The sequence below is a fragment of the Cupressus sempervirens genome, chromosome 1 (assembly GCF_028749045.1).
Source record: "Cupressus sempervirens isolate cs-2001-9-10 chromosome 1, ASM2874904v1, whole genome shotgun sequence".
Lineage (NCBI taxonomy): Eukaryota > Viridiplantae > Streptophyta > Pinopsida > Cupressales > Cupressaceae > Cupressus > Cupressus sempervirens.
In genome coordinates, this window is record NC_143118.1 from 76,615,011 (window position 1) to 76,687,099 (window position 72,089).

At 35.2% G+C, this 72,089-nt stretch overlaps 1 protein-coding gene across 1 annotated transcript; it reads right to left on the reverse strand.

Annotated features, from left to right (window-relative positions):
• Positions 1 to 26,114: 26,114 nt before the first annotated feature.
• On the reverse strand, positions 26,115 to 44,699 carry LOC149576287 (putative 2' cyclic ADP-D-ribose synthase BdTIR). Its single transcript, XM_089794203.1, has 2 exons — positions 44,593 to 44,699; positions 26,115 to 26,532 (listed from the first exon to the last, which is right to left on the reverse strand). Exons 1-2 carry the CDS (start codon positions 44,697 to 44,699, stop codon positions 26,115 to 26,117), a joined length of 525 nt encoding a protein of 174 aa, XP_089650329.1.
• Positions 44,700 to 72,089: the final 27,390 nt, after the last annotated feature.

A 72,089-nucleotide genomic window follows, 5' to 3' on the forward strand; every position in this document is an offset into this window, starting at 1 on the left:
CTCATAGACACAAAAGACTTGAAGGAAAGACCATAATGCAAAAACCCAATGAAGAACTATTACAACAATTCAAAAAACTTTCCAAACAAGTTGAGGCATTGGGAGTCCAAAAGAAATAGACTCTATATATGGAAAGGGACCTACATCCTAACCCATTCAATAAAAGTTTGTATATTCCTCCATTACCAAAACACTTTGAGGCTCCAAGGTTTGAAATATACTGAGGAAAAGGAAACCCTATTGATCACATCCGAGAATTTTATGCTTCATGTACCAAACTTAGCGATGAGCCCACTTACCTTATGAGGTTGTTCCCTCATTCTCTAGGTGGGCCTGCACTCGAATGGTACTCCAAACTTCCTGGTAATATCAAATCTTGGTCAGAGCTAGTAGACAAGTTTATCTCCCACTTTTCCTTTAACATTACAAATGAGGTGACACTTTCTAATTTTTTCTCAACTAAACAAAAGATAGGAGAATCATTCATCACATTCTTACTGCATTGGAGAAGCTTAGTTAGTCAATGCTCACTAGACATTCCTGAAGAACAACAAGTAAACTTGTGCATTGAAAACTTAGTCCCAGACTTAATGTATGAACTCAAAATCAAGAGTCCAAGCACCATTTCTAAACTGATGAAAAAAGGGGCTAGAATTGAAGATGCTCTTATCTGTAAGGGAATCCTCAAGACAAACAAGGACAATACCAACACCAACTCATCTAATGACAAGGCAAAATTTTTCTCCAAAAATAAGAATGTGACTAATGATGACATTGTTGATGCCCACACGATTAGCACAGCACAACCTCAACTAACTTTGAAAGGTGTAAACCCTACAAATTCACAAACCTCTAATTAAACATCAGCTCCACAATAGAAGATTGAGACTTCTACGCAAGACAAAAGACATCCTAGAACCAAAGACAGGAAATTCACACCATTGGGAATACCACTTGAGACTGCATTACAACAGTTATTGAGTAGTAACTTCCGGCAGCTACCCCCAATCAAAGATGAACTATTAACTAAAGCAGATTGGTGGGATGACAAAAAGTATTGTGATTACCATCGCACCAAAGGACACAAGACTTCATTGTGCTTCCAACTAAAACATGCAATACAAGACCTTATTGATGATGGTGTCATCACAATTGATCCATCACTATTAGCATCCAACTCTAATCATATTATTTTCAAAGATCCTTTGGGTAATCATGACAAAGAGAAACCCTCAAGTTCAAACTCAAACTCACAAGGTAATGTGAATTACACACGCACCAGCTATGACTACACCATCAATTTCTTTAATGAGTCTAATTTTCGCATATCCACATTTGCATTGAAGGCTAAAGACCCTCATTGTGCTGTCACTACACGCTGTAGCAAGATCACCCTACCTAGAGCCCCATCTAGACCTACTGCTTTTACTAGGCCTACACCCCCAAGTAGACCTATTGCTCCTACTTTATTTGATTATAGCCTTGTTGAAAAACTCAAAAAAACCCCTGCACAAATATCCATTTTGGACCTCTTGCATGCATCTCCCCAACATCAGAAGATCTTGGATCAAGCCCTTAAAGAGTCAGTTGTCCCAGATAACATTGATGTTGTCCAGTTCCAAAGCATGGTTGGGAACCTATACGCATCACAACATATCACTTTTTCACCCCGAGATATTCCTAAGGACAAACCGAACCATAATGATCCCCTTTATCTCAAAGTCTTCATCCATAATGCCAAAGTCAGATGTGTCTTAATAAATGGAGGAGCAGGACTGAACATCTATACTCTTAAGCTTGTCAACAATTTGGGTTATTCTGAAGATGATATAGATCCCTCTCGAAGAATCACAATTAAAGCTTATGATGATGGTGAACACTTCTCTAGGAGCATCATCACATTACCTGTCAAAGTTGGTCTAGCTACTGAAGACACATTGTTCCATGTCCTAGACATTGAAATGAATTGCAACATGATACTAGGATGCCCTTGGCTTCATGCTATGAAAGCAGTCCCTTCTACATATCATCAATGTTTGAAGTTTTCCTATCACAACATGGAGGTTACCATCCCCAGTGATCTAGATCCTTTCCAGTTTTGTGCTAATCTAAGAGATGCTACTACATTCCAAATGCCAACAAATAATGAAGCACAACCCACAAGTCCCTCTAAGTATATGGATGCTGATATACTGCTCAGTAAAGCCAAGGAAAAGATGAAGATTGAAGAAAATGGGTGTGGAGAGTACTTTATGTCTCAAGTCTCTCACATTAGGGAGTCACCACTTTCTCCCATCAGTACAAAGAATGATACTTCCATCAATGAGAATACATCCATAAGTATTGAGAAAGCAAAGGCAGAATGAGAATCCACTTTGATATCTCCTAGCAAGTATGGACTTGGGTTTACCATCATGCAAAAAGAAGGCTATGATGGCTATAGTGGTCTTGGATCTCAGAAATAAGGAATCATTGAACCTATCACTATAGAAGGACAACCTCCTAGTTTGGGGCTTGGATTTAAACCATTACGAATAGGTCCTCCTAGTACCACAGTACCTACATGTAAGACTATGGATGTTTCAAATGATGAAAAGGCATCTGAGGATATCCCACTTGAAACCAACAAACACCTAGCCTTTAAGCATAACCCCAATGACCCAGTTGAATCAGTTACCCATATATCTACCTTCAACCAAAGCCCATTCAACACTGATGATGAAATCTCCTCAAGTTATCCTAAACCTTTGGATTGGGACCAATGTGGGCCACCAATTTTTGATCAATTCGATGATGATGACACTCTTACAATAGAATTTGAAGGCATTATGACTGAAGATCATAAAGAAGTAGTTTCTCCTAAAGTGAACACATTGGCATATTTTGGAGAGCCAACTCCACTTTCTAGTTACAAAGAAAAAAGAGAAAAAGATAGCAAGCATAGGTCTCTTGGTGAAAACCAAAAAGCACCATTAGACCATAAAAAATCAAAAGCTAAGCAGCTCCCACTGATACAAAATAAAAAATATGATGCCATGAATATCAGTGTTCCAGTGTTCAACATGCCACAAAGTCTTTTGGAGCTCTCTCGATCAAAATTCATATGGAAGGTCATTGGTTTCAACCCTCCCAACCCTCCCTTATATCCATTTGTTTATCCCCAAATCCAGCTACCTAATTTGTCCAATAACCAAGATCAACTCCTTCTCCAACAAGCCTTAGCATATGTCATCATCAGTGACATCCCACATGACATTTCTATTGACCCAATTATCCTTAGATGCCTTGATTCGCAAGAGATAGACATTGTCTTACATACAGTACATGATGGTATCTCTTGAGGCCTTTCTAGTGGTTTTATTTTAGCTACAAACTCAGAACAAATCCTATGTAGTTATGGTCAGTCATGGATTCAGAGCTCATCAGCTAGCAGCATCAACAACATATATCCTCTCAGCATTTGTTAGTGACATTCTTGATTCCATCTAAAAGTCCTAAAAAATTATCAAAAAAATAGCAAAAAGTCATGAAAAAAGAAAAAAAAAGTGAAAAAAGTCATGAAAAAATGGATGCCTTGATGAAAACCTGGCAAATAGGCGTCTTGGCACAAAAATTTGAGTCAAGAGAAAAATTTCGTCCAAAAGTAAAAACCTGGCAAACAGGCGCTTTGGGCAAGTACCATGGTGAAAACCTAGCAAACAGGTGCCATGTGTAATCAGTGTTGCTCCTCCATCTATCATGGTCTTTTCCCCCTCCATCATTCCTTGATCATACCCTTCATATTAAGACATCCTTGGTCCCTTATCATGGCTCACGAACTAGTTAATGTCCTTTGTTACCTTGCCTAAGCATCACCAGTCTGCACACACACTCTATCATTGGCCTTTGTACATAGTTTGAACCTTGTCTAGGGGCATATTACCTACATGGTGCATGAGTTTGAATTTGAACTGGGGGCATATCCCTAAGTTCTTTTTATCCATTAGACCTATCACATAAAAGATTGGAGCTAACACTTGTTTATGCTTATATGATCCTAAAAAAATCCCTAAAAATCATAAAATGTCCTGAGAAAATCACTAAAAATCACATAATGTCCTGAAAAAATCCTAAACATTCACATACGATCCTGAAAAAAATCACTAAAAATCATAACATGTCCTGAGAAAATCACTAAAAATTGCATAATGTCCTAAAAAAATCCTAAACATTGAAATACGTTCCTGAAAAATACTAAAAATCATAAAATGTCCTAAATAAACCCTAAAAATCGTAAAATGACCTGAAGAAATCAGTCACACAAAAAAACATCAAATATCCCCACAAAATGCTAAAAATCACAAAACCCATCAAAAATTTGCAATAAACCTTGTACATACTCACTGTGGATAACCACCCCTTTTGTGTAAACACTTGCACATTGCAGACTGAAAATCAAAGCGCTATGCTTCAATGCCAATCACAATATCTATGCAACATGAACCAACAATCAATCCAACATGTCACTATGAACTTATCAAATGAATCCACAACCAAAACTATCACATTATCAACATGTCAAACATTATCTACACACCTAAAAAATTAACAAGAACGTAATAATGGACAAGAATAGCTGTTGGCTCATGCTGTTTAGTGAATGATTTATTTTTGCTTTTTTTTTTCTTTGATCATGTCCCTATGCTACTCGATGATATAAATTGATCTATGAGAGTGGCCAGGATGGTTCATGGTCATCTTTTTCCATTTTTTTCTATTACAATGTACCTTTGAGAGTCTGGGGCATGTACATATGCCTCAGGAAGGACAAGGTCATTCTCTGTTTGCATTGTGCTTGTTTACGCAAAAGGCTTGCACTTGTGCTCTGGCCCTTTATGCCATGATGCGTTGCATTCCATTTGCCATATCAAAATAAAGCTCCATTTGACATATAGTGAACTTTCTAGAAGAAAAAGTCTTTCCATCATACTAACATCTCCTCATCTCATCTTTCTTCGTCATCTCATTCTCCATCACCATGATCATGTCTTCTGATTCACCAAATCATTTTCGTCTTGCATTCATGCATTCTTGCATCATCCTACGCTGTCAACCAACTTTCTATGGATTTCCACTTGGTTCAACCTTAGTCTAACATTTATCTCATCATATTTGACCAAATACGACCATTTTTGATGATTTACCTCATATTATGACACCTTTCAATCATTTTGGGCATGCACGCACAGTTTTGGGTCTACACTCTAGACCTCATAACTTTCACATCTTAGCTTTGATTTGCAATCCGTCAATTGCTATGGTTTTGTCTTCTTGTTGTCAATAAATTGACTTATCATATGCTTATCTTAGTCAATTTCTCAAGGGGGCACCCATATATATCATCCCTACTGGGGCATGTTGTGGCTTTCTCATCAGTTATTCTTTGATACAACGCTCTAAATCACATTGTATTAAAGAGGGGCAAAATGTAGACGCTCAAAAATGGTTCACATCTATAGTTTCATCACTTCTTCATACTAATTTGTCCCATTTTCTCATTCTACTAACTTTGATCTTTCAGCCAGATTGACCATATTTCGTCATTTGTATCCCCTTTCACATCAATTTCATATCAATTCAAAATCATATCAAATCAACTCAGAATCACCCCAAATCAACTCAGAATCACCCCAAATCAACCCGGAATCACTCGAAATTGGTCCTAATCTATCCAAAACACATCAAACATCTCAAATCAATCATCATTTATCTGCTCCTAGGCATTGTTGTGGCTTTCACTGCCTTGGAAACCTATCAACTTATCAATCTTATCAGTCTGACCTTAGTACTGTCATGGCTCTTAGTACTAGGTCAAAATATCATTTATGTCATTCAATCTTTGACATTTTTGAGGCTTTCAATGTTAGATCATGGAATCATCAACAATTTTAATAATATTGATAGTGTCCGTCAGTGTTATTATGATCAAATCTTATTAATCAGTTTCAATCCTATAGCATTTACAATGTCAGTTAAATGTTACATATCAATTAATTCATGTCATGTATCCTTGGCATGTTGTCAATTTTGATCTATCAATTAATTTGAACATGGCTTTGGTCTACCTTTTCATCATGTTATTCGATATCCATCATCGTCACATTTTTATCAAAGGATACAGTCGCATTCATTTAATCAATTTGGCCAATCATCTACTAATTTTCTCTATAGGATTAAATAACCCATAATTTAATTCTATAATTATCAGTAATTATTCTTCCTAATTATCATCCTCAATTAATTAATTTTATTAATTAATTGATTCATAATCTGCAAACCATGGAAATTTACAATTTCCTAAGTTCCATTTTCCATCGTTAATTCCATTTTCTACTAATTCTTATTTTGTGGAATAAAATGATTTTTAATTCAAATATTTCATAAAATATTTCATCATCATGACACTTGGATGTGACACCTCGTAGATTCTCCTTTGACACTTGGCTGAGCTTTGTCATAATCAAATATTATTACCTCTTAAGCATGTCCCTATTTGGCTTATTTGTCATAGATTCTTGGCTTTAAGTGGGTTGAGGAATCTTATGACGCATCATAGTTTCTCTTCCAAATTTGACTCTCGTGTGTCATAGAATCTTACTTTTGGCATATTCTGTCATATGCGTCATAGGAATTATTATTACCTCTTACGCATGTTCTGATTTGGCTTATTCGTCATAGATTCTTGGCTTTAAGTGGGTTTAGGAATCTTTTGACGCGTCATAGATTCTCTTCCAAATTTGACTTGCATGTGTCATGGAATCTCAAAATTGGCATATTTTGTAATATGCATCATAGGAATCTCTTGCCACATCACACATCTATGGGTGACAAATCCAATGCCCTCATTTTGAGTGAAAATTATAAAATGAACACTCTTTCTCTCATTTTGGGTCTCTTAGATCCAGAATGCTTAAGTCTTGAATCCTTGAATCTTTGAGTTTTTGAGTCTTTACTAATTTGCATTTTGTATTCTCTCTCTCACATAAAATCACACTTCAAGTATTCTCATGGCATTATCACTGTCATAGGCTTTTGCTTCAATTTTGTGTGCACTATAGGCAACTTTGGAGCTACAATCATTTGGAGAAGAAAGAAGGACATGGGGGCTACAAACGGAAAAATGAGTTTTTGATTATGTTTTCTTTCTTTTGTTTAGTTTGGCTTTCATGGTAGACTAGTGGGTGCTAACGTATGATTATTGAGTTTGTGATTTTCTCGTAGTATGTTATGCATTTTAACCCATTTTTTTGGTCCTACAACACCCCAATTGTTTGATGAAATGCCAATGAGATAAAACTAAAATTGAAGGACAAAACAGGAAGATGCTCTTACATATCCATGGCAACGTTCCAATTAATATTAGTTGACTAACAATAGTTTGTACGTCAAAGTCAACTTCAATCCAATACACAAATATTAATAATTTAATAATAATAATATTAACAAGTTATTTTGGAAATGACTACATTCATCTTTCTTAACGATTTCGTATTAATGATAATCATTTCAAGTTAAAACTCTATCGCATAATATAATTATATTGACAACTCAATGAATATCAATTGATTAAAATCAATTATAATCCAACTCCAAATATTATTATCTTTTACAAAACTTCAATCAATAAATAATCTCCACTAGATTAACTCTAATCAAATTTGTTGATATCTATTTAAACTATTATTTATTAATAGTTTGCTAGTCCTTACAAACATTAATAAATAATAAACTTGTCAAACTATAAATACTCGATCTATAGAATCCTTCCATAAACTCATTAGGTAATATTTGGCTAACTCATAACTCCATTAAGGTATATCAACAAGTTATCTAATAATACATAACGTATTAATAATAACAATTCTACTTATAGTAATGTTATAATAATGACTCCATGTCAATTAAATCTTAATCCATTATCATTAAAGTCTCCTCATTTAAAAACATGATATAAAATTACCATCTGTAAATTATTTAATATATATATTAAATAGTATTTAATATATATATTAAATAGTATTTAATATACATTATAAAAATTCCACTATATAAACTATATTAAAATCTCTTTTCTTTTAATTTTCTCTCATTTAAAAATCTATTTACTTAGATTGACCAATAATTAATTGCACTTCTTCTACTATTAACTAATCTTAATTAGATTTGATTTAATTAGATTAGATTATAAATCATATAAAACTAATGCATCTTAATAAGATTCTAATAAGGGAAGATTGCAATAATATCTTTAATTCATTCCATGCTTTGATATATTATTTTTTGGAAGTTTAAGCATAAAGAACTCTTGGTTATGCGAAAGGGAGAAATATCTGTCCTTGAATAAAATAGTCTCAGTATGATGGCCATATCTCCCTAATGAACTGTTGGATCGGGCTGAAATTGAAATATGTTGGAGAGGGCCAAGTTGTACCAATTCTAACTAGAGTGATCAAAGAAATTCAATCACAATAAAATGTAATGAATGACTGAGTTTGGGTCTATCCAAGGGGCAGCGACAGGGCAGTTTGTTATGAATCTATAATGACCACATTCATCACTCTTTAATGAATACTGATGTTTCCTTAATTAATTCATATTAATGATAGTTATTTCAAGATAAATCTCAATCGCATAATATAATTATATTGACAACTCGTTGAATATTAATTGATTAAAAATCAATCATACTTCAAACCAAAAACTAATATCTTTTACAAAATTTTAATCATTAAATAATCTCCACTAGATTAACTCTAATCGTATTTATTGATAACTAATCAAACCATTATTTATTAATAGTTTGCTAGTCCTTACAGACATTAATAAATAATGAACTCATCAAACTATAAATACTCGATCTATAGAATCCTTCCATATATTCATTAGTTAATATTTGACTAACTCTTAACACCATTAAGGTAAATCGACAAGTTATCTAATAATACATAACATAACAACTTTACTTATAGTAATGTTATAATAATAACTCTATGTCAATTTATCCATTACCATTACATTCTCTTCATTTAATATTGTCATTTCTTAAATTATTTAACAGGGGAATATGATTCCACTGAGAATATTGCAACACACTTAGAGCAATATGATTCTGGTTTAATAGTAAACCGAAAACCATATCAATCCAACATCCATTCCTTTAACAACTACTGAGATAGATCCCATAATGCATTCTAAACAAGAGCAACTTAATTCTTGCAAAGATAATCAAAAGTTTACTACCTTGCAACATAGATAAAAGATACATGTTTTGCAACTATAATGAGTTTCAATTTTCAGTTTTGCCTTCGTTTAGGTTTTCAGTAGAATTTTCAGTTTTGAAGGCTAAGTGTTGAAGCATGAAAAATATGCAAGTAACAGTTTTAAGTTCTGTTTCAGTTCACCTAGTTTCAAGTTTCAGTTTGAAAGAGATACACATGATAGTTCAAAGTTTTCATTTTGTTCAACTAGTTAACAACTAGTGACATTCCAAAATACCCAGAGCTCCCAATGTTGAAACTCGAGCTCTAGGTATATTTGAATGCCCCGCCAAGGGATCCAAAGAATTAACCTAAGTTTACCAAATAATTTTTTTTTAAAAACATGAAATATAAACTATCTAGCTAATAACCATCAATAACTGCAAACACTGAAAATAATCATCATGCATACATGAAATATAAAGTACGAAGTAATCTCATCACATAATAAATTGAATCCATAGCACAATATCTGATAATCTCAAAACAATGTTGCTAACCAACAACATAAAACTAGCTATAAAAGAGTTCAGCAATGATAACAAAATGAGAACTAGGGCAGGCACTACATCCACCCCCCTTGAGATTAGGCTTACTCCTGGAAGCCTACAAGAATGAGAAACTAAGATACTTACTATGCAAGTCTTATTGAGCCCTTTTCCTCCTATAGGGAAATATGATTCCATTGAGGATATTACAACACCCTTAGAGCAATATGATTTTGGTTTAATGGTAAACTGAAAATCATATCGATCCAACATTCATTCTTTTAACAACTACTAAAATAGATCCCTTAATACATTCTAAACAAGAGCAACTTAATGCTTACAAAGTCAATCAAGGTCATACTACCTTAAATCATAGATAAAAGATACATGTTTTGCAACTAGAATGAGTTTCAATTTTTTTTAGTTTTGCTCACGTTTAGGTTTAAGTAGAATTTTTAGTTTTGAAAGCTAAGTGTTGAAGTATGAAAAATATGCAAGTAACAGTTTTAAGTTCTATTTCAGTTCACCTAGCTTCAATTTTTTAGTTTGAAAGAGATACACATGATAGTTCAAAGTTTTCATTTTGTTCAACTAGTTAACAACTAATGGCATTCAAATATACCTAGAGCTCCCAATGTTGAAACTCGGGCTCTAATACCAAATATAATGCCTCGCCAAGGGATCCAAAGAATTACACTAGTTTTTCAAACAATTTTTTTTTTTAACATGAAAGTAAAACTATTCACAACACTTGCAAAAGCAATAGAAATAATTCAAATAAAAGTAAACATAACATAACATAACAGATTACATTCTTTAAAGATCCCTTAACATTGAATCACATCCAAATTAACTATACATCTAACATCACATCTTTATGAAATAACAATGATACATCCAATGTCCTTAAATAACATACAAGTGTCTTTTTGTAATTAGATTTTAGTTTAGCTCAATCATCCATTGTACATGTTACAAGGTATGAAAAAAGCTTAAAATAATAAACATCCACGTAAATAAAGTACATCATCATCCAATACTAAACCATGATGTAATATCATAGTGAAACCATAAACCATACATGATACATCATCATCATAAAGATATAAACATCTATCATAAAAGATAACCATATATCACAAACATAAATAACTAAGTGCACAGTTCCTCCCAACCGTAAATAGCATCATTAGACCATCATGGATCCTAGCCATCCCTCTGTGCATAAAATTCCAAAGCACCAAAGAGATCATCGGTATTATCATAGTAGGAATGTCACTCCTAAAACATCCTACTAACATGTAAAGTAAAGCATAAAGTAACATCATCTAACATTTGCAAATCATCAATATAAGAAACATACCAATAAATACATCTATCATAGGGTATATCATCTATCAAAATGATCCAAGAACATAATGAAGATAAATACCAACCAAGAATACTCCAGCCACGGTGTCTTCGATAGATCTCAAATGATAAGAGTGGAAAAAACACTACCACCTGACTGCATGGAACCTAAGTGGTCCACTCCCACCGTGCTGAGGAGATAATCTCAAGTCCCAAACAGGCTATCAAAAACACAAAGCATAAATCTCTAATAGTCCAGGAATCCTAAAAGTATACTACTCAAAGGTTCCAACACACACAAAATTGACACCTAATTCCCAGAGGCACACAATGACATGTAGGAAACCTACTCTGCAAGCAAGAAAGTTTCATCGCAATTATCACGTACAAGTTACCCTGACAGTTAGCTAAACTCCACGGGTCCATACTGATCTCATGTGGCCACTAGTATCCTCTCATACTGATGAGGCATACTATGGAATGCAAGGTCACAACCATGCATTCTCACTACTCCCATCCTAGCCTATACAAGCGCTCAAGGCATGGGCGAGAACCAAAACAATTATCTTTTTAGGTTCATTTAATCCCCATTTAGTGTGTAAATGTTATCACTTATTAACCAAACTTACAATGAGTTACCCTAGCAGCCACTTAGGGCCCCGACCCCCATTGCAAGCCACTTCCCGACACTACAAGTAGATTACCTACCCTAAGCTCATGGAATCATAAAATCACCACATTCCTGTACAAGAGACTGTAAAGAAAATCCAAAAGATAATCCATAAAAAGAATCATCAAATATCCAAAATATAAGCATCAAATATCCATAATAAGAATCATCAAATCTCTAAGATAAGAATCATCAAATCTCCATGAGCATCTAGAAAAACATCCATAGAAAATCGTGACCACAACAGTTCTCTATTGGAAACTGAGGGCATCACTGATAATCATAAGTATCTATTGGTTCTCATTAACCAAAATATATCTCAAAATAAATCACAATAGCAACCAAGAAAATATCTGAAAATCATACTGATCGAAGACTCCAAAATGGTTGAGTCAAACATGTCACAACATGACATCATCAAAAAAAAATCAACATTTCAGTCCCATCATGGCGACTAAATAATAATCCAAGGATAACTGATTGATGACTGAAAAATGATTAGCTCAAGTGTCTCATATACATACATCTCAGATTCACACATGAAGACTGATGAACAATAACAATTAGTAAGTACAAACATTTCATAGAGCACACGATCACATAACCATGGTTGGGTTTATAAAGATCGAGACCAAATAAAATCAACATGCCATCACTTCTCATAACCCCCAAGCCTCTGGTAACAACCTAGGACTAGTCAACACTAGTCAACCCAAAACCCAAAACAAAAAGCATATAGAATACACGATGCAAACACATGTTTTGGTTTACTAAATTCACATAGTTGAATAATGTGTAGGGGTTTCCAGTTTTCTGTTTGCAAGTATACTTTCAAGTGTCTTAAGTTTCATCATTTGATCTACCAGTCAACCCATTTGTTCCCCGATAGCATTATCCTTCCATTATTAAGAATTACATTCTAAGAATAACTTAAGGATAAATATTCACTAAACCAATCATCATTGACCTTTAATTAAATTTCTCTTTTTATTTTTAACCATGATCCATATTCTAATTGATTAACTCTTCTTTAATTTTACTTCAACTTTTAACATAAATCAAAGATCATTATTCGTCTAAATCATAAGAGAGCCAATTACTAGTCTTTGAATGAGAAGATTAAAAATTTATTAAAATGATTAATTAAATCAATCAATTAACATAGGTATACCATCCATGCCCTATTATCATTCTAATAATTCTTAATTATGATTTAATTAAATATTATTAAAATTTAAGCCTTTTAATTCAATCATTATCATCATTGACAATCATCTAATATCTAAAGTCATAATTCAAGTCATAAGACTTATCAACTTCAATATAGATAATCTACAGTCTCGTTAAAAAAAATTATATCAAATAAATCTCCATTACATAACTTAATTATTAATTAAATCCAATTAACTCTAGTTAATTGATTTAATTAATAACTTCACAACCAAACCATCAACCCAATGAATATTAGTTGACTAATAACTAACTATAATTTGTACGTTAAAAAGTCAATCATAATCCAAATTCTCTAATATTAATAATTCAATAATGACTCATTATTATTTAATAACAAGTTGTATTGGAAATTTTATTAATAAATCTATAATGACCACATTCATCACTCTTTAATGAATACTGATGTTTCCTTAATTAATTCATATTAATGATAGTCATTTCAAGATAAATCTCAATCGCATAATATAATTATATTGACAACTCATTGAATATTAATTGATTAAAAATCAATCATATTTCAAATCAAAAACTAATATCTTTTACAAAACTTTAATCATTAAATAATCTCCACTAGATTAACTCTAATCGTATTTATTGATAACTAATCAAACCATTATTTATTAATAGTTTTCTAGTCCTTACAAACATTAATAAATAATGAACTCGTCAAACTATAAATACTTGATCTATAGAATCCTTCCATATACTCATTAGTTAATATTTGACTAACTCTTAACACCATTAAGCTAAATCGACAAGTTATCTAATAATACATAACATAAAAATTTTACTTATAGTAATGTTATAATAATAACTCCATGTCAATTAATCCATTACCATTACATTCTCTTCATTTAAAATTGTCATTTCTTAAATTATTTAATAATGGAGCTACAATCATTTGGAGAAGAAAGAAGGACATGGGAGCTACAAACGGAAAAGGGAGTTTTTGATTATGTTTGCTTTCTTTTGTTTAGTTTGGCTTTCATGGTAGACTAGTGGGTGCTAACGTATGATTATTGAGTTTGTGATTTGCTCATAGTATGTTATGCATTTTAACCCATTTTTCTGGTCCTATAGCACTCCAATTGTTTGATGAAATGCCAATGAGACAAAACTAAAATTGAAGGACAAAACAGGAAAATGTTCTTACATTAGGTATCCACTAGCAGCTTCTCCCTCTCTAACTCTATTAACCATGTGCATCTTACCTAAGTACTTAGTTGGCTAGAGCTAACCTACTAAAAATAGCCCTTTGTTCAAACTATTCCAAACTTGGAAGGACTTCACCTTATTGTAATAGGTGTATGCTACCATAATTAATTTTTATTTCTCCCTTTACTAGTCTACACTTTAGCAGAAATCTCTTCTTTTTCTTTCTTGAAAAAATGCAAAACATTATGAACTAACTTTCACCATTCAACAATATTAGAGGGTATAATTTCTACTCATATCATAACTGTGTTTCCCTTCTAGCACCATTCTTTTCTCATGGGTCATCTTGTGCATCATTGAAGCCATATTTACCACTTACTTTGAGAACTTGGACAAGCTTGTCTAGCTATGTCTTTTTCATTGCTTTTGTTTTCTGGCGTGGATAATTTGTGCGGTCTTCTTGCACAACACAAATATTTGCATTAAGGCTGGGCAATCTTTATTTGATGTTGAGTTTCATGAAACACATGTAGAGGGAAATCAATACACTTCTATGGATGTTGGCCATTTTCTCTTAATTTTGGGAATGTGAACATGTAGCCTTGGTTATCCCTTCCATTCCCATGGCTTAGTTCATAGCTACCTTTTCCTTGCCATCTAGGTCACAAAATGATACTTGTGCATGTAGTTGGTAAGGTGCATAACGGGTGGTGCATAAATGATAGTATGAATGTGGTGTTGGTTGTTGCAAACTATATTTCATCATTTGCTTTCCTTGGGATTCAAGAAATTCCTCTGCAACTCTAAAAGTACATGTGCCATGCTTTGGATTCTCATACCTCATGCCAATATTTTAATAGTAGTGCCCTTCAGCTATAGTAATAGGGCACACAAATAATTTCTATGTTTTCCAAAATTAAGTGTAGAACTTTGTAATAATGAAGGATGTTGGCCAATACTAATCACTCAAGCTCTCACCAACACACAATTCTTTGCCTTGCTCTTCCAGGTGGCATTGATACAACAAGTGCTATATTTAGTGCCTTGCACATCAACTGTTTGTTCCATTCATGCAAGTATAGTGTTTATCTTCTTTTCAAGTCATATTGTGGCCCTATTGACTTCAGAAAAGAAACCCCGTTCACCCTAACTCTACCTTCCTTCAACGATCCGACCATACTATTGGTCACCTCTTGGTCAAAGCCATGCAACTTCATAATGTATCTAGCAATCCCGCCCTATTCTAGCTTCTTTCAAACTTTTTCGTTGCTTCTCCATTTCTCTATATCTCCCACCAGGTCTTTTCTACACCTTTTGCCCACCATTTCAGCACTTTGCACACCCTCAATTCTCATAAGAACCACACACTATAAACACTTTGCCACCTGATGGGGACCTCTGTAATTGAGAAGAATGCTGAAGGAATTATCCTTACTTCAAATCTTGTTATAAAGAGTAAACATTGTTATTAAATCAATACACATATTACAAAAAAGTTTCCTCTTTTTTATTGAATAAAAAATTAGATGAAACAAAAATGATAAGAATGCAATTACTTAGAGACATTCCAAGTAAATCTTATGAATCCAATTTATGTAAAATTCATTACAAATAAAAAAAATCACATCACCGCACTATCTCATGGTGATGATTAAGACCAAACCCTTAATCACTAGGAATATCGGAAAATTCTATGTATAGAGGAGTGATGTAACTTTGAAGAAATTTTTATTATTAATAAAACTATCTTATAGGTATTTTTCTTTTCTCAAAATTTTAGCAAGGAAAAAAATGAACTTTTTGACTTAAGTAATGTTTTCACTTTAAATTTTATTAATTACTAATTCTTTAAAATAAAGGTATAAATAACATCTATCTTTTAGACTTCAAAATAAGCTAATAAACACAAAATAACTTAAATTATAATAAAAACTCTTATATTTGAACCATTATTCTTCTTTAAAATAGAAGAGGAAAAAGCATTCTATGCTTTTAGAGGAGCATGACTTGAATTTCTAAAACTAATGATAGGACTATAGTTAATACTTATCCCTTGATCGAACACTGAACACTCGAGATGGTTGATGACTTGTGCTAGCTTTATTTGTTGAAATGTTACTAATGTCTATAGAATTCACTCCTATAATAACAGATTATTGATAGTCCTTCAAAAATGATATATGTGATATTTAGCTTCAGTCAAATTTTTTATATTAAGTTAGAAATTATAGAGAATCAGATATTAAATTTCTACTATTTATTATAATCATAGTGATTGGTTTCTGGATTCAATTCAGTTAAGATTTTTATCATCAATATTTTGAATCACACTATATGATCTATCATAAGAATGAAACTATTGAGAACTTATGGATGAGTACAAGAAGAGATCCAATTCACTATTTACAGCTTGCTAGAATTATTTCTAATGAGCATGACTGTAGGTTCAAAATAAATTTTCATGTATAAATAGTTCAGAATCCAAATTATCAAGGCTTTCATGTTTTTTTTTGCATTATCAACTTGATTCTATCTCTTTGCTAGGGCTTTGCTCCATGTCAACAAGTTGTCTGACACTGAATGGCTTTTAACAATCTGTATATATAAAACAATTTCAAGATATTGGCATCAACATGCCACTGAATGGCTTAGGTATAGTATGAAAGTGCTGATTATATCTAAAAGTAAAACAAATAGTATTGCAACAAGATTAATAGGGAAATAAATGAAGCTCAAGTTACCCTCAGCTCAAAGTAGCTTAGTTGAATGCTATGACTATCTTCGCCACTATTCTATACCTTTTTCATATAGCTGGCCAATAATTCTTTTCCATATAAGCAAGGTTTTACATTTTTCACCCAAGTTTAGTGTCACAATATATCCCTTCACAAATCTAGCTTGAGCACCTATTATTGGAATTCAAAAGGATTGAGCAATATAGTATAGGGCATGGCTTACTCTTTTTTGGTTAGTAACTCTGAGGGTGACTATCCATTGCCCTTTTGAGATAGTGCTCTCTATCCATTCATTAACTGAATGACAAAGATTAATAACTCCCCAATTTTTATAGCTTTGAATCACAACACATAATGATTGCACTCAATGAGTGATATTTTTAATGATGCCTCAAGCATTCCCTTTTCATTTATATGGATTTCATTAATTGCCCCTACCCCAATCGCATCAAAAAAGAAATTTACATTTAAAATTGAATCAACTCCATCAACTGCTCTCTTGAGTACACTAATCAGCTCTGTTGGAAGCCTCTGATGTATTAAAATGAACTAATCAGTAGATGTAGGGCAATCAATGAGAATAGATTTCTTCAATTTATAATAATTATTTGTAGCAACTTTTAGATTTGATTGTGCTAGCATCAATGTTTCGAATCACACTATCTGATCCATCATTAGAATGAAATCAAACATAAAAGAACATTAAAAAAAACCTTAAAAAATACTAACTTTACAATTATCTCCACAAGTTTAAGATCACACTCTTTAGACAAAATATTTCACCTGTAAACATTACAAAAGTGAAATACATACCTGAAGCATTTGAATGGAACTCAAGAGAGTTCCACTAACTTTTGAAAGGTGCAAGCATTTCAATCATCCCAATTCTTCAATACTTGTTATACTCTGGAGCTTCCCACATTCATCAATGGTGATTCTTTCTAGGTAGTTCAATTTTACAAGACTAGGAATCTCTTCAAGCTGGGGACATTCCATTATATTTAATATTGAGATTTTTTCCAGATCAATAGAGCACCACCATACTATTTTTAGTATTGGGCAGTCTTTCAACTTAATGCAATTTAGTTTTGTTAGTGTTACATTCACTTTGGTTAGATTCAACATGAACTCAATGTGGAGAGATATGAGATTGGGACAATAATCTCCACAAATTAATACCTTGGATACATATTTCCCTTCTCTAATCACCATCATCTGAAGGTTACTCATCTGATGCTTAGAAACAACATGTATCTCACTATTGGTCAAAGAAAATTGTCCACTGCTTGTTGTGAAATCACATAAAACTAATCTCCTATGATTTGAGAGATTTCTAAGGGATTTAGTAAAGGATTTCTATTCAATTCTCATTGGATCACCCCCTCCTTCTAAGACTAGATATTCCAAATGAGTTAACATCCCTATTGAGTTTTGAAACTCTTTTAGTGAGACTGCATCAAGCACCAACTCTTTTAATAGAAAAGGGGCCTAAAAAGAATCCATACATAAATTCATTCCAAAGGTGAACAAATTTCATGAGATAGAACTATAGAAAAATGCAAGGTTTACCATCAAAGAAGACCTAACTTTTAACAAAATGGAAAAAATACCTGTGCATCATTTAGCCATAGTTTTTCGAGATATCCATTTACAATTGTCAAACACTGGGTGTTTTGCAAAGGAATACTTGAAGGAATGCTCCTCGCTCTACACCAATTTAGATCAAGCTTAATCCATAACAGAGCTGTTGATATTTCACACTGATTGTTTGAATCTTATAAAGAATGTTAACACAAAACTAGTGGATGGATCTACAAATGAGTGTAAAAACCTCAAACTATGAACATTTTTTTCGATTAGAGTATGTTGGAATATCTTTGATTCTTCATATTTCAAATATCAAACTTATTTTTGCTTGTAAACATTACACATTTGTGACTGATTCTATGTTAAAAGTGTTAAATAATAAAAATTGACTTATTTTTCCTTGGTATGTAATTCAAGCTACTTAGGGTGCCGCAAGTGATGATGGGTGCCCAATTCATCTACCATTTCTCTTTCCAAATCATGGAGATGATCATGCATTCTAAATTGAAGCTTGTCACCATGTTCCTCATCATTTTGGTCATGAATTTGGCAATCAACCATTTCAATAAGACACTTATCTTTGAGGGTTTGAATTGCATGCTCTGCCCTCCAACGAGAAGCATCCCATATTCTCATGGCCATACATTTCTTTTCATGTCCTCTTTTCAAATAATTAAAAAATAATAATCTTTGCTAAGGCAGGCAAGCCCAAGAAAGTAAAGTTTCGAAAAAAGGGGGTTAATCTTTGGAAATTGTTGGACTAATAAATGAAAATTATTATTAAAATATGTTTCATTAACCTCTCTTGTACGTGAGTTACAGTTATACCCTCTTTTAAGGGGTTTTGGAGGCATTTTGGGCTCATTCCAAAACTTGATTTTGCTGATTTCTTTGTTATTCTTCAGAGGCTGCCAAACCTGTGGAGAAGGAGACCCAAGAACGGGAGTTTGCAGGTTTCCAGGGAGACCCAAGAATGGGAGTTTGTAGGTTTCTAAGAAGGCTAAGGATGGGATTTTTAAGCCATTCTATGTGCATGCTCATACATAGTTTTCCTTTGTGTTGAACAATGTAGATTTGTGGGTTTTTGGGTGTGTTTTTTGCATGAGTTTGGTGTTTTCAGTTGAGCATTTCATATCAGTTTTGGTTGCTGCTGTATTTCAGACTTTAAGCTATTGAAATAGAGCTGAATATATGTATTGGGATGTGATTAAACTTATGAGATAGTTTATTAGTATTTTTGTGGTGTTTTCGGGCATTTTTGTGTTAATTTCGAGAGCCCAATGAGCATAGTTTTTGTCCTACATTTATGAGCTGCTGTGTAAAAGCTATATAGATCTGAAAATGTCATTTTGTAGGATATTATGCTGCTGAAATTTTTGTAAAAATTTCCATTTTCAGATTTATTAATAATAGGTGAAGCTGTGAAGCTTTTGGCACTATTTTCAGCATACCCGATTTGGGGTTTCTGGAGAAATTTGGTGGATCTTTGTGATATTAGTTGTTTGATCTTAAAGATCTGATTAGAGGTTGGAAATATCATATAAAATCAGAGAAAGGGAAATTTCAGTGGTATCAGAGCCATGATCTTGCCAGCCTGAGGGTTTGTAGAAGTTTGCAGATCAGTTTTGACAACTACCCAGATCTTGCATTTCAGTTTTTAGAACTACCCAAATCTTGCATGTCATAATTTATGGTTGCATGTTGCTTCTAATCAGCTGCATGTCAAAATTTATGGTTGCATGCTACTTCTAATCATTTACATGATTAGTTCTTGGTGAATTTGGTGGTTGTAGAAGTTTGCATGTCAGTTTTGACAACTACCCAGATCTTGCATGTCAGTTTTGACAACTACCTAGATCTTGCATTTTTGACAACTACCCAGATCTTGCATGTCATAATTGATGATTGCATGTTGCTTCTAATTAGCTACATGAAAAAATTTATGGTTGCATGCTACTTATAATCATTTGCATGTTAGTTCTTGGTGAATTTGGTGGTTGTAGAAGTTTGCACGTTAGTTTTGACAACTACCTAGATCTTGCATGTCAGTTTTGACAACTACCCAGATCTTGCATTTTTGACAACTACCCAGATCTTGCATGTCATCATTGATGATTGCATGTTGCTTCTAATCAGCTGAATGAAAAAATTTATGGTTGCATGCTACTTCTAATCATTTGCATGTTAGTTCTTGGTGTTTGAAGAAGTTATATCCTATTGGGGTTACACTCTACTTTATCCAGAATGGACAAGTATAGTATAGAGTCTCAGAGGACACGATCTTGGACAATTGATATCCAGAGTCAAAACAGTAGAAAGGATGGTTATTTAGACATTCGAGATAAACTTATGAAAATAAGCCATGACATGTCTAAACAGTTGATTAAACACCACCGTATAATGAATGACATGTTGTCCGACCCAGCTAAGGTGGATAAGTTGACTGGATTTCTATTTGGTAGATTTTCTCATAGGGCAGATGACACAATTACCAAGAACTTGCATGAAGAGTTTGAGAAACTAGCTGATAGCCAGGTAGAGGTCTTAGGTTCTACTCTACCACAAGAGGTGGTGGGAAAGGATATTACACAGATTGATAGTAATGGTCAACTTGATACTCAAATTGAGACAATTGTTTACAGGTCATCAAAGGGTGATGCCACAGGTATTCAGGATGGTATAGTTACAATAGGCAGTGACTACAATGTAGTGGGTTCAGATGATGATTATGAGGATGTTGTTGTGCAGGATGATGAGATACCTGGTAGAGATGAGCAGACATTGAGCATTCATGATTTTGCTGAGAAAGAGTACCAGGCACAGTTAGATGCTTCACCACATGAGGTTGAGGCTAGTAGTACTTCACATGATTTGTCCATCCAGCTGAAGGTGAACAAAGATAGTATTGTGAATTCATTATCTCATCATGACAGGTATGTGAAGTTAGTTGGTATTGGCCATATTACTCAGGTGAGGAGTTTTCTTGAGTTACCAGTTGATTCTAGTTTACGGATATGGACTCGAGATTGTTATATTGACATTTGGGATTCAGTTGACTAGAGATCTTTAACACTTTTTGGTAGCAGTGTTTGTTTGGGTGCTATCATGGATTTGATTAGCAGATTACATGGTGTTGTCTTTTCTTGTGCCAGTATCTTGTCTGATGTTGGTATTAGTTTTTATACACTGAAGTTGGGCTTTGTTCATATATCTAGTCGACCATATTTGCTGGAATGTGTTGATGATCTTTCATATTTGACAGTGTGTACAGATGAGTCCCAGGATCATATTGGCATTGATGACATCCAGGAGGCTATAGTGGGCAATTTTGAAAACTTAGTTTCCTTGGGTGCAGAGGAGTTGGACAGCAGTGCTAATGTTTTTGATACTTCGTATGTTGATATGAGCTTTAGATTTGATTCACAGGATATGGATTGTAATACTCTAGAGACTAGTGACTTTGATTATACTCCTTTAGACAGTGCATCAGAGGAGATTTGTAGGAGACAGTCAAGCTAGTGCCATCATGTGTCTAATCAGTTAAGAGTTAGTGACCGAGACATTTCTATCACTTGCCAACATTTTGATGCTGCTCGTCAGTTGTTAGCAGTTTATGGATGGGGTTCTCCTACTAGTGATGAGCAGGAAGGAAGTTATCTTTCCTTGACAGAGATCCACTCTTTATGGGAGGCTATTCGGATTTTGAGACAGAATTATATGCAGTTGGTAGCCGACAGAGATTATCTTATGGAGTGGGGTAGTACAACATATGATGCATTGTTGGCCAAGGAAGATGAGGTGAGTGAGCTTACTGAGCAGCTTGAGGTGACTTCTGAGATTCTTGAGAGTACACAGTTGGCTTTCAAGGAGTCACAGTTTCATTTGGCTAAGGTGACCATGGAGTGAGAGCGACTACAGTCTTTACCTGATTCTATACAGTCACAAGCTATGGTGTTTGGTGATTCGAGGATGTCCATGGCCGAGATTGTCAGAGACAGTGGAGATGGGGATGCATCCATCCTTGATACTAACATTGGCATATCATGTTCATTCCCACTAGAGTCAGGTTCAGTTGAGTTGGGTGTTGTAGCAGATTGTTGTATGCCTGACATGGTGGTGGCCTCTAGTACTGATGGCACAAAGACTAGAGATGTATCAAAGATCATGTGTGATGTTGGTGAGTCGACAGTTGGCATGGTTCCTACTAGTAATACTACTCCCTTGGTGATATCTTCAGAGTTAGTAGTTAGTTCCAACATGGTTAATGATCAATTGCAGTTAGTTTCATCTTGATTACAGTCTGAGCCACTGACTGAGATTGGCACATTCTATCGGCATTACACTGTGAGGTACGCTCATCAATTTACCTTTGATGACCATGTTGATGAAATTATGATACAGAGATGTACTTTAGTTCCTAGTGCTTATCATCAGTTATGGAAGAGTTTGATGCCTCAGGATGAGAGTTGTGATGGGCACGACATGGCGATAGGTCCTGCAGTTGATAGCTTGATAATACATGACTTAGAGCAGGAGTTTTGGAGTGATGCTTTAGCAGGTGTTGTTATTGATTCTACTCCTTTGGCGATGACATCTCCTGACTTAGCTAGTGATCAGTCACAGTGGGTTGTATCACTTGTTCATGGTGATCTGTTGACTGAGGTTGGTTTTTTTAATCAACATTATATTGCAGGGCATGTACATCAGTTAGCAAATGATCCTTGTGTTGAGGAGTTGATGGCAAGAAAATTTGGTTTGGGTTCCATTTCTTGTTGTTTATCTTGTGATGGCTTTTCACCATCAGGGGTGCATGGGAGTTATGGTTATGAGACAGTGGCTGATGATCTACAGAGTTGTGTTGACTGCAGGAGTTGTACAGTGTGTGGATTATCCATACTTGGTATAGTTTCATTTGAGAGCATTCACCATTGTTGCAGAGTTGGATTGTACATTCCGTATAGGCCAGTGGGATGCGTTGATGCTATTTATGGTGTTGGCAGTTTGATTTGTCCACTTTACTTGGGTTCTAATGTTCTAAGAGTTTGTGTCTCATGGGTTTTTGACTGTGGTAGTGGTGATTTTGGAGTTTGGTTGAGCTATAATTGTCAGTTTGATTATGGATTTTTCTTGGTCATATTGCAGAGGATATTGCAGGAACCTGCGTTAATTGGTAGTAGTATAGTTCATGACTACATTTGGGATCCAGGTGGATTGATTGGTTTATTGTTCAGCCATTGCTTGAGGACAAGCAATGTTTGGGAGTGGAGGACTTTTCATGTCCCCTTTTCAAATAATTAAAAAATAATAATCTTTGCTAAGGTAGGCAAGCCCAAGAAAGTGAAGTTTCGGAAAAAGGGGGTTAATCTTTGGAAACCGTTGGACTAATAAATGAAAATTATTATTAAAATATGTTTCATTAACCTCTCTTGGACGTGAGTTATAGTTATACCCTCTTTTAAGGGGTTTTGGAGGCATTTTGGGCTCATTCCAGAACTTGATTTTGTTGATTTCTTTGTTATTCTTCAGAGGCTGCCAAACCTGTGGAGAAGGAGACCCAAGAACGGGAGTTTGCAGGTTTCTAGGGAGACCCAAGAATGGGAGTTTGCAGGTTTCTAGGAAGGCTAAGGATGGGAGTTTGAAGCCATTCCACGTGCATGCTCATACAGATTTTGCCTTTGTGCTGAACAGTGTAGATTTGTGGGTTTTTGGGTGTGTTTTTTGCATGAGTTTGGTGTTTTCAGTTGAGCATTTCATATCAGTTTTGGTTGCTGCTGTATTTCAAACTTTAAGCTATTAAAATAGAGCTGAATATATGTATTGGGATGTGATTAAACTTTTGAGATAGTTTATTAGTATTTTTGTGGTGTTTCCGGGCATTTTTGTGTTAATTTCGAGAGCCCGATGAGCATAGTTTTTGTCCTACATTTGTGAGCTGCTGTGTAAAAGCTATATATATCTGGAAATTTCATTTTGTAGACTATTATGCTGCTGAAATTTTTGTAAAAATGTCCATTTTCAGATTTATTAATAATAGGTGAAGCTGTGAAGCTTTTGGCACTATTTTCAGCATACCTGATTTGGGGTTTCTGGAGAAATTTGGTGGATCTTTGTGATATTAGTTGTTTGATCTTAAAGATCTGATTAGAAGTTGGAAACATCATATAAAATCAGAGAAAGGGAAATTTCATTTCTCTGTGCCAATGAAGAAGCATGCAATGTCCATGAAAATTTGTTTCTCTTCACTTTCCAATGCATCAAAGCTTATTTTAAGCTTGTGTTGTATATCTCTATCCAATTTTGTGTGAACTTTATCCAATTCCAACTCCCAATAATGTTTTTCATTGCTGCCAAAAACATGCCCACCCATCACTTTGAGAGAAAGGGGCGAACCCCCACAAACTTCAACAAAGCTCTGAAATAAACTTCCATATCCATTTGTAGGATAAGGTTGGTGGAATTCATGCCAACAGAAGAGTTCCTTGTTATGATACACATTCATTGCTTTCATCTTGTAATGAATATGGATTCCACCATGAATTAACCCTCTTTCATCACGGGTAGTGATGATTATATAGCTATAAGAAGTTAGGATATCACTAACTAACAAAGCATCTAACTGGTCAATGTGATCAATGTCATCTAAGACAATAAGAAATCTCAACAAATGGCCTCTTCCAATATGATTCCTTATACAGTTAGTTCCCTCATTTATACTCTAAAATTTTGGAGGATCTTTTTCATGTACCAGATCTTTTAGGAGCTTAGTTTGCATAGAAAGCAACTCACCTTTGGAAGACGCTTCTCGCACATCAGTTAGAAAACATGAACCATGGTAATCTAAGCATTTGTGACTGAACAATTCTTTGGCTAGAGTTGTCTTCCCAGATCCACCCATTCCAAAGATACCAATTATCTCAACTCTATTCTCCTCCTCCTGTCTAAAATGTTGTTCAAAATCTTCTACAATTTCATCTAACCCCATAGGATTTTTTACTACATCTAAAGATCTTTCCTTTTTACAGCTCTTTTAGCACATTGGACGCTATATTCTTAAGAAGCAACTCCTGATTACTAAGAAATTACAAGAATTTTGATTAGAAAGATGTTATGCTCTTGTAAGCTGAAATTCCACATTCTAAGTTTTATTTCGGTATGTTCTGTAAGCTAAAATCTTATGTTCACTTTTTTTATTTGATTAGATTGTTCATTTAGAATTGCAAATTGCATATATTAAATTTTGATTTAGATATGTTCTTAAGCTAAAATCTTGTGTTCAAGTTTATGATTTGTCTAGATTGGTCATTTAGAATTATAACAGTCCTTATTTAAAAGTACAATTTTAGATGAATCATTTAAACTGATTGAAACAAACTTACACATAACATTCAAGATATGATTTATTTAGATTGTTCATCTAAAATTACAATAGCTTATCCAATAAAATCTAACTTACCCAATAAAGCCCCTCTATAAATAAATATTTTGGAGAGCCATTTAAACAACTTGAAACCTAAAGTATGCTACACAAGCCAAAATTTTATGCGCTGAGTTTAAAATAAAGTAAGAAATACTTCTTCATGGAAAACACACAAATAGAGTCTTACTGATAGTGTTTGTTGAATTCATATCCAGTGATGAATGAGACAAAGTGAAGGGCTTCCTTCCACTCTTGAAGCTTGTCTAGGTACCTGCCCTTCTTTTCATATTCAGAAAATGCATTTGCATAGGCTCCATTTTGGATGTTACGAAGATCAGCAGGAGCATCATCATAAAACACTGGTATAATCAAAGACTTAGTTTGTGACATGAGAGAAAGCTCAGCCAAACACCAAGGAGAATTTGCATAACCTTTGGAGAATATGGCAATTTGAACTGAAGCAGAGCTAATAGCATTTTGAAGGGTAGAAGGAAACAAGTCTCCCAAGTCCATCTCTCTCGAATCAAGAAAAACTAGAACTCCCATACCTTGAAGAATATTGTAAATTGGCAGAGCCAAAATGTTTTTCACATCAGGACCCCTGTCATTGTTAGTATCTTATTGAGCTTCACTTTGTTTCGAGAATAGTTTAATATTCTCTACTAAATAGGGCCAACCATGTGAAGGTGGAAGCTCATTTGGCACCACCCCCCTCCCCCTAACATCACTCTACATTCCCCATTAACATCTAAAATTCATTAATTCTTTCAAAAATTAATAAAATGTAACATTCAATCAATATCACATGATAACATTCAGTCAATATCACATGATAACATTAATTAACACATTAGATTCATTAACATGCAACATTCATCAATATTCTGCATTAACACATAATTCATGAAAATTCATTAGCACATAATTAAATTCATTGAGACATAAAATTCAGTCATTATCAATTAAGGTATGTAGATGACAATCATTTCTCTTTTTTTTTTTTTTTCTTTTTTCTATGTAAGGTCTAAGAGGAGCATCAGCTTCATCATCAATTCCCCCCTCATCATTTTTTCTGTTCTCTATTCTCGATGATCTCAAATTCCTATGATGTTGCAAAGGGGGGTACTCTGGAATAACAAATAAAAGAGTTAAATTAAAAATAATTTATTATAATTGTTACAAGTATTTAATTATTTTAAATAACATAACTGTGGCGCTCTTTACCTAATCTAACCACATCATTTTGTCTATACTCAACATCAACACGCTCATCAACATCAACCCCTTGATCCTCTACAGCTACTATACAAAATGTTACATTAATCCAAACACCAATTGCAATTACATATAAAAAATTCAATAGCAAATGTATACCTCCACCACTAGGATGCACATCATGTGAACCTTCAGCATCCACAGATTGTGTAGAAGGATTGTCAACCTCCATTCCAACATCCTACGCATTGTTATCATTGCTTGCATAAAACAGATATACTCACTTTATATTGGAACATAACATCAAATAGACTAATTGGTAAAGTATTCAATTTGAAATAAATTTCATTTAGCTTATTTACCTATGGCTCAAATGCATCATTATTAGAACCTTCCACACTGATTTTACCTCATAGCCATTCAGCCACGGCTCTATAGCCTTGTTGGAAGCCAATTCTCTTATCCTCTTCTGTGAGGCATCTCTTGAACTCTGAGCCCTAAATTTTTGCGTGGTATGGTGAATTTTACTTGCATTGTTTCATCAACCAATGGAGCATAGTTAAAATATCAAAAGGAAATGGTAAATAGTTAACGGGGTTTCCAACCCTTGTTACACAATATATAAAAAATTTGATACAATTTTTCATTTACTAACACTTACAACTCATGCTTGAAGTTTCAGAAAACCACTAAAGCCGAGCTTGTGTGTCCCGTGCTTTTCTAGTCTTGCCTTTGTTTCCTTTGATGTGTTAGGCAATCTATGAAAAGTTTGAAATATGTTAGATAGTATAAATATAGAGGTTAATTAGTACATAATTACATTCTCAATAGTATCACATACCTTGATGTACTCTCTACTGGTGTAATATTATTTTTCTTGTCAGCTTTATACTTTCCATCCAAAATCAGAGCCTTCCACTCAGCCTTAGGAACATAGGGCAAATGCTCATACCTGGGGTTATCCTATAAATTTTTTCTATACTAGTCCCTAATATACTTCAAACATAAACCAGCTTATTCAAGGAGCTTGTTTCTCTTGAATGCATGAGGTCCAAAGAGTTGGGTCATGCTCTCTATAAGATCATCCTTCAACTTTTTGTCTTGGATATTCCACCTTTTAAGTAAAAAAAAACATGTTAGACTCATAAATGAAGTGAAGCTACCTTTAATATAGTTCAAGAAATGGATGAAAAGGAAAACTATTCTAGCAATGATATGAAATCAAAATAGTGATTTGGAGCTTTAGTTAGGATATGATGTTCCACCAGGTATGCAAGGTGGGCCCTAATATTCGTAAACACTCATCACCAAGTTTTTTCCAAAAAACATCATTCCCAACAAAACAATCATGGGATCATTAGTCGATGAAGAGTGATAAAAAAAAATTACTATTATATCACTATAGAATAATAATAACTTTAAAGTACGTAGAACTTTGGCTACTTTTTAATTGAATTCCTTCATCGTCACTGACGATCAATATGACATCCTTCACCGTTCCTGTACTAGGAACATAGGAACATCTAGGAAATGATGTTGTAGCTTCTATTGCAAAAAGTTTCATAAGTTTCATAAGTCTTTGTGATGAAGTATAAAAGAACAAATGATAATAGATGTTAAAAAGTTGTAAAAAAAAATTGTTTGTTGCTGTCATAAGAGAGAAAAAGAGGGATTTGTGTACTAGTAGATGGTGCAATAGTTGATGCCTGTAAGTTGCATGTTGTTGACTCAACAGTTGAAAAGAGATTTGTGGTTGTCCTGGATGGAGCTGACATCATCATAGGATATAATTGATTTGAAGCTGAAGAATAAAATTTTTAGAGCATGCATAAATATAGAATGTGTGGACTAGCATGGACAAGATTGTTGGAGCGTTAAAAAAAGGATTGTTTGAGCATGTGTTGACAATGATTATGGTCATTCCTATATATATTCAGTGGAAAACAGAAGTGGGGAATGGAACATGCAGTCTACCTGAACCACCTGCAACACCCTCATCATGGGAATGAGGCTCGAAATCATGCAAAAAACTCTGTCAAGACAATGCATCCATATTTTAATTAATGCCATAAAAGAGCATAACATAAAAACCATTATTGACCTCTTGTTATAATTAAAAATTTCATTAATACTTACTTTTAAGGTTTTAGAGGTGTGCAACAATTCAGATCCCCTATCTTTTATTTCCTAAGTAGTAGGCTTTATGGTTGCCATAAAATGTATAATTTCTTTGCCAATTTTCTTTAGCACCTTTTTAATTGAATCGATCAGGTCATCGGTCTCTGCTAAATCAATATAGAAAGGGTCCTCCTCAAGGGGGGGCTGCTAAGGGACTGGCACAAGTTCCTTTCCCTCCCTCTGACGACTGGCCCTTTGTGACAAAAATAGTACTAGTATTATCAAAATTACTCCAAAACAATGAAGAAAACAACATTAAAAAAATAACATTTTGCTTCTATCTAGTTTGCACAATTACAATGAGTTTTACCTACTCATGTGTAGATGAGCCGAGAACATCACCAGCATCCCCTCCAGGTGGTTGCTCCATATTGTGCCCCTGTGTCAAAGATCAAGTATAAAAATGTTAGCCAAAAATTTATTAACTAAATGGTATGTTGGAGTCATTGATTAGAAGTTGGTTTAATAGTATGTACCACACCCATGATAGTAGCCTCATTTGTATCTATGCGATTCAAATTGTAATCAATAAGAAGCTCTTTCCCTACACGTATTGATTTTATCGCACAAATGAATACACGATTTCCCTCATGAGCCTCAAATATGCAATTGGGTTGCTTTATAGTTGACCCAGGTCGTGTATTATACATAAAACCTGCAATATTCCTTATTTATTTTGGCCTTCCATCAATGTATATAGCCACACTTTTAATTTTATTATTGTCTTGTTGTTGTATATAATTTTTTGAGAGGGCATACCTACGCATACCTTTTTTTACATTGAACAATATGCATCCAACTTCTGTAATCGTAACATGGTCCAACATACTCCATCAATTCAAAAAAAAATTTGTAAGAAACCTTTATGCTGTCCATAGAAAATAGGCCCAAACCATATAATGATGATGATGCTATGTGATATATCCTCTCATTAACATAAAAAATCAGTGTTTATTGGAGGAAGTTCCTTGGGTACCTAATGTTTCTGTAGATGATGGTACCTCAAGGGCACCTCGATGTCACCTTTCATCTCATCATCATAAGAACATGACCCCCCTTGAGCAAGGTAAAGTTTCATGCATTTATTGAATTTCCTTCTAGTCCTTTGACCTCTAGTTAATCTCCCTATTCTAGATAAACTGCATGTCTCACTTTCCTCTTCTATTCCTATATTTCCCTCACTCGAGGAAGACGCTTCTGACAAATACCTATTCAATGGTACCTGAAAATGGAAGAGATCTTAGAAGACATCAATCTTACTATTGATAAGTGTATTAAATAGACTGTCGATAAGAAGTATTGACTTATACCTATCAATCCATGAGACTATACGGGATGCTCCTGAAAGGGGTTCAGTTTCCTGCAAATGTAATTCAATTATTGTGAGCATAATCACATCATAATCATAATCACATGCATCATAAGCATCAAATAAAAATTAAAAACATTAAAAGGTACACAATATAACACTTAAATCAAGCTCACATTATAAGCCTACTAGGGAAGTATGCCTAGTGAAGGGCTAAGCACTTATATTATGTTTTCCCTATGAATTTTATTCTAGGTACAACTCCCTTTTATTGATATTTAATGAATTCCCTTTTTTAAACTAAACACTTACGAATGCTTTTGACTTGAAAGAAAATAAGGCTCAATACATTCATGCATCAATATGTGTTTTAAATAGTTTTATTTAATTAATTTAGATTAGCAATACTCTATTTGTAGTTGAAACTTGTAGCTTTTAAATAGATAATGAATAAACTACGTAACCATATAAGACAAATATATTTCTATCAAGATATGAATATTAAATAGATTAAGGATTGATGGCATAACTCTAAATTTCATCCTCGTCGTTTTCATCATCATCATCATCATCATCATCATCATCATCATCATCATCATCATCATCATCCTCACCCTCATCATCATCGTCATCATCATCATTGTCATCATCATCATCATCAACATCATCATCATCAACATCAACATCATCTTCATCATCATCATCAGTAGCATCATCTACATCATCTTCTACTTCTTCAGTATCTTCTTCTTCCATCACATTATACTTTATTGGCCTTCCTCTTGGTTTATGTCTAACAACAAATGACCAACCCAGTTTATGTGGAACTTCTGAGTAAAATACCTGCTCACATTGGCTTGGAAGAACATAGGACTCATCCCCAACTGGCTTAAAAAATCTTGTATTAACCATTGTAAATCCATTATCATGTTCAATAACAGTTCTATCAGGATCATTTAGATTAAGTCATAGCCTATACCATTTGACAATGAAGAGTACTAATTTGAAGGAACTAAAGTCACACTCAAGTATATCATCCAAAATGCCATAGTATCAATTTTCAAACTCTCGAGGATGTAAGTCATTTCTAGATGAAATATTAGTCACTTGAAAGACTGTAGTTATTCCTGAATCACAAGTTTTCTTCATGTCATCCAACACTTTGACACAAATTTTTTGACCATTACAAAACATAGCCTTGTAGTGTTTAACTTGCAATAATATTTGAAACATGTCAAAATTATTGTATAATGAGGTTATAAACATACAGGTGATTAATAAATTTTTACGTACCTAGAAATCTCTTAAACCACGTGCTAAATCTATTTCCCTTTGCGTAACATTGGAATCTCCATTACAATGAGCTTCTTTAACTAATGAAGATACACCTTCCCATGTTAATGTCTGACCAAAATTTTGACATCATTCAATCCATACCATCGTCCAATCAAGATTGTTTGCAATATACAAATATGGTGCATCCCACTCTCGAGCACCTGTACAAAAGAAAATAGACAACTTACAACCAATTTACTTTGAAGATTAAGAAATAATTTATTACAATAACATCTTATAATTTATTACCTCTAACTTTCCTCAATGTAGCTTTCCCCATCAAGTACTCCCCTTCTAATTTTTTAAAAGGCTCGAGATCCCAAATGTGATCTACATGGATATTTGATGCAAACTTAGGAAGATATTTAGTAATGTACACCATAGTCTAGTATACCATATATCCCTCTACCATAGAACCTTCAGGATGTGCTCTTTGTCGAACCAAAGCCTTCAAAGATTTCAAGTGCCTCTCAACCATCCACATTGACCTAGTGTGTACAGGTCCACACAATTCAATCTCCTCAAATAGGTGTATGAGGTAGTGTTCCTGGGCATTGAAAAAAGTTGGAGGTAGACACTTTTGCATTTGACACAGTAAATGAGGAATTCTTCTCTTCCAATAGTTTATATCTTCTTTATGGATTTCTTTAGATGACAACCACCTACATTAAGAGATTCAAGTCACAAAAAAATATAGATATGAGACTTTAACAAATAATATACAATAGATTACATAGAAAGAAAAATAAATCATGAATATAATAAATAAATACAACAAATTGAATAGATATTATTGCTTACCTCATGTATTTCCAAGATTGTATATCACTTGTTTGATGTTATTGTTGAAGGGCTCTGGGAGAGATAGAGGAAGCACGTACTACAATAATTATAAACCAATCATTTTATTGTTTTCTAACATACCATAACGAACAATACACGTAGTTTATGAATATATTGTAAATACAGAAGAACATAACTTACCTTGATGAAAGTATGCCAATCATGCATTTTGAGCCTTTGCCAAAATTCACTTTTTTTTTTTATGAGATTGTTTATGTTCATAGAAAATCCTGTCGGAAATCAAATTTTTTGTATGACTTCTTTTATGGCATCACTTTGCTGCTCCATTAATAACCAAGGAAGGGCACTTATATTAATTTGATTTCTGTTGCTATTTGAGTGAATGAAATTCTTCAATGCATGATTGGATTCATGAATGTCATTAAAAATTTTGACAATTTTTTTTTTGTCACGCCTTCCATCTAATATTTTCCACAATGTCTCTGTTATATTCTTTCCAATATGCATAGTATCAAACAAATGCACAATTTGTAAGTGCTCATAGTAGGGCAACCTGCTAAATTGTCTGGGATAGCTTTTTAGTCCCTTTGGAAGGTTGTCAGTACTGCCTTGATGACCTTCATGATCATCAATTACACAATTAGTAAACAAAAATCACAATAGAAATATATAAATTAAAAATATAAACCATTAGGTGGAATGACATTACCACAACGATTAATTCTAATATATTTTAACTTCCATAGGCGAGGTGTCATTCTTCGTGGCTTTGATGTAGTCTCTTCTTTCCCATTGAAAAGATGTTTTTCATACTTTGACACTTATGATTCCTGTGGGGGAAGTGTCTACACGCATCAAACACCTGCTTTCCTAAACTTTTTGAATGACAAGATTTCATCTTTGGACCACAAACTAGACATGGAAATTTTCCCTTTGTTTGAAGACCTGCAAGATAATGATATAATTGGATTATTAAATATGTTGATTTTTATAATTAGAATTATCGTGCGCAACTTGAATTCACTATAACATACCACAAAAATATGTTAGCGCTGGGGCATCATGTATTGTCCATGCAAGTATTGCATGGAATTGAAATTGTCTTTGTCCTATTAGTCTCAACACATCATACATAGTGACACCATTCCATAACTCCACCAACTCGTTAATAAGAGACTCAATATATACATTCATATCCTTAACTTGATATTTACCTACTTGAATGAATAGTAACATTACATAATTATTGTGACCATTTTACTGATGGATTTGTAAGTACATGTAAATTAATAACTATCAAATGATAAGATACCTGGAACAATCATTGCCAACATAATGTGCTCCCTCTTTATTGACATCCACAGAGGAATGTTATCATTGATAACAAAAATAGGACACACTGAGTAAACAGATCTCATCTCTCCAAATGGATTGACACTCTTTGCTGCCAATGAAAGCTTGAGATTACGAGGTTCTTCTTTGAAGTGTTGCCACTTTTCCTCTATGTGCATAAATTCTGAACCATCCACAAGGATTTGAATAATGTAATCTTTACTTCTATTGCATGCATGATAATCCATAAATTGAGCCAAGCTACTACACCTAAATAATTGTCACATCCATGGAATAATGGGGATGTAATGAAGAACCTTTTGAGGTATCTTTTTTGTTATTCGATCTATTCGATATCTACTCCTATGACATATAGGGAATTGTGTTTCAAATTCATATTCTTTATAATAGATAATATGATCATTGGGAAAAGCATGTATTGCTTCATACTCCATTCCAATATCTTTCATAACAACATATAATTCTTAATATGAGCGAGGTAGAATATTTGATGGTGGTAATAGAAACTTGCCTATCAATCTACAACAAAATATATAAGTTGTTAATATAAATAATATTAGTGGTACATTATTCACCCTTTGTTAACTATAAAGACATATATGACATACCTTAACATATGTGACATTGTTATGTTGGGTAAACCATTCATAACCTTCAAGTTCAACAACAACAATACAACAGAGAGAAGAGTTGTTTGGGAGTCTTTGTATAGGGGCCCGTATGCTTCTCAAGTAGAGGTACATCGAGGCTATCATCATCATCATGATCAAATACGCTTGGAATAAATGTGTCATGGATCAATGTATTTATACCATCATCTTCAATTGTGTTTTCTGGTACATGATCTTCATCTTCCATGGGATCATTATCTTCACCTTGGATATTCACACCTCCATGTTCCTCCGCTTTGAAATCCATATTCTTTAGATTTTTTTGGTTCATATCATGTACTTCCCTGGGGAGATCAACCTATATAAAATTGATTAACATAAATAAACCATGATCATCAACTAATCATCAAGTGATTTCATATGTATATAAATTTTTAAAATGATATAATGAACAACTTACCAGTGAATGATAGTCATGTCCCCCTTCAATGTGACCATTCTCCCTACAATGTCTCTTAACTGTTTTGATTAGCAGTCTTCTACGGTTTAAGCCCTTACAAATTTTGCAAGGACAATAACATTTTCCATCACCTTTCCTTTTCAAGTTAGACCACAATCTATCGATTGTCTTCCTATTTTTTTCTTCACTTATATTATCTAACATGATCATTCTTCATAGGAAGCAAAAATCGAGCTATGAAAACTTCGGTCTACAACTTTCACAAACTAAGAAAAATTGTCTAAAGTACACAAATCTTCTTAGATCTAGCTAAATACTTTAATATTTTAAAAATACTTTCTTTGAATTTATTCCTAAGACATTTAACCCAATCACCTTGTATAACATTCAGTCAATTGCTCTAGCCAAATTTGTGGATAAGATTATTTATAAAACTTTGACCAACCTCCTGAAGGTATTATTTCAAGAGACCTTACAACATTAAGCCACTAAAAGTAATTTCAAAACATATCAGCTAAAAGTCTAGTTAAAATATACATTAGATTTAAAAATATATAATTTTCATACCCAAGCACGTGGCTATAACTCGTGCAACGACCTTCTTGCTTAGCTGTAGAAGCTCTCCAGCAATCAAATTATACAAGCTACAAGGCCTACCAACAATTTCAAAGCATATAAGCTATAAGGCAAGAAATATTACATGACATGGCAAAAGGAACAAAATCTACAAGCTTTAGCAAGACATATTAAACAACATCATAGTGCTAGAGAGATCACAATTATATGAGTCAAACATAGTCATGAAAAAGCACATAAATTAGTTATTATATGCAATTAAAAGATATATAGTTAGATAGGGACATCCATAGGGCATATTGAAGAAATGAAATAGTTAGATAGGGACAGCTAGAATTTTTCTTTCCCTTTGAAGAAATGATAGAAAATTTAAATCAAACGTCCACAAACTTGGATCAAAATTATTAGCAGGTATCTGTAGTTAATATTTATGATGCACCAATGCCAGAACAAATTTCTCAGCAGGCTTGAGGAGTTAACATCACCGATACTCAACTAGATAATGATTCAAAATAGACATTAACAACTACTTCTTGAGATGTAATTGTTGAAGATAAAAACAAGGCTGATGTAGGAAGCACATCTACTGAAGTGGTTTGTCATCGATGCACTCTAGTTGATGACAAACAAAGTTGCAATTTATCCCAAAGATGGATTTGATCAATGAGTTTTGGGTATAGGTAGTTAATTTATGTGGACTTAGATTAGTATTCATGGATGTGTTCAAGTGCTACATCTGTGTTCACTCAAGTTAGTATGAATATTCAAATCAGTTGTAGTTGATTCAGTGAAGATTGGTTGCAAGCCAACTACTAGGAAACAACTTACTAGTATTTCAGTTGTATCTATTAAGTGAGATTGAATGATGTTAAGCAAGCCTAGATCATGGTTGAAGACATGCTCATGATGCTATGTTCGTGATAGCAGATGTTGGAGATCATTCCATGGTAGTCGTTGAAATGTAAAGTGTGATATGTTCACTAGCAACCGATTTTGTAATTGAGATTTATTTTAGAAGTTGTAGAGTGTATCGTAATGTGTGAAACCCTATTGTAATATCATATTGAGGTCCTATATTACTCAATGTATATTGGAAAGTCCCAAGGTTGACTCAATTGGGTTTTATGACAAGGTATAAGGGAAATGTTCTTTCCTTGGTTGTAATAGTATTATGTGTAATTGTGTAAATTGATGATAAGAATGTGAATTTGATTAGAGAAGATAAGCAGATGATGTTGAGATTATGTTTAACTTCATAAGAATTGTAATGGAAATAAAGTTGTATTGATCAATTCACTTTTGGGGTATCTTATTGTAGAGATATGTTTTGTAAAACAATTATGAAGAAGCTTGGATAGTGAATTCAATTATCTTCCTCTTAGTGCCTAATATGGTTGAAACAAATCCTAACAAGTTTGAAATCTTCTAACAAGGATTCCAAGGCTCTTATTAGGGACTCATTTGTATTGACTGTATGTAACTTGCTCCTAACAGGGTCATATCCTCTTACAAAGAACTTTTATATTAGAACATCATCTTGTGGGTGCCATCCCCACCAAGGTTTTCCCTCTGATCAAGGCTTTCCCTAGTTAATAAATCTTTGTCATTTTTATGCATTTATCATCTTAAAATTGCTTCAATTGTTGGTATTGGAATTGGACTTAATAAGATTTGATAAGAAATCCTAGCTAGTAGAAAAGTCTTCCATAGTGCTAGATTTTGTGTCCAAATGGGGTTTTTAGTTTTGTATTATCCCATACAAATTTCTTAGTCCATGAATGCAGTTGTGGATAGTATTTCACAATGTTTAATAATAGACATTAGAAATTACTTTCTACCATTTAACAAAATGTTGAGAGTTTGAACACTAAAGGTAGAGCTTAAAATTTAAATGAAATGATACAAGTAGGATTCTAAAATTTGTATGGCTATGATGACAATGAAGAGAAGGTAAAATTATGTTCTTACAGAACTTATGCACCAAATCAGAGGATTTTGAAACTTTCTCAATGTTATTACCAATCTAAGCAAGGAATGTTTCCCTAAAATGTGTCTCATACTTTCAGTGGTAAAAGCATTGCTCATTTGCAATGTTACCTTTCCTTCAATTTTTACTATATTAAAAGTATTCTACTACTTTTATTTTACATGTGATTGGGAAGAAAGATCTCTACAATTATTCACTATTACATGCAAACAAGCAGAACTGTCGTGCAGTAAAAACTTTCTACATGTTTTCTAATCTCTGCCAACAAATGGCTGACAAAAATATACAACATTTTATCCCTTCACTTTGTGCTAAAAGGCAAATAAAAATTTGATAAAAATTGAATCATATGAGGAAGTCACACATAAATATTGATGGAGTCATTTCAAGTTGCTTGCCAATGTTGTATGGCCCAGTAAGATACTTTCTAAAACAGTTGGAAAATTTAGAACATACAAACTGCTTGCATGTCCCTAGATGATGCAGCTTATTTTTCTAAATCAAAACAATTACATCTTCATAGCAAGTGGAACATTGCTTTATCCTAGGTAAGAGAAACAAAAGGTATGCATCTACTAGGTCAGAAAGGATGCTAAACCCGATCTAATTTCTTCTTTTGCCTACTTGTCAAGTGGATCGTCTCCAATATAGAGGTCAAACAAAGACTCACATAATAGCTTGCTCTGAATGTTGCCAATCTCTTTATCATCAACTATATGGGAGTAATCAAAGAAAATTAGGTTCTGCAATTCCAAATATTGTGTATAATCTATACAAAATCTACATGAAAAGAATTACATATAAAAATTGAAGAGATCAAATGCTATCCATCTAGAATTGATATATCTGAGAATATTCCATGTACTATTTGTCTTCCAAAATTTTATATTTTTGTATTCATAATTTACTAAGATCAAACATATTATTTCCAAGATATTATAGGAAAAGGCCAATTCAAAATTCTCTTAAAGAAAATGCAAAACAATATGAGTAGTTGCAATCCAAAAAAATAAACATAACGTGCGATGAATAGTCAAATGAAAATAACTTTTTCTTGGATAGATTTAGAATCTTAATCAGCTAAGAACTAAATTCCATTCAAGGACTCAAATGAATCATATTTTGAAAACAAGGGTAAATCGAAAAGCGATGCTGCTTATATAATTGTAGAACCTTCCTTCCACATTTTAAGACATAACCTTGTCGATAGAAGCTTAAATGTAAAATAAGTACATAAAAGGATGGAAAACTTTATCTTCATTTCCTATCCTGTAAGTTGATTCCATAGCATGCATCACTATGTTCTTGCTCAATGTTAATCTTCTTGCTAAGAAAGATAACCACAATAATGCATTGAAGAAGTACATATATCACTTACTCTTTGTCCATAGGATATGACCAGGGAGCCTAGATATATCTATTTTTGTGCCATGGGGTGGCTTGTAATCATCTTTAAATTGAGAAGTGAATTTGCACTCAAATTATGTATTATATTAGGATATAAAACTCAATCAAATCTGCAACACAGGAAACTAAATCATGAAAGATCAAAGAACATAAGCTCTAAAACCTAGTAGATCGAGGTCAAACATCAATAGGGGTTAAGAAAGATGAAATAATATATGACTTCTCATAAGACTTGTCTATGATTCTTATGAAATAAGAAATAAAATGACATATATCTGGTGTGGATGCTTCATCCAGATTAAACAAGCAATGAATGTGTGAATATTTGAAGAAAGCATATTACAATCTCTACATGTCAAAAACCTGCTTTTGTTTTGGACCCATTCACTTGCACCCTCCAATCAACACTCATATAGAAATTAATCCATAGAAAAAATTGATACATTGCGCTTTTGGTGTGGAGTGACTGGACCATTTATACATAAGCTGAGAAGGTTTACTTTTACCTATAGTAATGTTGGGTTATTTTTCCGAAAGGAATAGGCAGCATGGCATAAAACTTTTCTCACATAATATGTGCACCAATAAGCTGCATGATATGGAATTATTCATACATTTCTATACTCAAATAAGCTACATGGCTTTAAACTCTTCTCACATTGATTCCTTGCATGGCATAAAAATTTGCCAGCTTCTAGGCCAAAGATCTTTCTTAAAAAACAAAGATTCCATCTAATTCGCAAAAGCCCTTAAAAATGCCAATGTCTAGAGATTTTAGGAATGGATTTCAATTATCATGAAATAATAATAATGATTGAAGAAAAAAGGATTCCAAGAGTAATGGGTTTGTTTGTTTTGCACCTTGCCATCATCCTCCTCCGAATGTTGCCTTGGCCCTTTCACCGGAATGATCCCTGTGTCAATTTCAAATGAGCAATTTTTTTGGTTTTTTTTTCTCTTATATCCCGTTACCATCATAATTGCGACATTTTTGGGTTATAATTGAAAAAAAAGGCCAAAAACACATAACATTTGCTGCCGTCGCAAATTTTTGTCACAATTCCAATTCAAATGTATTGGTGTTAGTGTCACAATTGTGACGTCTTCGGGCTAAAATTGAAAAAAAAAAAAAAACCAAAAACACATTACATTTTTTTGCTGTCACAAATTGACCCCTAATGTATTAGTGGATGCACCTATGAACTAAGACACACTGCGAATTTTGGCATCAAGCAAGATTGTTATGTTGAATAAAAAAAAAATGTGTTCTCTCAAAAATGAGATAGATTATTTTAGGCCTCAACATTATTGTCATGTAGCATTCAACATTTCATCAATAGCCCCCACAAGCTCTGAGTTATGACCCTTGGAAGATCAACCTTGACATGCACTTAGAGCACCTTGGAGACTCTTCTGTACAAGGTGGTTTTGAATGATGGAAGCTGGAACAAGGGTGTCAATAGGGTTCACCTACCCATCTAGAGCTAATGGCATGGACAATTTGTTGCCAAGATCAACAATTTTAAAGTTACACTATGATGCACCTATGAACTGAGGCATACTATGAGTTTTGCCATCAAGTGAGATTGTTGTGCTAAATCCAAATAGAATGTGATCTCTCAAAAATGAGATAGGCTATTTTATGCCTCGACATGAGTTTCATATAGAATTTGAAATTTCATCAGTAGCTCCCATGAGCTTTGATTTATGACCCTCAAAAGATCGACCTCGACACGCACTTAGAGCACCTTGGAGACTTTTGGTATGGGTTGGCTATGAATGATGGAGGCTCTTTGTGGTCAGAAAAAGGGTGTCAATAGGGTTTACCTACCCATCCAAAGCTAATTTTGTTGATGATTCGATGCCACGATCAGCAATTTCCAAGTTATGTTGTGATGCACCTATGAACTGAGGCACACTGCAAGTTTTGGCATCGAGGGAAATCGTTGTGCCAAATCCAACTGGAATTTGATCTCTCAAAAATGAGATAGATTATTTTAGGCCTCGGCATGACCATCCTATAACATTTTATGTTTCATCAATAGCCCCCATGAGCTTCGAGTTACAACCCTTGAAAGATCGACCTCGACACACACCTAGTCCACCTTGGAGACTCTTCAGTACAGGGTGGTCACAGATTATGGAGGCTCTCCATTGCTAGAATAAGGGTGTCACTAGGGTTCACCCACCCATTTAGAGGTAATGGCACTGACGATTTGATGCCAAGGTTAGCAATTTAAAATTTATGCTGTGATGCACCTATGAACTAAGGCACACTACAAGTTTTGGCATTGAGTGAGATCACTGTGCTAAATCCAAATGGAATGTGATCTCTTGAAAATGAGATAGGTTATTTTAGGCCTCAACATGGCCATCTTGTTGCATTTGATGTTTCATTGATAGCCCCCATGAGCTCTAAGTTACAACTCTCAGAATATTGACCTCGACACGCACTTAGAGCATGTTGGAGACTCTTTGATACAGGATGGCCGTGAATGATGGAGGCTCTCTGTGGCTAAAAAAGGGTGTCACTAGGATTCACCTGCCCATCCAAAGCTAATGGCACTGATGATTTGATGCCAAGATAATTGATTTCAAAGTTACGGTGTGATGCACCTATGAACTGAGGCACACTGCGAGTTTTGGCATCAAGCGAGATTGTTGTGTCGAATCCAAATAGAATGTGATCTCTCAAAAATGAGATAGGTTATTTTAGGCATTGGCATGAATGTCTTGTATCATTCAAAGTTTCATTGGTAGCCCTCATGAGTTCTAAGTTAAGACCCTCGAAAGATCAACCTCGACACTCACTTAGAGCACCTTCGAGATTCTTTGGTATGGTGTGGTTACAGATGATAGAGGCTCTTCATGGCTAGAAAAAATGTGTTACTAGGGTTAGTATTAAGTAAAAATATATATTTTTACCTCTCTCAATTTTTTGGCATTGGGCATAATGCAAGTTTGGTGTTAGTATGTATCAAAATCATCATTTTTTAAGTCCCTCCACATAAATTGCATTAAGTAAAATCATCTTTATTTCTTACATTAAATCAACAAGTTTACATTTACAATATCTCAAGTGTTTCATCATTATTACATCAATACACAACTACCAAAAATTGTAGTGTCAAAAATCATAGTGTTAATAAAAGTAGTGTCAAAAATTGTAGTATCAAAAATAGGATAGATTTTTCTTTATTTTGGTCCTTTTTTTTTTTTTTATCTTCATAAAATGGCTACTCTTAATGATGTACCTATATTCCAATATCATTAAAAATATTAGTAACTTATTGTATTAAACAAGATAATCATCGGTTCACCAAATCATTATGAAAAAAATAACATAAGAAGTAAATATACCTAGTCGAGTGTTCCACTAGGGTCCTCCCTCTATTTTAGGGTCTCCAATATGGCTTTATGATCAGCATTAGTAATAGTAAAAATTTCTTTTAATTTTTTTCTTCCTTGATGCTTCAACAACTTTACTTTTTTGCTATAATAAGATGTGAATATTTGAGATTTTTTTTGTGCTTCTGATAGTCTTTAGTGGGAATTCCATTCCTTCTAAGCATGTATATCTGCAACCATGTTCCAATGTCAACCACTGAACTAGTAGGAAATGTGAATCCATCATCATCTATGATCAATTGTGCAAGCTTTATTTTACCTCTTACATAATGTGCTAACCAATTATCTAATTTCTCATCATTCCCTTGTGGTGCAACCAATGCAAAGACATGTCCTGGCTGAAGAAGATCTCATAGATGGTTATGCTCAAGTGAACTTTATATGTCATCATTTATGATAGAGGGTATGATAGGAAATGGAGTAAGATAATGTGGAGCCCATGTGTCAACCCACTCACTCAACTCACAATGATCCTAATCACACCTGAAAAATACTAGGACAAAAACAAGCTAGTTGTCGTGTCCAAATGGTCCATGTACTAGAATCAAAGCTCTAGATGAATGCATTTTTTATGAATCACTCACTATAGTACAATCTAATATATCACCTATGGACCCTTCTTCAACCAACCAAAAGAACATGTGTACTACTAAATCAAGAGTCCTTGTGATAATGCTGAACTACACCAATCAATAATGCTACGAGCATCAAGAAGCTCTACTCTTGAAATATTTAGTTTCTCTTTAACTAGAGCTCTCTTCACACATGCCCCTGCTCCATCATGTTCCTCTTCCCATGGCCAAACTCAAAAAAACTCCAAATATGACACACCCCCCTCTCTATGTGCATCCTACACAACCAATAAAGCATGTGAGCATTCTTGAATTGACTTGTACAATTATTTGACCAAATGATATATCTATCCATAGCAATTGCATGCTCCTGTAAGGAATCAAAATAATTCTCAAAACAATGTTGCACAAACTCATGAGAGTGAGATCTATCATCACTCATATAAAAACAATACTCTCTAATAATCTTCTCATTATCTTCCACACTATCAGGGGCATGTCTATATGTTATGTGGACAAAATTTGCAATCTAAATGGAGTTGTAATACTAAGATTGTGTCTCATTTTGAGGTTTCAATGTGTACTTCTTAGCAAAGTCAACAACTAATATAATAGTGCCAATGGGAAAAATATCCTTACACATTCTAAATTGTTGATCCAACTGTTACCACATTTTGTTCACTCGCCAAAGATTCAAATTTCAAATGTCTAGCTCGTCCAACAGCTATTTTCCAAGTTAATATTATTTTAATGTCGAGCTTTATAACATATGTTTTGCGGCCCGCAAGTTTCTCTACCGTCAGATCTGAGAAAGATCTATGGTTGGCACTATCTCGCCATTGGAATCTACACGAGACTTACGTTCACAACATGGCACCCTTTCGCCATGTGTTCGGTGGGTCCAATGGGTTGAAAAAGTTCTACGGCGCCGTAGGCGCTATGTCATTATCGCGTGTTGGCCAAAAAATCTACATAGTGACATAGCACCTGCCGAAAAGGTTTGACGGTGGGCAGGTCGCATCATCAAAAAAGTTTCACGATGGAACAGAAAGTGTTCATGGTGGTGGGCGAGCATTTTTTGACGGCCAAAAGTCTCAAAAAGTGGTAAGGTGCCATGTCGCCAATGGAAAACCCACGAGTTTTCTGTTGCCAACATAGTGCCCAAACTAAAAATCAAATCGACGACAGGAGCAATCAGACAATTGGGTCCCATTTGTACCTCATCTGCACAATCAGAAAGCTTGGTGCCATAGTGGCAAATCAGAGGGAGCCACGTGCAAGAGAGAAGACATGTCATCAATTGGGTGCTATGGTGCTATGGGAATTTGACCTTAATTTTCTCATAGCGACATGGCGCCTAGTTGACACGTGGCTGCTCTATGGGGTCAAGCCTCGATTCTGCCAGGGTGGTGCTTTGTTGGACCAATAAGGAACTGCCACATATACCAAGTCTGAACACAGTCAGTAAATGGGACCAGATCTTCAGCACGGTCAGTGCAGTCAAGGGTTAGATCTCCATCTTCGGATCTACAGAGATCAACGATAGGCGCCATCGTGCTATAGAAGAGCTGCATGAGAATTATGATGGTGACATAGTGCCTAGAGGACACGTGTCCTCGTGGGTCTAGGGATGTTAGCAAGGACCTGTCAGATGGTTGGCACGTGGCCAGCTCCCATTGACTGATACACTGAGGGGCAGGAGACAACAATATATCTTTCTTGCCATTGGATTAAGTCAGATCGACGGAAGGCACCATGTCACCATGGTAAAATTGCATGATCTTTACCATAGTGACATGGCATCTTGCCGACACATATCTCACTAGCCCGGCCAAGGTTGGTAGTTAGTGACTGGCGGTTACGATTAATGATAACAGTCTTAAAGGTGGCATGGTTAGTTAAATAAAGGGAGGTCAACCATGGAGGACTTCCCAGGTGGCAAAATTAAAGGAATGTGATTGGCCCGCGTGGCCCAGTCGGCATATGGAACTGTTTGACCTCGTCGACCCTATTGATTCATGAACCAAGAAGAAAATGTAATCGATTTTATTGTGCGATCCGATCTTCATGATTAATCCTAACCTACCCAGAATGAATGCGGGGCGAGAAAGAGCACTCCACCATCTCAGTTGATCCATCTACCTAGTGAGAACATCGATGGCACCATTTTTAGTCCTCTCAGGACACCTATTGCAACAAGGTCAGATTTTGCTCAGATTTCCATGATTGTCCTCCGCAGGACTTAATGGCAGGTAGCTGCGAAGTCACTTTAGCAGGGAAAGGTCTCAGTTATGCCTAAATTATAAAGGCAGATTTGGTAAATTTTGTGGGGGTCAACCCTTCTCTGTTATTCTCTGCTACTGCTCGAAGGTCTGCAGTGTAAAATACCTTGTGCCTCTGAACTATATGATTTATTTTTTAATCCCCTTCAGCCATTAATGTGTATGTGCATCCTTCTTGCCTCGCATTGGTGTATTGTTAAGATCTGTAGTCTGCATACTGTATCTATTTTTGCCTATTGGATAATATATAAGTGAGATTCCTCTTTCCTTGTGTTATTCAATTTGGTTGTCTGATCTGTATGTGGTTATTTGATTAAAAGCAAATCTGAACGCGTATATCCTTAGTTTCATTCTGGTTCAGTAGTGCATGTATGGGCAGAGATTGGTCCGAACACTCTATTTTGGTGCATCGCCTCCTTAGATTAGACTAGGTAGATTTTCTTTCGTGCTCTTCTTCTCCCTTTTCCTCTCCAAGATTAGATAGGTGTGCCCTGATAGTAAGAGGAAGCCGGCCTTCTCCGGAGACTCAACCTCGCAGTTCAAGTCTCACAACTTGGAGGTTGTTTCCTTGTTTCACTAGGTTTTCCTCACGCATAGGCCTTGGACAAGGGTGCAAACCTAAGTGACAATAGTTTTTGGCATGCCCGGTGGGACACTTGTCAAACAAAAATTTAAAGTCTACTAGTGTCAAAGAAGAAAGAGTTCAAGATTAATACTGAAGAGATAGTGTTGGCTTTGGTATTCAAGCCTTCAAGAGGCTGATTCTTCAAAGTACTTGGCAACTCTGAGCATCAAATCTGGTTCCAGGCCAAAGTTGCAAAAATTCATGCCTAGAGCTGAAACAAGGGCATCTTCTAGAGGTAAATTTCAATATCAAGAGCTTTCTCTTTCAAATCCTAGAAGAAGGAGGACTAGAACTTCATTATCACCAGTTAGGGGTGTAATAATAGTTAATATACCTTTAAGATCTATCTCTACTCCTCCTACGGTTCGAACTCAGCCTAGATTGCCATCAACACTCATCAATAGAACACTTGTATACATGGCACAGCTAAGATTTCATGCTTTTTCCACCTTTAATGGTGGAAGTCCTCTATTTTTATCCCAAAGACATGACATACCAGTATCTGCACTCAAAAGTATACCTGATTTTACTGGTGAAACTTCTATCTCCCCTTTAGAGCATATCCAAGAAGTAGCAAATGGCTGTAATATTCATGGTATTACAGAGGATGATGTTGCTGTCAGACTTCTAGCCTCATCTTTAAAAGGAAAATCATTACAGTGGTATAAAGGCTTAGCTCATGGTTCTATAACTAATTTGGATGGACTAGGAGCAGGATTATCCAAACATTTTGAGGATAGAAGTGACTATCTATCACTTTTAGAACAGTTGACTACTATAAAAAGAGCCCCCCATGAATGTATGACGGATTTCAACTATAGATTTCAAAAGACATGGGATAGAATACCTACTACAGTGAGACCTACCTCTGGTAATGCCTTCTTGCATTACCTTAGAGCTTTTAACAGTGATATTGCAACTACAATCCAAACTATGGGAGGAGATACCTTGCCTAATGCTTATGAGATAGCCATAAAAGCTGAGAACATCCTGATACAAGGAGGAAAGTTGGCTCCTAGGCCCCCAGTGCCTTTCTTTCTTGATTTTCCCAACCACCAACCAGCGATGGCCCCTCTTCCTACAACTTCTACATCAAAAGCCCTTAATCCAGTTCCCCAAGCTTCCACATCCTCAAATAGGATATATGAACTCAAAGAGATGCTCCAAGGTCTAGTGCTGAATACAGATAAAAGAGAGAAGACCCTGGATAAAAAATTGCAAGAGAAGGGGAGGGAGTTGAAGGACCAAGGGAAGAGATTAGAAGATAGTTTTTCTATGATACAAAAAATGAGTAACAAGGTGGTGGCATTAGAAAGGCAGCAAGCTCAAGGTGGCAAGCCTCCCCAATTGCAATATCAGGCTCCAAATGGTGGTAGGCCTCCTAATAAGTGGAATAGCTCTTTTGATCAGGGTAGGCAAAATAGTCATGCTTCTGCTTCAACCTCAAATCAGAACAGAGCTATAGTCCCTCAAAATAACTTTGCCCAAGATCAAGATTTATGTCCTTCCTGCAACTATTCTTATACCTATTGCATGTGCCAGAAAGATGAATCTTATTTGGCCCTAACAGTCCAAGAACTTGCAACAAAGCAATCATACAAGAAGGATCATCCCAAGGAGGCCTCATGTATTCAAGGACATGATGATTGCTCTTTTATGAATCATTAGGTTGGGGAGCATTGTAATGTAAACTAGGATTCTGTTGCTCATAACACAAGAAGTAAGAAGAGAGTGATGGAACATGCTGCCCCTCCTTCTCCTAAGTAGGCTTCAACTTCAAGTGCTACACCTCATATACAAGCAGAAAATGAACAAACAAGTACTTCACAATAGTGAAAGCAAGATTCTAGAAAGTTTGATGCAGGTGATCCTTATGTTACTCTATCTCAACCTCTTATAAGTGCAGCTCCCAAAGTTTCTACCAAAATTCCTAATGCACCATTCAATGTGGTAGAGAAAATGAAGAAGACAAATGTGAATATCTCCATGTGGGATGCCATTGCTACCATACCAATGCAGAAGAGGATGCTACAGAAAGAATTAGAGAAGATTGAACCCAAGGATCAGCCATCTACCATGGAGAGTGCCACAAGTCTAGTACAACCAGTAGGGGATGTGGAGACAAGTAAAAGGGTTAGACCTCCTCCATTCTATGTTTCTCTGATTATAGGGGGCAAATTAGTCCACAATTGCATGATAGATTCAGGGGCTAGTAGCTCCGTAATGCCTAGGTGTGTTGCTGATGCTTTAGGAATGAAATATGAGCCCATTGTTAGGGATGTGTTACAATTGGATGCTAGTACTGTCAAAACTGTAGGTATCCTTAGGAATGTAGAAATGGCCCTACATGCATGCCCTGGTTGCACTGTGATTCAAAACATATCTGTTGTTGAAGTCAAGCCCTATTTTACTATCTATCTTTCGAGAGACTTCACTGCTCAAATTGGTGGATTCATATCTGCTAATTGGTCATATATGTCATTTAAGACCAGATATGGAGCCAATGCTTCAATTAGAGCAGAACCTCAAGCCCTTCATCACACTGAATCTTACAACCCCAATCTCATCAACATGAATTTCCCTATTCTAGAGATGGATGCAAATGATATAGTAAATGAGCCTATCACTTCCATAGCAGAGATTCTTGATTTCTTCTTGGATGAGTGGGAAAATGCATATCAGTTTGAGCCTATGTCAGAGACTGTTGAAACAGGCCTTAGTACATATTGCATAATATAGAAAGATGCTCAAGTTCCTGATCTAATTGGGACTAATGATGATATAAATGGAACATGGAGTATGTACTTTGATGGATCAAGGAATAGAAATGGATCAAGGGTTGGTGTTATGCTGATCTCTCCTGCACAAATAAGATACTACTTCTCTTTTAGACTCCAATTTAGTTGTACCAATAATGTGGTCGAGTATGAATCCTTGATTCAAGGTCTCCTACTTACCCAAAAGAGAGGAATTCAAGCCTTGAGAGTATATGGGGATAGTGAGTTGGTAGTTAATCAAGTGAGAAATCAGAATATCACCAAAAATGGCCTGCTGAAGTCTTACAAACACAGAGTCTGGGATTTGCTCGAGGGCTTCAATGCATTTAATATTCAGAGCATTCCTAGGAAAGAAAATAAAGATGCTGATAGACTTGCAGCAGTGGGTGCAACTTATGATGTACCAGAGAATCTTGAGGAGAAGAAGAAGCAACAAATAAAGGTGTTGGTGATGCCTGCCATCCCTGACAACAACACTCATTGGCAGGTGTTTGATTCTGATGAGCAAATTGTGAGTTTCTTGCAGAATGAGGCAGAATTCTTAGATAGAAACCAGTCAAAACTGCAAAATTAATATGGTGATCAGATCATTCACCTCATTTCTAACAAGTTGCCCAAAGGTCTCATTACCTTGAAGAGTGTCTTTAATCCTGATGATCAAACAAGAGGTAAAGGAATGAATCTAGCTGCAGAAAAAGATGATTATGCCCTAGTTACAATTGCTGATGGAAAATCTCTGAATATGGGAAAGGTATGTTCTAAAACTGAGCAAGAAAACTTCATTCATTTATGTCAAGAATTTAATGATGTATTTTCTTGGACATATGATGACTTAAAAGATTTTGACCCTAGTTTGTTTTAGCATACCATAGATTTAATTGATAAGGCCAAACCGGTAAGGCAAAAACAAAGACCACTGAATCCTAAGATTGAGCCCCTAATGAGAAAAGAACTATCCAAGTTGATAGAGGCCAATATAATATTCCCTATCAAACACTCATCATGGGTAGCTAACCTTGTCCCTGTAAGGAAGAAGAATGGAGAAATTAGACTGTGTGTGGACTTTAGAGACCTCAATCAGGCTTCCTTTAAAGATCACCATCCTCTCCCTTCCATGGAGAAGATTCTGTCCAAGGTTAGTGGTTCAAGGAGATTCTCTTTTCTTGATGGATTCTCTGGTTATAATCAAGTGCTAGTTAAAGAATCTGATAGATATAAGACAACATTCACTACTAAGTGGGGCACCTATGCTTATTGCAAGATGCCATTTGGACTAACAAATACAGGTGCCACATTCCAAAAGGCTATGGAGATGGCCTTTAAAAAATTAATTGACAATTTTGTCTTAGTATACGTTGATGATATAACTATATATTCAAAAAATGTGGAAGATCATTTTAATCATGTAAGGCAGGTATTTCTAAGATGTAGAGAGTTTGGGGTCTCCCTTAACCCAGCCAAGTGTGTCTTTGCTACAAGCTAAGGAAAATTATTGGGACACATTGTATCTAAGGATGGGCTGACCATTGATCCAGAAAGAACAAAAGCAATACTTTCCCTCCCTCTTCCTAAACACAAGAAGGGGCTGCAAAGTTTCCTTGGTAGGATAAATTTTGTAAGAAGGTTTATTCCTAATCTTGCTACCATGGTGAAACCTCTTATAGCTATGCTTAAAAACGGTATGGTCTTCTCATGAACCAAGGAAGGGAAGGAGAGTTTTCAAGAGATCAAGACAGCTATAGCCTCAGCCCCTAATCTCATGAACCCAAATTTTGAGAAGGATTTCATCCTCTACACTCTAGGTGGTGATTCAAGTATCTCTACTATCTTGACTCAAACAAATGACAAGGATGAGGAGTAGCCCATAGCCTTCTTTAGTGAAAGTCTCAAGGAATATGAAGATAAGTACAACTTTGTATAGAAGCAAGCCCTTGCAGTCATCAGAGCCTTGAAGAAATTCAAACACCTCTTATCCCACAATAGGATCCATTTGTTGGTGCCCCATGCCAGTGTAAAAGACTTCCTGTTAAGCAAAGATATCAGTGAAAAGAGAGCTGGATGGATCACCAAGGTAATGGAATATGATGTTGATATTCAGATTACCAAGCTGGTAAGAGGGAAAGGATTGTGCAAAGAGATGTTATCAGGCCAAGATTCAGATGAAGAGGCTGCTATGGTAATAACAGAGCAACAGGAGGAAGGAAATGGTAATGGTCCAAGGAGCTGGATAGATGATATGAAGAGCTTCTTATTAGGGGATGGATACCCTTAGGGATTGGATAGAACCAAAAGGAGACAATAGAGACTGCAGTCCATCCCCTATGTTGTAATTGATGGTATCCTATTCAGGAAGGATTTTAATAGGACCCTATTGAGATGCATTGAAAAGGATCAGGCTGAAAGGATGATTAAGGAACTTCATGATGGTCCTGATGGTGGCCATTTCTCTACAAGAACAACTGCCATGAAGATCATGAGGGCTAGTTACTATTGGCCATCTCTATTCCATGATTGTTATAGATATGTGAGAAAATGTGAGAAATGTGCTTTCTTTTCAGGAAAACAAAGGCTTGCAGCTCTCCCCCTTCATCCTATTCAGGAGGATCAGCCCTTTACCCAATGGGGGTTGGATTTTATAGGCCCCATTAATCCTCCATCTAGTGCAGGTCATAAATGGATTTTGGCTGCTACCGATTATTTCACTAGGTGGACAGAGGCAGTTGCCTTGAAGAATGCCACAGAACCATCAGTTGTTGAATTCCTTGATGGAATTGTATCTAGATTTGGCGCTCCTTCTACTATCATCTCGAACAATGCTAGGTCTTTTGTTGGGACCCAGATTTGTGCATGGGCAATGAATCACAATATCTACCTGAGCACATCATCAAATTACTATCCCCAAGGTAATGGTTTGGCTGAGTCTTCCAACAAGAATCTGATCAGAATCATGAAGAGGACAATAGAAGACAAATCAAAGGCTCTGGCATAAGAAATTAAGAACTGCTCTATGGGCTGATAGGATAACACCCAAGATATCTGTTGGGAATTCACCTTTTGTGTTGGTATATGGTAGGGAGGCCAAACTCCAAATCTCATTGAAATTCCCATCCTTGGAATTGGCTCATTAGCTAGAATTGATTGAAGATAATGCCATGTTAGTAAGGATGGTAGAGCTGATTGAACTAGAAGAAAAGAGAAACAAGGTTATGCAAACCCTAGAGACACACCAACAGAAGATGAAAAGGAGTTTTGATAAGAAAGCTAGGGCTAGGACCTTCAGAGAAGGAGATTTAGTCCTCAAGTGGGATTTAGATAGAGCAAAACTAGGAAGACATTCCAAGTTTGATGCATTATGGAGTGGCCCCTATCTGATTTCCAGTTGCAAGCAGGCTAATGCATTCCAGCTAAGCCGACCCAATGGAGAGATCTTGCCCATTCCAATTAATGGGATCTATCTGGAGCCCTGTTTCTAAAAAATTGTGGATCCATGTACATAGGTAGTCTAGTTTCTTTTCAAGAAGTGTGCGACCACAGCTGTCTCCCTGTGAGGTAGCAGTTTTTTAAGGTGTCTCAGGTTGCAGAGGAAGTTTTGTTTTTTGTCTCTAGTTGCAATCATAGAGTTAGGTTTTTTACAATTTTTTGATCTCCTCGCAGAAGGGTTAGGGTTCTGTAGTTCTCAGATTCATATTTTTTGACTCCATAGCCCAATGGATTTTTCGCAGGCACTGGTCTAATGCATACCAGGCTTGCATCCCCTGTGAGTCGCCAGAATGTTACCACATTTTGTTCACCCACCAAATATTCAAATTTCAAATGTCTAGCTCGTCCAACAGCTATTTTCCAAGTTAATATTATTTTAATGCCGAGCTTTATAACATATGTTTTGCGGCCTGCAAGTTTCTCTACCGTCAGATCTGAGGAAGATCTACGGTTGGCACTATCTCACCATTGAAATCTGCGCGAGACTTACGTTCATGACATGGCATCCTTTTTCCATGTGTCCAATGGGTCCAACGGGTCAAAAATGTTTTGCGGCGTTGTAGGTGCTATGTCGCTATTGCGTGTTGGCCAAAAAATCTACATAGCGACATAGCACCCACCGAAAAGGTTTGACGGTGGGCAGGTCGCGTCATCGAAAAAGTTTCATGATAGACCGAAAAGTGTTCATTGTAGTGGACAAGCATTTTCTGATGGCTAAAAGTCTCAAAAAGCGGTAAGGTGCCATGTGCCCAATGGAAAACCCATGAGTTTTTGGTTGGTGACATAGCACCCAAATGGAAAATCAAATCGACGGTAGGAGCGATCACACAATTGGTTCCCATTTGCACCTCATCTGCACAGTCAGAAAGCCTAGCACCATGGTGGTGAATCAGAGGGAGCCACGTCAAAGAGAGAAGACATGTCATCAATTGGGCACTATGGCGATATGGGAATTTGACTTCAATTTTCTTATAGCGACATGGCGCCTAGTTGACACGTGGTCACTCCGTGGGGTCAAGCCTTGAGTCTGCCAAGGTGGTGCTTCATTAGACCAATGAGGAACTGCCACATATACCAATTCTAAACACACTTAGTGCATGGGACCAGATCTTTAGCGCAGTTAGTGCAGTCAAGGGTTAGATCTCCACTATTGGATTTGCAAAGATCAATGGCAGGCACCATCGCGCTATAGAAGAGCTGCATGAGAATTATGATGGCAACATAGTGCCTGGAGGACACATGTCCTCATGGGTCCAGGGATGTTAGCAAGGACCTGTCAGATGGTTGGCATGTGGCCGGCTCCCATTGACTGATACACTGAGGGGCAAGAGACAGTAGTATATCTTGCTTGTCGTCGAATTAAGTCAGATCGATGAGAGGTGCCATGTTGCCATGGTGAAGTTGCACAATCTTTACCATAGCGACATGGTGTCTTGTCGACACGTGTCTCACTGGCTCGGCCAAGGTTGGCGATTAGCGGCTGGCGATTATGGTTAATGATAATAGTCTGAAAGGTGGCGCGATTAGTTAAATAAAGGGAGGTCAACCATGGAGGACTTCCTAGGTGGCAGAATTAAAGGAATGTGATTGGTCCGTGTGGCCCAGTCGGCATATGGAACCGTTTGACCTCGTCGACCCTACTAATTCATGAACTAGGAAGTAAATGTAATCAGTTTTGTTGTTCGATCCAATCTTCATGATCAATCTCGACCTACCTGGAATGAATACGGGGTGAGAAAGAGCACTCCACCATCTTAGTCGATCCATCTACCTAGTCAGAACATCGATGGTTCCATTTTCAGTCCTCTCAGGACACTTGTTGCAACAAGCTCAAATTTTCCTCAGATTTTCATGATTGTCCTCCGCAGGACTTAATGGCAGGTAGCTGCAAAGTTACTTCAGCAGGGAAAGGTCTCAGTTATGCCTGAACTATAAAGGCAGATTTGGTAAATTTTGTGGGGGTCAAACCTTCTTTGTTATTCTCTGCTACTGCTCGCAGGTCTACAGTGTAAAATACCCTATGCCTCTGAACTGTATGATTTTCTGTTTTATCCCCTTCAGCCATTAATGTGTATGTGCATCCTTCTTGCCTCACATTGGTGTATTGTTAAGATCTGTAGTTTGCATACTGTATCTATTTTTTCCTATTGGATAATATATAAGTGAGATTCCTCTTTTCTTGTGTTATTCAATTTGGTTGTCTGATCTGTATGTGGTTATTTGATTAAAAGTAGGTTTGAACGCGTATATCCTTAGTTTCATTCTGGTTCAGTAGTGCATGTATGGGTAGAGATTGGTCTGAACACTCTATTTTGGTGCATCACCTCCTTAGATTAGAGGTAGATTTTCTTTCATGCTCTTCTTCTCCCTTTTCCTCTCTGAGAGTAGATAGGTGCGCCCTGATAGTAAGAGGAAGCTAGCCTTCTTCGAAGACTCAACCTCGCAGTTCAAGTCGCACAGCTTGGAGTTTGTTTCCATGTTTCAATAGGTTGTCCTCGTGCATAGGCCTTGGACAAGGGGGCAAACCTAAGTGACAACACCAACCACTAAGACCTATAACTATGTCTTGCATACTTGTAGAGAAGATTTGTCTTGAAATCTGAAATGAAACTAGCCACACTTATTTCTTTTGTAACCAATTCACATCTAGAGCCCTTACCCCCACTCTTCAATGTCTATTTCACCATTTCATATACCATTTTTTTTACTATTGTCCTCCCAAGATATTGTTCGCACCCCTCATGGAAACATGTGTCAAACTTGGATAAGCCACCACATTCTGCACACTTCTCATTAAAGAAAGCATATCTATAAAGAAACAACCGTCAACTCTATGACATAAAAAATAATCTAGCAAGTATCTTGATGATTTTGGAAGAGCACTAGCACCATAATTCTCCAAAATTTCTTTACTATGCAAAGTAGAGAGGATGGAGCATAATAGTTCATGGTCCATAGAAAACTCAACATGATATTTGCAACATGTATTTCAAATTTTAAGTGGCACACACAATAAAATGGCATAAAAGATTCAAAAGCTCTTTGCGATATATGAAATCTTGGATGACTCTCTCTAAATTTTTTGAACAACATAGTTTACCTTATCTCCAAATAATCTTTAGGATGTGGCATGCAGTCTTTGATGCCAATTATCAACTTTAACACGTCTTTAGCATTGGGTGATACTCTTGAGCTAGAGTGCCAAAATTGTATAATTTCTTCCTTCACATCATCGGATAGCTTCTTATCAAAATGTGGAAGTCTTCCACCAAAATCTCATGTTTCATTTTGAAGAGGATCATCAATTCTCTCTTGTCTACTAAGTGTTCTTCTCAAAGTAGTATGATTTAGGTTCAAGTCAATACAAGTTTGTCTCGTACTTCTACCCTTTCTCAAATGATGACTTACCAAAGAGGTTGTAATAACCCTTCAAGTAGCTCTCTTATCCTTCTCCCTACTATTTTTTCAAATGCTATTGAGAGCATAGAAAAGATTCTTCACAATAATGGAATTTCTTTCCAATTTTTTATTGACACAAATCTTCAATTTGGAAAGCATAGGTCTCATCTTTTGCATCTTTAATAAGTGCATAAAAAGTTGAGATTGCTCCATCACTATCTTGTTGTCAAAAAACATCTTATATAGTCTTGAAGCCCATAACCAAATGGTTCTTTCTAATATTTTCCCTTCCAAATTGGTAATAATCATTTCATCAATTTCAATTATCCATTTTGGTGTTCTATAACCTTCATGTCAATTATAATTAGGAGATATGCAATGTTCATGTGCATTGTAATTCTTGACATGGTCAATCATGCAATTTACACTATGACTTGGTAGCATTTCATTCTCTAAATTTTCAATCTCGACATTATCATTATTAATTGGTACATTTTCATTCCCCAACTACAGATATTTATTATCGGACTCTATGATTTTACTTTTGATCAATACATCATCAACTTGACTGACATTTAACATACCTTGTCTCTTCCTTTAGTGATTTAGCTTGTCCCTTTCCCTATATGTTGCAATGTCTTCATTCGATACCTTCCTTTTGCATTTAGCCTTTCGACAACTACTGCTCCCCATTCAAAAAATAATATTAGACACCTAATCATATATTATAGAATCTTTTTCAATTGTATGGGCCCCAAAAAATTAGTTTTCTCCAAATTTGTGAAAATGGCCTGCAAAAAACGTGATTGTCATATTTGCAGTGACAAGGAATATGTTGGGAAAAAAATGCCAGTATTTCAGGTACCTGATCTCATATCAGGTATCCGATCCCAAATTAGATACCCGATATGAGATCGGGTACCTGAAATGGATGCCCAAATTTTGCAGGGAAGTGGCCAAATTTTGTAGGCAATTTGAACAAATTTGATTATTATATATGATTATTATATTATATTACTATGATTTTTCCTATTACTATTAAATATAATATATAAATATATATTATTATTGTTATTATTATTATGATTATTATGACCTATAAATATAATATGTATATTAATAGATATATGATTATTATATTATATTATTATGATTTTTACTATTATTATTAAATATAATATAGTAATTTCATGACAATATATGTCCCTAGGGGCCCTATTAATGTAGGTGCATCCTAGGTTGCCTTGTTATCCTACTCATTTTGTTCATCCTACTGTTGGTGCCGAGTTACTTCCTTCATGTGCCAAGTGTTTCTTCATGTGCCGAGCATTCCTTCATGTGCTGAGTTTTTCTTCATGTGCCAAGTGTTCTTCATGTGTCAAGCATTCCTTCATGTGCTGAGTTGCCAATTTTCAGCGGATGCCGAGTGATGCTGAGTGCTAGTTTCTAGTTGATGCCAAGTGTCAGTTTCCTAGTGGGTGTTGAGTTGTCTATGTTTGGTTCTTAGTGGGAGCCGACCTGCATATTCAATTTTGATCGTGAATTTAATGATAGGATCTTGTGTCAACCTTTCTATTATGTAATGTTCTAGAATTTTCTATAAGCCATTTGGCAAGTATAAATAGAGTGTTTAGGCTTAGAGTTAAAGAGATGGGGGAAGAAGATTAGAGAGGGAAAAACTAAAAGTGCAAATTTGTAGTTGGATCTTTGAATGTGAATGTATTTTGTAATTGACCATAGCCCAAAAGGCCTTACAGTTGGGCATATATGGTGAATATTTGATGATTTAATAAAATATATCTTGTTCTATCTCCTTGGTGTTGTGTTTGTGTTGTGTTAACTCTTGCCAGGTAGTTTGGATAGCTAGGTGTGCCTTTGGCCCTAGTTATTCACCCTTTTTGCCTATGTCAGTTGGTATCAGAGCTTGAGGTTCATCCTTGAGGAGATTGGATCATGTGGAACCTTGATTTGGATTTGGTTGGAGGGTGGAAGATCTATGGATTTGACCTATAAGTTGCAGAGGGTTACGATCTTATAGGAACCTGATTTGTAAAGATATTTCATGGTAGAGGAAATAATGCTGATAATGCTACATTGGATCAGTTGAGACAAATTGCAGCCAAATTAGATGCTGTGGAGACAACCCAAAGGAGAGGATGATAACACTCTTGATAATAGAAAGGTGAAGATTGCAGTCACTAGGCTGAAAGGTCATGCATCACTATGGTGGGAGCACTTGCAAATTGATAAATAAAGGAGACGAAAGGAGAAGATCAGAACTTGGCCAAAGATTGTGAACAAGGTAAAGAACAAATTCCTTCCTGCTGATTACCAAGTTAGCTTGTTGAGAAAGATGCAAAATTTGAAACAAAAGGACATGATTGTAAAAGAATATACTGAGGAATTCTATAGATTAGACATCAGATCTGGACATGTGGATGATGATGTTGAGAAAATTGCAAAATATATTAATGGATTGAGATCTAGAATACAAGATGAAATAAGTTTTGTGAAGCTAGAAAGTGTACAAGAAGCATATCAATATGCCTTGAAAGATGAGGAGATCTTGACAAAGAAGCATGAACAAAGATAGAGAGGTAGAGGTGGTAGATTCCACAGAGGCAGAGGTAGATCTTATGGAGAAAGTGGTAGATCTAATAGTTCTATGCAGTATAAAAGCAAATCTGAATGGAAGAATAATGAAAAAGACAAGACTAAATGGAAAAGTAGTAATTCTTACTGAGGAGGCACTAATTCTTACCAAGGAAGAGGTAATTCTTATTCTAGAGGTGGATTTCATGGTAATTGTTTTAGATGTGGTAAAGAGGGACATAGATCATTTGAATGTAGATCCTCTGAAAGTAGACAAGGTAACAAAAATGCTATGATTCAAGAAGATGATGAGGGTTCACCAAGTGGACCTGAGGTTGGAGAAAATTTGATGGTGGGAAGAACCTTATGTAATAAGGGAGGTGATGAGGAATCTATTTTAAGGAGAAGTATTTTCAAGACAAGATGTAAGATGGCTGGAAAATGTTGTAACGTGATCATTGATAGTGGAAGTTCTACAAATCTAGCATCAAAAGAGTTGGTTACCAAGCTGCAGTTGGAGATGCTGAAACATCCCAAACCTTATCATTTTTCATGGATCAAAAATGAGCATAATATATTGGTAAGTGAGCAATGCCTTGTGAAATTCAAGATTGGACATTATGTTGATGAAGTTTTGTGTGATATTATGCCCATGGATTTTTGTCATATTTTGTTTGGTATACCTTGACAATATGATAGATATGTTGTACATGATGGAAGATTGAATAAATATACTCTTTGGGTAAATGGAAAGAAACAAACATTGTTGCTTTTGATCGAAAGTCCAGATGAGGTTAATTGTACTACAATAAAAATTTGCATAGTTAATGGGAAACAATTTGAAAAGGAAGTGAAGAAGAATCAGGTTTTTTTTGCTATAATTCCAAGAAAACTAAGTTTTGTCAATAGAGATCGAGTGCAAGAAAATAATGTTAACCAAGTACTAGTCAATGGTGACTGAGTGACAGCAGAAACCAATGGAAGCCGAGTACCAGGAGAAGTTGCAAAGTTACTAAATGAGTATAAAGGCATTATTGTTGAAGATATTCCTGATGGTTTACCTCTAGTAAGAAGTATAAGTCATTGTATGGATCTAATTCCTAGAGCTAGTTTGCCAAACAAAGCACAATATAGATTGACACCTATAGAGAATGAAGAACTTAACAGACAAGTGCATGAATTGTTCCAAAAAGGTTTGATCAAGGAAAGCTTGAGTCCATGTGTTGTACCTACTATATTAGCACCTAAAAAGAATGGACAATGGAGAATGCCTATTGATTCTAGAGCCATTAACAAGATAACAGTGAAATATAGGTTTCCTATGCTGAGGATGGATGACATAATGGATTGTTTGAGTGGAGCAAAGTATTTTACCATGATTTATTTGAAGAGTGGCCATCATTAGATTAGAATCAGAGAAGATGATGAATGGAAGACTACTTTCAAGACAAAAGATGGTTTGTATGAATAGTTGGTTATGCCTTTTGGTTTGACTAATGCACCTAGTACTTTGATGAGGTTGATGAATGAAGTTCTAAAAAGATTCTTGGGTAAATTTGTGATTTTTTATTTGGATGATATTCTGATATTCAGCAAAACTAAGGAAGAACATCTTGAGCATATTAGACAAGTATTGCAGAGGTTGAAAGAGGAAAAGTTGTTGATTAGTCTGAAAAGTGTTCTTTTATGCAAGAGGAGATTGTGCATTTGGGATTTGTGATTTTAGCTGATGGATTGAGGATGGATCTTGAGAAGGTTAAAGAAATTTTAGAATGGCCTACACCTAAGAATGTGGGCAAGGTAAGATCATTTCATGGTTTGGCTATTTTTTACAGAATGTTTATAAAGAATTTTAGTGTTGTTTGTAATGCTATGACTGAAACAATGAGGGGAGATAAAAAGGAATTCAAGTGGATACATGGAGCTGATAAGAGTTTTGAGACTTTGAAACAAAAGGTTGTTGAATTACTTGTATCGGCTTTACCTGATTTCAACAAAGTATTTCAAGTTGAATGTGATGCAAGTTGTAATGCAATAGGAGTTAGAGTTTTAATAAAAAAAAATGAAGTAGCAAGTAGAATTCTATAAAATAATTGATATTCAAATAATTGTTGTCAAATATGATATTTTGGACATCATTGGTTAAGCATGGATTATATCTATAGAATACTAGAAAGCTAGTACATAGTGAGATATATAATAAATGCCTCCAATAATAGAATAGGGTGGCGCTAAACCACTAAAATTGCAAGTATAGAATAGAGAGTATCTTCCACCTTTCAAACTATGCACAAACTACCTTCAACCTCTAACCTCTAAAATTAAAGTGAAATCAAATCCAATCCATGATAATGACAATGACATCCATCTCCTTATAAAGGTCTCCCAGAAGCATCTATAAATTTGCAAGTACATTTCAACAATATCAATTAATTGAACTGTCATCAGCTCTAGGATCTCAAACCAATTATGCACAGATTGAGTGAAATGGCATTCAACCTTTGTTCTATCACACTATTGATAAAAATCTATTGTGCCACTCTGGTATAAATATTTTCCTATCTGTAATCTTCAGGATCCCAAACATGCTAGACTTAAAATTCATTGATGTAATCATTCCTAGTTGTCATCTATGAAGGATAGACTTCATACTCAAGCAATGATAGTGATTATTCCATCAATTTATTTTTAGTAATGCCTACACTTCTAGGTTTGTGACTCCTTTTATTTGACTCCAAAACATTACCAATACACTCCAGAACATTTGTAGTTGTGTCCTTATTCAACACAATCACATAATTATGAAAATCCACTTCAAGATTGGCTTAGTTGTCATCCTATTTCAAATATTTGATTTAGTCTTGTTCCCTAACCTCAAATATTTCTCTTTCATCAACTCTGTTTGAATCATCAATCATTTCTCCATCTTCAATCTTTTGATTATCTTCAATCCTTTGATGTTTGTATGACTTCATCTTGTAGCCACTTATCAATCTCCCACCTTGGACTATTGTTGAAGAGTATATTGTGCTAAGATGATAGATACTACATTTTCAACTCTATATAATTCTTCAAAGATATTTCTTTCTCCCATTCACCAATGAACCAATCTTTCTTGAATTGCTTCAGCACTCAACCAAGGTGGGTGTTTGCAGTTCTCGATGCTTGACCTTGGGAGTGAAAGTTGTTGTCAACTGCCTTATGCCCACCAAGAGGCTGGGTGTTTCCTTCTCTTATTCATAGAGCCTTTCTTGACTTCTTCTTATCTCTCTCAATGAACTAACCAAATCATCACTAGATGCCATGATCCAAACTCAACACCCAATAGGTTGGCAAGATCACTAGCTCTGATACTGCTATAATATTCCCATCCAAGTGGGAGGTTGGCATATTGATGTATGATGGATGGAGGGAGGAGTATAGAGGGAGGTAGTATGATGGAGGGAGGGAGGAGTACAAAGGGAGGTAGTACGAAAAATGGAGTGAAGAGTGCGAAGGGAGGTCGTACAACAAATGGAGGGAGGAGTATGGATGGAGTAAGTACAAAAGGTGGAGGAAGGAGTACAGAGGGAGTAGTACAACAAATGGATGGAGGAGTATGGAGGGAGGTAGTATGGTGGATGGAGGGAGGAGCATGAAGGAGGGTAGTATGACAAATGGAGGGAGGAGTACAGTGGGAGGTAGTACAAAAAATGGAGGAAGGAGTACAAACAGAGGTACTATGGAAGATGGAGGGAGGAGTACATAGGTAATAGTATGAGGGATGGATGGAGTATGGAGGGAGGTAGTACAGTGGATGGAGGTAGGAGTATGGAGGGGGTGTGTTGCTAGGTTTACAAAGAGAGAACAATAATATTATGCATATAACATATAGATATGAAATGCCTAATAAATAAATGGAATTCCAAATGAAAGTACCATTTACAAATCACAACACATATGGTTGCATAGGAATTTAGACAAGATTGACCAAATATAGAGTAATTGCCACTTATAAACAATTAGCAAATCTAGCACATAGTGAGATATCTGAGAAATACCTCTAATGGTAGAATGGATCGACATCGAACCACCAAAACTACAAGTGAATAATAGGGAGGATCTTCCGCCTCTTAAACTATTACCTTCAACCTCTAGTCTTTGGAAATACAAAACAAAATCAAATCTAAGCCATGATCATAACAATGCCATCCATCTCCTTATAAAGGTCTCCAAGAAGAATGTAGAAGTTTGCAAGTACATGCCAACAATATCAAATATTTCATTAATTGTTTTCATTTCGGTCCCATATTTATTAATTAATTAAAGGTCTTTATTATTTAATTTAACTTCAGGGACCAATTAATTAATTGATTATTACATTAAAATTGGGGACATCACAGAGATTCGGTTAATGTTTGGTTTCTCTATTCATGGTCAAGTGAACATTATGGAAATAATCTCTAGTTAAATTCAAGGGCTTAAGTAGGATGCTCTTATCTTTTGGTTTATTCTTTTTGCTAACATTCTTTGTTATATATGGAAGATTAGGAATGAAGATAGGTTTGAAGACCTAGTAAGGGCCCTTACTAAGTCTTTTCAATGACTCACCTTTTTTAACATAATTGTGTAGGGTTTCATTAATATGAGCTTGGTTATGAACAAGCTCCTAAGGTTTCTAAGAGATGGACATGATACTAAGTTCATCTATGAGATGAAAGAGGGCAATGAGTGGAGACAAAACATAACATGTCTTCCTTTGATGAGGCCCTCAAGATGCTGACCATTGAGATCAAAGATAATAGTGAACCTTTCTTTGACTAGGTAGAGATGCTTGCTCATTTTCAGAATCATAAGAACATTGGTTGGATGGAAGGCCTGTGTGGGTGGATGACATGGGTTGAAACATAGATGATATCTTGCATTGATGTGTTCTCTTTTGGCCCCTTTTGACTTTTATGGTTTATTTTAGATGTTGCGATGGACATATTGTATTGTGTAGTTGTACATAATCAATAGTTGTACATAATCAATTACTCTTGCTTTATTTTTTATGTTTTTCTAAGTCGGTGACAACTTCTTTGTTATGAGGCATGGTCTCCTTGTGCTCTTTGTTTACTCTTGATTTCTAATATATATAAAAAAGTTAATTATTTTGAACATCTAGTTATTCTATTCATTATATATTTATAATCTAATTAAATTATAAAGACAATAACAAATGTGATGTAATATAAAATAAGATTTTAAAAATCTGTAAATAACAAAAACTTAGAATTTTGAAATTTTTTTAATAAAATTGCAAAGTTTCAAAAGAATATAATTAATTAAGATACATAACTAAATATTATTCAAAATAAATAATCTTAAATAATAATTAATAAAATGATTAAAATTTAGTAATAATAAAATAGTAAAAAGAAAAATAGTTTTAAAATATAAAGTTTATTTTCTTCAACAACTTATATAAATTGATTTACATTTGAAATTTTATTTAGTTAAAAATATTTAATAAATTTTAATTGAATTGATATAAAATATTTTTTTTATTGTTTAATTTTAAATCAATTAATTAGATTTTTGAACATTTAAATTTTAATATTATAAAAGATATATTCACACAGTGAGAGTGGCAAATTAAATGGTGTTTTAAAAGTTGTCCAAATACTAGAAATTTTTAACTAAATGGTGAAAAGAAAATTGAAAAAAGAGGTTAAGAATAATTGGAATAGGTTAAGAGAAAGGAAGCCATTCATGTATATATAACTGCAGTTAAATCTGTTAAATTGTATTGCTTCTTGACGTTTGCAACTTAGCTCTCCTTAAGTCTCCATGCACAAATCCCCATAGCTTTTTTTTTGCATTTTTTATGGTTACTATTGTGAAGGAGTGGAATTCTCTGAAATGGGGATTTCTACATTGTTTTTGCAATTTTTATCTTTTTTATAAGACTATGAAAATCAACAAAAACTGGATAAATGTGAAACAATTCTCAACATGAAAGCATCCACCAAAACATTCAAGTTCTTGTTGCAATATTGGATTGTTAAGATCCTTTCCTATAGTAGTTTCCTTTCTTGTAGTTTTATGCATATAGCACACAACTATATATGTACTTGTATAGTTTTATATGAATATAAGAATGGAAAATATTCTTCTTGATTTCTGATTTTCAAGTTGGTATTAGAGCTTTGAAGCTTGAATAATTTGTATCCCTTCATTGTACCATGGCCAATTTAGATTTGGAAGTATTTGAGAGAAAATTTGCTCCCATTATTATTCAATCTAAAGGTTCATTGTTCAAGACAGGGATTACAATCAATGAAACAAACCATGATTTGTGGTCTCAAATCATGAAGATGCATATTATTGAGAAGGAGAAACTCTCTTCCCATTCATGGTAACTGACAGCCACCTACCAAGAAGGACGATGCATATGAGAAGTGGCATGCAGATAATCAAAAGGTCAAAAGATGGCTATTGATATCTATGTCCCCATAAATAATGAAGTGATACATTTGCTTATCCACCACTCGAAATATTTGATGGAGCAGATGAATTGTAGGTGTTTGTCTTGAATTAGAGGGCTTTCTCTGCCAAATATTATGGCAGAACACTCTCTATGTATTATGGAGAATTAACCAAGATTTTTGGTGAGTTGGATCATCATGACAAAGTGATCATGGAAAGTGAGAACAATGTTGGATCTTACCAAAAATTAGTTCAACGACAAAGGATGCATATTTTTCTTGCTAAATTAGATGGTGACTTCGAACAAGTTCATGGTGAAATTTTGAGAAAGGATCCTATTCCTAAATTAAAGGCATGTTATGCATTAGTCCATAGTGAATCTGTTCAATGCACAACAATGATTGGAGAACCAGAAAAGAATGAAGCTTCAACCATGGTGACTCAAAACTGATCTAATTAGAATGGGCCTCCTTAAAACCCACCTAAGATCACTAATGGTGTTGATAAATCCACCTACAAATGGACCCATTGCAATCAAACTAGTCATACTGAAAGTCACTATTGGGTATCCAGAATGGTGGGATCGTAGCCGCAATTCACGAAAGAAGGATTCCAAGAAGACCTCTAGTGTAGCGTTTGTTAAAACAAAGATAGAAGATAATGTTGCTGGATAGATCTTGGCATTAGCAGCAACTACAGGTAATAGTGGTAAGGCTTTAAATATGTCTACATTTGTTTCTAATAATGCATGGATAATTGATTCCGGTGCTATGAATCATATGACATTTAATTCTAGATAGGTCTCATCCCTTAAACCGTCCTCACAAAAATTTGTTTCCACTACCAATGGCTCTTTAGCCCCAGTTATTGGAGAAGGATCCTTATCTCTCACTAATATTTTGAATCTAGATTTTGTTTAAGTGGTTTTATCTTTAGATTACAATTTGTTGTCAATTTCCCAAATCACCACTACTTTAGTTTGTGTTGTAATTTTTTGGCCTGATTTATGTGTGTTTAAGGACATCCAAATGAGGAAAATGATTGGTTGTGGTGTTAGGCAAGGGAAGTTGTACTAGTTGGACTTGGTGTCAAAGAGTTCGGACAAGTTATGTCAAGCTCTAGCAATGGATGGCTCTAAGGAGGACAAGCAGAAATTTGAAATCTAGTTATGGCATCTATGTTTGGGACATGCTTCCTTTGGTTGCTTGAAGAAATTATTTGCTAGTCTATTTGCAAAATTTGATGTTTCTAGCTTCTGGTGTGATGTTTGTGAACATGCAAAAAGCCATCGTGCTTCTTTTCCATTAACTTTGAATAAAAGTCCAATTCCATTTATGATCATACATTCTAATGCTTGGGGTCTGTCCAAAGCCACTACCTCGGGTGGATCATGTTGGTTTCTTACTTTTATTGATGATTGTATTAGGATGACTTGGGTATGCTTAATGAAATCTAAAAGTGATGTCAACGTGTTATTTCAAAAAAATTATAACATGTTTCGTACTCAATACAATGCACTGCTTCAAGTTCTTCATACTGATAATGGAGGCAAATATTTGAGTTCTAAACTTTAGTAGTATCTGGAAGAACACTTAACTATTCATCAAACTACTTGTTCCAATACACCTCAATAGAATAGGGTAGCCAAGAGAAAAATTGTCACTTGTTGGAGGTTGTCCGCACTTCTCTAATAGAAGCCCATATGCCATTATCTTGTTGGGGCGAAGCACTTACCTTTGTAGCACATTTGATCAACTGGGTACCCTTGAGCACTATTGATTTCTAGACACCATCCCAGGCTCTCACTGAGGAGGTTGTTACTCCAGCTGTCCCGAATTTACCTCCTCATGTCTTTGGTTGTGTAGCTTTCATACACCTCCATAAGCATCAGTGCAACAGGTTATCTCATTGAGCATTGCAATGTGTCTTTCTAGGATATGTTGCTTATCGAAAGGGGTACTGATGCTATCATCCTCCAACCCAATGAATGTTTATTACATTGGATGTAGTTTTTCATGAAGATTCAATGTATTTTTCCTCTGAGCCTAAACTTTAGGTGGAGTACCAGAAGGAAATTCAAACTCTAGACTATGATGATCACATCTCTAAAGATGTGGATGTTCACATCTCTGAAGATGTAGGTAGCTTGGACATCTTTGAAGATGTGGATAACACCTCTTAAGACGTGGATGTTCACATCCTTGAAGATGTGGGTTGCTTGGACATCTCTGAAGAAGTGGAATTCTCTAAAACTATTAATCAAGAAGTAGGTGAAACTTTGGATCAAAGTAGTGATAAACACCCAAAAACTAAAACTGTGGTTCCACCTCCATCCAAGTCCCTCACACCACACCAATCACTTACCAAGGATGATCCTGAACCATCTAAAAAATAACTACCTCAGCATCTCACTAGAGGTATCCCTAAATCCACATATGAACCCAAACTTTCTAGTAAAGTTAGATATCCTATGAGTCATTATGTGTCTAACCATTGTTTGTCAGAACCAAATTAGTCATTTGTAAATCAATTACCTACTATATCTATTTCTAACAATGTGCAAGAAGCCTTACCTGATCCAAGGTGGAAAGCTACTATGAATGAGGAGGTCCAATCATTACAGAAAAGTAATACTTACAAACTTGTTGATCATCCACCAAGAAAGAAACTAGTTGGATGTTGATGGGTTTATACTGTTAAGTACAAAGCAGATGGTACAATTGAACGCTTTAAGGTGATATTGGTGGCAAAAGGGTACACCCAAACTTATGGTATCGATTATATAAAAACATTTGCAACTGTAGCTAAAATCAATACAATACGAGTCTTGTTGTCTCTAGCTGTGAACTTGGGTTGGCCATTACAATAGTTTGATGTGAAGAATGCCTTTCTACATGGAGAGTTGTTTGAAGAAGTCTACATGGAACTCCCACCCAGCTACATGATACCAGAAATACGTAGTCTGAAAGCGTGCAGATTAAAGAAGTCACTATATGGGTTGAAACAATCTCTAAGGGCATGGTTCAGAAGATTCACAAAGTTAATGAAAGTCTCTAGTTACTGTCAGAGCAATTTAGACCATACTTTATTCATAAAGAATCAGGAAGGTAAGATCACTGCACTCATTGTGTATGTGGATGACATGATAGTTATAGGAAATGATCCCGAAGAAAGGAGGGCTCTATAGTATTACTTGTTTAGAGAATTTGAAATGAAAGACCTTAGTCCCTTGAAATATTTCCTTGGGATCGAAGTGTCTTGATCTGATAAAGGGATCTTTCTATCTCAAAGAAAGTATGCCTTAGACTTGTTATGGGAAACCAGTATGTCAGCATGTCAAGCTATTGATACACCAATGGAAGAAAGATTGAAGTTATGCATTGAGTCTAATTAGGTACCAATTGATAAAGGAAGATACTAGAGACTCATGGAAGATTGATGTACTTAGCACACACAAGGCTAGACCTTGCCTAGACATCTCTAAAGAAGTGGAATTCTCTAAAACTATTAATCAAGAAGTAGGTGAAATTTTGGATCAAAGTAGTGATAAACACCCAAAAACTAAAACTATGGGTCCACCTCCATCCAAGTCCCTCACACCACACCAATCACTTACCAAGGATGTTCCTGAACCATCTAGAAAACAAATACCTCAGCGTCTCACTAGAGGTATCCCTAAATCCACATATGAACCCAAACTTTCTAGTAAAGTTAGATATCCTATGAGTCATTATGTGTCTAACCATTGTTTGTCAGAACCAAATTAGTCATTTGTAAATCGATTATCTACTATATCTATTCCTAACAATGTGCAGGAAGCCTTAGCTGATCTAAGGTGGAAAGCTACTATGAATGAGGAGGTCCAATCATTATAGAAAAATAATACTTAGGAACTTGTTGACCGTCCACCAAGAAAGAAACTAGTTGGATGTTGATGGGTTTATACTCTAAAGTACAAAGCCGATGGTACAATTGAACGCTTTAAGGCGATATTGGTGGAAAAAGCGTACACCCAAACTTATGTGATCGTATATATAAAGACATTTGCAACTGTAGCTAAAATCAATACAATACGAGTCTTGTTGTCTCTAGATGTGAACTTGGGTTGCCCATTACAATACTTTGATGTGAAGAATGCCTTTCTACATGGAGAGTTGTTTGAGACACAGAACTCCCACCCAGCTACATGATACCAAAAATACGTAGTCTGAAAGCATGCAGATTAAGGAAGTCACTATATGGGTTGAAACAATCTCTGAGGGTATGGTTCAGAAGATTCAAAAAGTTAGTGAAAGTCTCTAGTTACTGTCAGAGCAATTCAAACCATACTTTATTCATAAAGAATCAGGAAGATAAGATCACTGCACTCATTGTGTATGTGGATGACATGATAGTTAAAGGAAATGATCCCGAAGAAAGGAGGGCTCTATAGTATTACTTGTTTAGAGAATTCAAAATGAAAGACCTTAGTCCCTTGAAATATTTCCTTGGGATCGAAGTGTCTTGATCTGATAAAGGGATCTTTCTGTCTCAAAGAAAGTATGCCTTAGACTTGTTATGGGAAACCAGTATGTCAGCATGTCAACCTATTGATACACCAGTGGAAGAAAGATTGAAGTTATGTATTGAGTCTAATCATGTACCAATTGATAAAGGAAGATACTATAGACTCATGGAAGATTGATGTACTTAGCACACACAAGGCTAGACCTTGCCTATGCATTAAGTATTGTTAGTCAATTTATGCATAATCATGGAGAGCAACATATGAATGCAGTTATACACATTTTGAGGTATCTAAAGTCTACTCCTAGAAAAGGAATTTTATTCACTAAAAATGAGGATTATCAAAGTGTGGATGCATATACTAATGCTAACTGGGCTAGAGTAGTAGATGATAGGTGTTCTACTTCAGGTTATTTCACCTTTGTAAGAGGTAATCTCATTACATGGAGAAGCAAAAAACATAATGTTGTTGCACGATCAAGTGTAGAGCAGAATTTAGAGGTATGGCACTTGGAGTATATGAACTGTTCTGGCTAAGACTTCTCCTAGGAGATTTGGGTTGTCTGCCTAGGCGGCCAATTGAACTATATTGTGACAATAAAGCAGCATGTGATATTGCTCATAATCCAGTTTAATATGATCATACAAAGCATGTAGAGGTATACAAATTCTTTATTAAGGAGAAGTTGGATGACAAGATTGTGGAGTTGCCTAAGATTCGATTAGAAGATCAGCTAGGCGATATTCTTACCAAAGCAGTTTCAAGTTGAGTGTTCTCAAAGTTTTTGGGCAAGTTGGGCATGTGGGATATATATGCACCAACTTGAGGGGGAGTGTTGCAATATTGGATTGTTTCTAATATTGGATTGATTCTTTCCTAAATTGGTTCTTTCCTTACTTGTAGGTTTATGCATATAGCACACAACTATATATGTACCTGTACAGTTTTATATGAATACAAGAATGGAAAATATTCTTTTTGATTTCTGATTTTCAAATTAATCAGCAAAAACCAAGGCTAGGAAACCTGATCAGAGAAATTTGTTTTAAAACAAACAAGGTGAACCAAATCAACTATGTCAAATCTTCTAAAAATCAATCAAAAGATAAGATTTTTACAGCTAATGCAAAACCACAACACAACAATCAATTTGGGGAACTCAATCAGATAACAATCAATTTGGAAAAATACCCAATCAAACAATCAAAGTGGCCATAGATTGGATCCTATGATGGTACAAGTGTGGAGGCCCTTCAACAGAGACCCATCTCTCTCTGTTCTCCCTGTTTCTATTAATGGAGGTTGGTACATGTAAAATATTGCATTGTTGGTGCCCGATTGAAGCCCGCTCAAGAAAATCCCATCATCCCCAAACACAGCTGCATCAACTCTTTCAAGAGGCTCAGGAAGATCATCAACAATCTTTCACAACTTCTGTGTAGACTCGAATTCTTCCACAACATCCCACCGAAAGCAATGTAAACGCCCGAATGCAACAAAAATGGGATCAGCACAATCTTTAACAAAGTAGACGTTGGGCAAAGTGGACCAAGCTACTCTTTCTAGATCGAACCGTTGAAGCTCCTGATGCTACGTTCTCATGACAAACATCATGTTTTCCATAAAAACAAAGTAACATAACCAGTCCTTCTGAAGCATGTTGGGAAGAAGCTTCCACTCATCTCTCTCCATATTGTAAACTGCAGCCTGGCTTGTGATTGCACCGTTTACTCTTCCTCCTGCAACGTAAATGAGTCCTTCATGAGAAGATGCACAACATCCGAAGTCTTCCTCCTACAACATATACAAGACAAAAACTCAAAGATCGAAATGGCCTTGTAATTGCTCGTATAAATAGCTCTTTTGCATTTTCAAACCTGCTGTGTAGCGCTGATATGACACTAATAAAACTAGTTTTTGTTTAACACAGATACATTTGGAGAATGAGTAGGATTCAAATTGGGAAGGGACGAGAGGGAGTGTTTTCCATGATTTCTTAATGAGGTCGTATATAGTTACGCGAGGACGCGGTACGTTTTGATTTTCTATGATCAAAACTTGGGATCATAAAACTCCTCAGACTCACCATGCGTCTTTCTGTCCTCATAAAACTTGGGATTTTCTATCCCGGACTTCCAATTTTTACAAACTTTCTTCACAATCTTGTGAGATTAGTAAGACATTTTCATTAATATCTTTCTCACTAAATCCTCTGGAATTATCTCAAAATATTCCATTACCAACCGATTCTGCTATTAAACTCTGGTCAAAATAAATTCCGCCTCATTTTCAAACAATTTGTTTATATATTGAATTATAATATGGGTGACTTTAAATATTCCATTACCAACCGATTCTGCTATTAAACTCTGGTCAAAATAAATTCCGCCTCATTTTCAAACAATTTGTTTATATATTGAATTATAATATGGGTGACTTTCTACATAGGAATGCTTCTATATATAGACACTTAATTTTACATGATTTCTTGAACAAGTAGTTTTTACAAAATAGTTGTAAATATAGAATATTTAAAAACATAGATAATAATAAATGTTATTATTATTATTATGAAATAGTATGGTTGTTTCAATTTAGTCAAGGTATACTTTAGGATTTTGATCACTAAATTAATTTTGAAATATAACATGTTCTAAATATTTAACTAAAATCTTTTTATTTAAGTAAAAGAGCTAAATACAGTAAAAAGTTATTTTAACATTAATTTATTTTATTAATTATTTCAAATTATATATATATATATATATATATATAATTCATAAATAAGAAATTTTGCAATTCTAAAATAATTGAAAGAATATAAAAGTATA

Excerpts from the sequence above, each read along its gene's own strand:
- LOC149576287 (XM_089794203.1), bottom strand. The coding sequence starts at position 44,699 with ATGGCGCCTATCGTTGATCTCTGTAGATCCGAAGATGGAGATCTAACC. Across the intron at positions 26,533-44,592 it reads ACTGACTGTGTTCAGACTTG|GGGTCCTGATGTGAAAAACA; the intron begins GTATATGTGGCA and ends TAACAATGACAG.